The 70789-nt window shown below is 41.3% G+C and overlaps 1 protein-coding gene across 2 annotated transcripts; it reads left to right on the plus strand.

Annotated features, from left to right (window-relative positions):
* Positions 1-6248: 6248 nt before the first annotated feature.
* On the plus strand, positions 6249-46161 carry RNF8 (ring finger protein 8). 2 transcript variants are annotated; one of them, XM_082638413.1, is made up of 8 exons: positions 6250-6550; positions 12348-12476; positions 26277-27017; positions 30443-30505; positions 35790-35879; positions 37704-37811; positions 40016-40220; positions 45696-45838. In XM_082638413.1, the coding sequence occupies exons 1-8, from the start codon at positions 6440-6442 to the stop codon at positions 45710-45712; spliced, it is 1464 nt and encodes a 487-aa protein (XP_082494539.1). In that variant the 5' UTR covers positions 6250-6439; the 3' UTR covers positions 45713-45838. The 2 variants fall into 2 exon arrangements, with proteins under 2 accessions (XP_082494540.1, XP_082494539.1); XM_082638414.1 differs by lacking the exon at positions 40016-40220 and having other exon boundaries at positions 6249-6550; positions 45696-46161.
* The last annotated feature ends 24628 nt before the right edge of the window (positions 46162-70789 follow it).

The following is a 70789-nucleotide window of genomic DNA, read 5'->3' on the forward strand; positions in this document are numbered from 1 at the left end:
TCACCTGAGATGCTACATCAAGACCCCTTTCTTCTCTGCTCTATCTTTCAAAAAAACACAATGAAAAAGTCCCACCTCACCTTTACTGTACCTCACAAAGAGGAACCATGCTTCAAATCAATTGGCAGAGATGTGCCCCCGATTGAATCAACCCTTGCTCACAGAAAGAGCTCTCTCGTTTAGACATTTTAAAAACCCATCTTGCTTGGAGACGGGTAATAAAAGTTTAAAATTGATTGAAGGGATTTCTACTTTATAACTTCACCAATTTAAAGAGAAGAAAACATCTTGTTTTCATGCCTGGACAAGGAAGCATAGAAGAGGCATAGGGAGATAGAGTTTATACCTGCAGGAGGTAGCTTCTGCAGAAGCTAGCAATTATTGGGTACTTACCATGTACCAAGCATAACTATCTTACAGGAATTAACCAAATCAATTTTCACAACAATCCTATAAGTTAAATGCTATCCTTATCATTACCCTTATCTTATAAATGGGGAAACAGGCTTGGAGAGGTCAAGTAATTTGCTCATGATCTCATATCATAAGTAGCGGAGCTCGGATTTGAACCCAGACAACTTAGCTCCAACTCCACACACCTCACTACCATGCTGCAGTAGCCTCTGGTTTACCACTGAATTGAGTAAGGGCTGGTCCCACAAAAACCACAGAGTGAGCAAAATGTGATCATTTGTACTCCATCCCCTTATGCCACCTCTATTCCAGGGAGATAAAAAGAAAGGAAATGGGAGAGAGGGAAAGAGAAAGCTTTGTCATGATCATCATTTTAATTCATTAACTTCAGTTCTAAAGTCTGCAGAGACAGCTATCTACCAAAATGCTTCCCTTTCCATAGTATACAATGGTTTCTGGGAATTGGCTGATTAACCGGGGACTACATTTCCCAAACTTGCTTGGATCTAGGTGGTGTCGTGTGACTAGTTCTCTCTAATAAAATATATATCACTTTTGAGACAAGACAGTTAAGAAGCAGGTGTGCCTTCTCCATTCTCTCATCCCCTGTTTTGCTTTCTGGATGCAGAGGACTCCAAGCCCTGGGGAATAGAGGAGCCACAGAATGATAGTAGTCGGAGTTCCTGAGTGACTTAATGGAAGGCTGTCCACCAACCAGGACCACTGCTCTGAATAATTATGTGAGTAAGAAATAAACTTCTATTGTGTTAAGCCACTGAAATTTGGTGTTTGTATGTTACAGCAGCTAGCACTACCCTAACTAGTATATAAAGCAGACAACCAACAACCCTCCAAGTGTCCCCCCACACACACCCTTCCTGTTCCATTTCTTAATCGCCAAACCAAATGGCTTAACATAACCATTGTATTATGCTCACAAACTATGGGTAAGGAACTCAAATGGGGCACAGCAGGAATGGTTTAGATCTACTCCACGATGTCTGGGGCCTCAGCAGAATGACTCAAAGGCTGGTATCCTCTAGGGGTACCTTCATTCATAAGTCTGCCATGTTATTTGGGACCTCAGACTATTGGCCAGAACATGTACATGTGGCCTCTTCATGTGACCTCTCCACTTCGTCATGGTTGACTGGGCTCTAAGAGTATCCCAAAAAAGCCATGTGGAAGCTGTATCACCTTTTATGTCATAGCATCACTTCTGCTGGAGTCATATACCCACCCAGGTTCAAGGGAAGGAAATACAGATGCCATCTTGCAATGTGAGGAATGTCAGTGTCACACCGTGAGAGCATGTGGCATGGGCGATCTTGTTGCAATCATCTTGGAAAACGATCTGCTGCACTTTCCCCATATTGTTCTTCTCCTTTTCCCTTTCTTCTTCCTGCCCTGTGCTTCCTTTTCTGCTTGCCATTTTCCTTTCCCATTCCACAAGCCTCTCCTTTGCCAACTCTAACATTCCTCGGCTCTTTTCAATTAACATTAATTGGGCATATGTAATGAGACAAATGTTAGATCTACAGATATAGATAACAACCTACTTCCTTTTCTGCATCCTGCTCTTTCTTGTGCCTCCATTCTTCCCTCTTGAGATGGGTATAAAGCAAAATTTCTCAACCTTACCACTACTGACATTTGAGACTGGATAATTCTCGCTGTGCGGGCTGTCTTGTGATTTGTAGGATGTTTTGCAACATCCCTGGCTTTTACTCACTAAATGCCAGTAGCACACCTGTCCCTGTCATGACAATCAAAAATGTCCCCAGACTTTGCCAAATGTCCTCTGGGGCTCAAAAATCACCCCCGGTTGGGAATCACTGTTAGAAGGGAAGATATAGGGGAGGTGGAGTTAATAAAATCCCCAAATATTAGAAGGCAGTAACTCCAAACTGTTTTCATCATGCACTCTTGGCGTCAAAATAAAGTCTGAGCATACAGCCTGATATATGAATATTTATTTATTCATAAAAAGTCTATACATATTCTCTATGTTCTTTTATGTAAGTAAAAAATATTCACAAAACTGGACATTTTTAAAAGAACAGGATAAAATCCTAAACCTGACATATTCTTTCCACAAGCAAATGGGCCACCTTGTGCACTCCCTGGGATATGGCCATTCCACCTTAGAGACCACTGCCAGACAGTAATGAATGCAACTTTGGGGCTAGAAAGATCTGGTCTCTAGCCCTGGCTTCAGTTCCCTGTGCTGCCATTTACTATAGAGTTTCATTCATTCATTCAGTAAAAATACCAGGAATGCAATGGAAAACAAGACATAACCCTCAAGAAGCTCATGGTAATGAGACCTTGGGCAACTCAGTAGTCTCAGGTTCCTCACAGGTAAATGGATGCAGGATGGTGTGAGAATCAAGTAAGATAATATATGAAAATTTTGTAATAGATACTAAAAAGTACCTACTAATTCATTGCAGGGCTATTTGTGATCGTGAAAGACTGAAAAGGACACAACCATATATCAATAAGGGACTGGTTCAATAAAAAATGGTACATCAGCACAGTGGAGTAATATACATCTGAAAAGAGGAAGGAGGACTATATGTTTATACTGCTATGGAGTGATGTCCATGATATATTGTTAAATAAAACAGCAAGATGCAGGCGTGGGGGAGGGTTGAATAGGTAAAGAATGGGGGATTTGTTCAGGGTGATGAAACTATTCTCTGTGATACTGTGCATTGTCGGAAGCCATCCTGGAGCCATTGCACCATGACAAAGTCATGAACAATGGAAGGCGAAACTGCAAGGCAGCGCCATGCCAGGAAGGTGGACTACAGCTCCATTGTTATGTTTTATGATAATAAATTTACATACAGGGGCAATTTTGGGGGTATGTTGCTCCACGTGAAAGAAAAATTCCTCTAGGACTCCCCCTCCTGAAACTACCATGGAATGGGAAGTACCCACTAAAGCCCCGGGGAAATAGGTAAAGAATTAAGAGCCTGGAACTAAGGGGATGTTTTTATGAAAAACACCCTCTAGTATGGAATTATGGCCATGGGCCGGAGTTCCTGATGACGACATAGGAAATTTATGGTTCTATTATAAAGGAAGATTAATTATAGAAAAACAAATGACTAGAGCAGAATTCGTTGCCAGGATAGGGAGAAAACACTGTCTCAGTTGAAGGAAACAACGAGAAAGAGCATGCAGGTACATTGTAAATATTTTCATGGAACCATTGTAAAAGGTTGCTCATGCAAGAAGAAAAATAGGAACAAGTAGCTTTAACTTTTACAATTGAAATAATCATATAACTGCTTGACTTGGTTACTAAGAAACAACCTGTGATTAATGGGAACTTGGGGAAATATTTTAATAGGATATCTAGAAACTAGGGGATATTTGTTTTAAAAAATCTTTATAGAATATTTTGAGGTTTGATTGTGCTAAGATTGTTTGGCCACGTACCTGGTAATGTAATCAACTACAATATATAAACCTGTGATTGTAAACAATAGAGGGAGAATGAAGAAGAAGAATCAAGAATAAAGACATGAGAGAAAGAAACATGCAATGCTGAAGTAATAGAATTATTTCCTTCGCCGACGCTATCCATCCCTCGGGTATCCCTGGACTCGCTGGAGCTGGACTCCGGCAGTGCATGACACTATGCATTTGCCAAAACTCATAGAACTTTACATTCAAAAGAATGAACCTTAATGTATATAATTTGAAAAAATCACTTAGGAAGTCAGGGGATTTCATATAGAATGCAGATGGTGGCAAAAGAATATAACTGTATGAAACAACCTCTTTGAAGTGGGTGGGGGAAAAGGGTGCTGACCTAAGTAAGTCTGGAAATAATCTATATGACTAAAGGCAAAAGACCTGTGTATAAGTTGTGTACTCTAACTGATAAAGTTGTTTTCCATGGGTGTATGGGTTAACAATACTATAACCACTATACATGTATACTGGAAATGATGATTAAGTAAATGGATGGCAGGTGGTGGTTGAGAGTCTGCCTGCCGATGCAGGGGACACGGGTTCGTGCCCCGGTCCGGGAAGATCCCACATGCCGTGGAGCGGCTGGGCCCGTGAGCCATGGCTGCTGAGCCTGCGTGTCCAGAGCCTGTGCTCCGCAACGGGAGAGGTGACAGCAGTGAGAGGCCCGCGTACCGCAAAAAAACCCCCCAAAAATCCCCAAAACAGAAACAGACTCACAGACTTAGAAAACAAACTTATGGTTGCCAAAGGGGAAGAGGGGGAGAGGGATAAATTAGGAGTTTGGGATTCACATATACACACTACTATGTATAAAATAAACAACACGGTCCTACAGTATAGCCCTGGGAACTATATTTAATATCCTGTGATAAACCATAATGGAAAAGAATATGAAAAAGAACATATAGGGACTTCCCTGGTGGTCCAGTGGTTAAGACAGTGCTCCCAATGCAGGTGGCCCAAGTTGGATCCCTGGCCAGGGAACTAGATCCTGCATGCGGTAATGAAGATCCCGCATGCCGCAACTAAAACCGGGCGCAAATAATTAAATAAGTCAATAAATATTTTTTTAAAAAGAACATATATATGTATAACTGAGTCACTTTGCTCTACAGCAGAAACTAACACAACATTGTAAATCAACTATACGTCAATAAAATTAAAAAAAATTCATCCATTGGAAGTGTATGCTTCAAGGACTTTTTAGTAAATTTATACAGTTGTGCAATCATCACCACAATCTAGTTTCATTTTCACTTATTTATTTTTAAAAAAATATATTTTATTTATTTATTTTTTGGCTGCGTTGGGTCTTTGTTGCTGTGCGTGGGCTTTCTCTAGTTGCAGCGAGCAGGGGCTACTCTTCATTGTGGTGCGCAGGCTTCTCATTGCGGTCGCTTCTCTTGTTGCGGAGCACGGGCTCTAGGTGCACGGGCTTCAGTAGTTGTGGCACGAGGACTCAGTAGTTGTGGCTCACGGGCTCTAGAGATCAGGCTCAGTAGTTGTGGTGCACAGGTTTAGTTGTTCCATGGCATGTGGGATCTTCCCGGACCAGGGCTCGAACCCTTATTCCCTGCATTGGCAGGCGGATTCTTAACCACTGCACCACCAGGGAAGCCCTATTTATTTATTTTAATTCCCTACAGTTGATGTACAATATTATGTGCCGGTGTATACCACAATTCAGTTTTAGAACATTTCTATCACCTCCGAAAATTCCCTCAAGTCCATTGCATTCAACCCCCTGGCTTCCACACCTAGCAGCAGGTAACTGTGCTTTCTGCCTGGATAGATTTGCCTAGTACAGTCTAAGTTTTGTTTTGTTTTTTTTTTTTATATATATATATATATTTTTTGGCCGCGCCTTACGGCTTTCGGCTTGCTGGATCTTAGTTCCCCCACCAGGGGTGGAATCCTGCGCAGGCAACAAAAGCTCAGAGTCCGAACCACTGGGCAGCCAGGGAATTCTTTTTATTTTTTAAATAATTTTTTTTCAGTGTGAGTTTTTAAAAATGCGGTAGTAAAAGAAGATCGTGCAAAAGAGGTGCTGTTTAGAAACAGGTTTAACAGATTTTAAATTTATCACAAGTTAAAAGTTGTTTAAAAGTTGGTTATAATTTTAAATAACATGGAAATCGTTACAAAGCAAAAATTTTAAAAACAGAGAGGAAAAGAGAGAAGAGGCTCCAGTGTGGGGAGGCTAGAACTGGGGTGGGGGCACTATAAAAGGTGAGAAAGGTGTATCGGGCGCATCAGGGCGCGTCGGGAAACAAGTGCCGGCCCTGGGGCTAGACCGCCCTCACCTGGTTTACAGGGTCCCAAGCGCCCTCCTCCTGCGCAGGCGCAGTGACTCCGGCTTGCCGGCCTTGGGCGGGCTGCGGGCGGAGCCCAAGCGAGCTTTCGCCTAGATCGCGAACGCCTAGCGATTGCTTCTGTCTGTAGTGTAGGTATGGCGCCCGCGAAGAAACCAAGAGGCGGGGGGAGCCCGGGTCGGGGTCTCGCTCTGTGCTGACCGCGACCCAGGGCCGAGTAGGCTATGGGGGATCCTGGCTCCCTGGTCACGGAAGGCCGCACTGGTGACCGGAGCTGGTGCTTGCGGCGCGTGGGGATGAACGCCGAGTGGCTGCTGCTGGAGGATGGAAACGAGGTGAGGGGGAGGGGGTCCTCCGAAAATGAGGGAAGGGAGTTGGAGGAGGCACGGGCCGGAGGGAGGCCCGACGTCCCGGCGGGAGGGATGCATGGAAAAGTGGAGGTGGAAGAGGAAGAGAAGAGAGCGGTGAAGGGTGGGCCCTGGGGGGGAGGGAACAGAGAAAGGGGTCTGGTGCGAGGGGTTGGGGGGGTCTGAGGTGGGCGGTGTCCGGGGGAAGTACGACAGTGTGGGAGAAAAGATGGCCCAGTGGAGAGCGGCCCAGGCCCGAGGGGCGAGCTGGGGCCGGTGTCTGGGTTGCGGGAAGGAGCCTGGTAGAGGGGCAGAGCGAGAGGTGGGCGTATAGGATATGAGGACTGCTGGGGTTTCGCGGGGGAAGGAGGCGACTGTGTTGATGGGTTGGGGGGCTGGCACAACCCCTATTGGGGTCGCACCCGGAGCATGCGGCTGCGCCCTGCCGGGGCGGCGGAACTGGCAGGGGGAACTGCCCCAACTTCCGAGAGTCACGGAACCATCCGGGGTCTGGGGTGGGGGGAGGACCTCGGAGGACTGCTGAGAGCGTGAACTTTCTCAAGTTTATTTTGCAAAAGATTGCGAGTTTGAGGTTGTGTCCCTTAAAATGCTCAGACTTTGACGTTAAAAAGCCCTTTTCCTTTCCAACTCTTGAGGAAAATTGGCGCTTTGGTATGGGCCACAATTATCCTGTGAGTCTCGGTACTGCCGACTGGCACCCCCTTAGATGGGTTGAGGTACAGAAATACAAGAATTCTCTCCAGAAGCTGCTTATGATGTTCTCTAATGCGGTTATAAATACAAAGAAAAGAATTTAAAGAGGACAGGTGAGGCACGGTTTCAGTTGGGGGCCGCTAGGACTCGTGAGGTGGTTCTAGAGGATGATGGAAGGGGGGAGGGGAGAGTGCAATCAGCTTGGGAAGGAGGGCTGGATCAGGGACCAGCTTGTGGTGATTGGGAACCGTTTTGGTTTTGGAAATGATTTGTGTGAAGGATAAAGAAGTCTTTTGATAATTTTGTATGTTTAACTAGATTTTTCCTGTAAGTTACATAGTCTCAATTCAGTCTCCCAGGTATTTACTGAGTACTTGCATTGTTTGCTGTAGTATGAGAGGGACACATAATAATGACTTTTGCTCTCAAAGAGTTTATTGCTTGAACGGGGAAAGAGGATTTTATGCAATGAAGCAGTTTGAGAACATCCAGGCAGACTGTATGATCAAGTGCCAAGTTGTGGTTTATTTAGTACTATCCTAAGAACAGTCAGAGGAGGAATTCAGGTCCAGCCTTAAATGTTGCTAGATTTGGGGATTGTAAAGGATTACTTGTATGCTGTGAATTGAAGAACACGAGGAAGATATCTCTGCCCCCAGTCTCTCTTCTATCCACGTTATCAATGCCTAAAAGTCCATATTAGGCATTCATTCTTTCAGCTCGAGCATTGGCCTTCCCTGCACGACCCTTTCCAAAAGCATATACGTTTAGGAAGTTTAACAAATGAAGATACTAATACCTGAATAATAGTAACTATACCTTATTTTGTATAGGACTGGGCTTTCACATACATCACTTAATCTGAGCCCTGCACATATACCACATTCACACACAACCCGGTAAGGAATTTAGTGGTCATGTTAATTGTTCTTTAAGATTCAGTTGTGGTGGATTAATTCATTACTTCTGAATAGCTTGGTAGCACTGAGAGTCTTGGGGAGGGGGCAGGCACAAAGGTTAAAGCCCCTGCAGCAAGGACAAGAGGACTATAAAGTACTCCTACACATATTTTAAACTATCAGATAATTTTGTGTGAGACCACCGCTATGAGGGGGGAGCCATACAAGCCAGAGTGAATGGTGAAGATACAGCAAGAAGACTGGCTTGCCTTGGGACCTATGTGGAGGAGATGCCGCCCAGGCCTGGCTGTCTGCAAGGTCGGACCTTAGGAAGTAGTTGGAGCATAGCCTGCAGTGTGTATGGACAGAGGCCTGAGTCAAAGCCAAGACATGAAGTCTTGCTTATATTGTAATCATCCCCAAACCATAGCACAGGCCGGTGTGCATAAGATTTTAGGAGGTGTGCTGATATTACTTAGTTATAATGAGAGTAAAGTCAGTTTCTTGCCTTCCCAGTACTCCTCAGATTCTCAGCTACAATAATAAAACAAGGTTCCTCTCATTTCATTGAAGGGAATACTGTAGTAAATTGTCTGCCTGAATGGGTGTCTTTAAACTTCTTAAACCAATCCAGAGAGTTTGGTAGAAAAACAAATTAGATAGAGATTTATTGCAAATTAGCTAGTTCCCAGGCCCTATAAGTGATTAGGCCTTTGGGGGAAATCGTAGTATCTTCATTTTTCTCTTTTCTTCTCCTGTATTTGGTTTTCATGAAGCTCTTTGCCCTAAGAGGGTTGGAAAAAGGAAAAGGATGGTCCTAGAGGAGTTGTTGGTCATTTGGGAAACAGTAGGAGTCATGCCTAGGAGGAAAGCATTAGCGAAGGTGGGTAAGGACAAGATGAACTTGTAGACCAGTACTGTCAGTACTGGCTTGCAAAACTGTTGTAAATAGAAACAATCCCCAGCAACGAGTTAGCAGTTTGTTGGCACTCAGTTCCCATGGGAAATTTAGTTTTATGTTATGCGTGGTGCTGGGATATTCAAATAAGTTCATGCAGACTCTAATCATGGTGTGGATGAATTATCAATATATCAAGGTAAATTCTAGGACCAGACAGTGAAGGGAAAGACAAAAAAGAGTGTTTCCTTCCTTTCCTGGATTCAGAGTTCATAGGAGGTGATTTCAGAGAAAGGCACTCATCTCCCTTTTTTGTATTACTTTCTCCAGGCTACCCATAATAGCAATCTGACTGTCTCCCTTCAGGTATTAAAATGGAATATTTAATACTTTCTTTATTAGAAATGAAGCTACCTAAATGGAAATTCCTACTGAATATGGATGACAGATAAATCCTTAAACGTTCCATTTTTAAAGGGTATATATATTAATTCAGAGGAACTTCTATAATTAATGGAATTTCTGGCAAACTGTCAAAGCATCGAAAAACTTCAGATTCAGGGTTTTGGTGGAGGTGATCACCACAACATTGTAGAGGGGAACAAGTCAGATTGTAAGGTTCCTGGCTGCTGCTCCATAGTTTCCAGTGGTAATAACCCATTTTCCAACTTCTGACCTAAAAAAATCCCCATCTCCTGGAATCTGGGAGGACTCATAAGCAAGATCTCTTTATTCTTCCATTTATTCACAGATATTTACTGAGCAGAAAGAGGCTCTGAGGAGTACAGGGTACTGTGGTACACAAGACAGATAAGGTCCCTGCTCATGAAATTTAAATTCTAAATATAAATTTAGAAAAGTAAATAAAAGTAGACAAAAATAAATGAAACAAGCAGGATAATTTTGGATGTGGTAAGTGCATGCTAATAATGTGAAGGAATGCAATGGCTGGGGAGGGATCAGGCAGCAACTTTAGATTAGGTAATCAAGGTAGGCCTCTGAGGAGCTGAAACTTGAAAGATAAGGAGCCCATGCAAATGTCTGAGAGAAGGATGTTCTAATCAGAGGGGACAGGTGAAAGTACCCTCAGGTAGTGTTTCTGACCATAATGTGAGATAACACTAAAGAGGTAGAGGGGGTTACGACATTGAGGGCCTTAAAGGCTGTGGAAGGAAGTTTGGATTATTAGAGAATTTTAAGAAGGGAAAAGATCTGGTTTAAAGTTTTTACATTACCACCCCAGCTACTGTGTGAAGAATGGGGGCTGGCACAGGAGCAAAAACAGCATAACTGGGGCTTCCCTGGTGGCGCAGTGGTTGAGCGTTCGCCTGCCGATGCAGGGGACGCGGGTTCATGCCCCGGTCCGGGAAGACCCCACATGCCGCGGAGCGGCTAGGCCCGTGAGCCATGGCCACTGAGCCTGCGCGTCCGGAGCCTGTGCTCCGCAACGGGAGAGGCCACAACAGTGAGAGGCCCTAGTACCGCAAAAAAAAAAAAAAAATTAAAACAAACAAACAAACAAAAAAAACAGCATAACTGGAGGAAACAGTGCTGTTTGGATTAAGGTAGTGGCCACTGAGAGAGAGAGAGAAGTGAATAGATTAGGGCATATTTGAATTAACAGCCAGTAGATTTTGCTGATGATTTGAATGTGGGGATGAGGGATGTAGAGTGAATCAAAGATGGCTTCTGGGTTTGGGGCTAAGCAGTAGGTTGGGTGGTAGTGTCAGTTACTGAGATGAGAGTCTGTGGTGAGCAATAGATTGGGACAGAGCGTCGTGGTGGTCTTTGAGGGACTCAGGAGGACAGGCATGATTTTGAAATAATTCAACAGGAACAAAAAGTGCAGCTTTTAGACCACAGACTATTTGGCTTAATGTTCCCAGGTTAGGTTGGGGTATGGGTCATTAAAGAGGTGGCATGTGCGCCAAGAAGAATAAGCAGGGAATTCTACGACCTGGATCCCAGAAGAATTTTATTTCCTTCCTTGACAGGGTTATTATGAACTTGACTGGTCTGTCAGGAAAATATGATAGATGTGAACTGGGACTTCTTTGCAAGCTTTTCCAGAGGCTCTCATGCTGACCTTGTGGATAAGATGGAAAACAAGGACTTTTCCATCTTTTGGTTGAATTATAACTGGTTCAAGGTGTTCCTAGATTGTGTGGTGGAATGTTTACTAGGCTTTCCTGAGAGCTTTGGCTTTGGTTACAACCTGTTTTAATCTTTTTATCTGTCTTGAATGAAGGTACAGAGAGCATCATATCAATTTGGTGGGTGACTCCAAGCTGGAAGGGATATTGAGTATGTCTGATGGCAGATGAAAAATTCAGAAAGGTCTTGACAAGCTCATGATAGGCTGAACTAACAAGATGAAATTTAATAGGAATCAATGTAAGGTCCTGCACTTGAATCCAAATTTACCAACTAGTCAAGGATAGGACTGAAGAGACATGACTTAGCATAAAAATTCTTAGGGGAGGGTTAGACCAAGAAATTTAATCATTCCTAAGCCTAAGGATACGTTGGCAGTATGATAGATCTGCTGTGAAAGCTAATGCAGTTTATATGCTCCAGTGATAATATCTAGAACTGGGAAAGGGATACTTGCATCTGACTATGTAATAAAAATTAGGTTTATTTTTCTTAATGTGGCACCCAGGAATAAAAATAAACCAGGAGTCTCTTCACAGACCTATTAGGATGGCAAAAAGACTCAAACCTATGCCGTGGAGTTATGTTGAAGTAATTGGGAACATAGGGCCACGAAAAGGGAAGATTCAGTAGACATTTTATAGTTGTCCTGTGAAGGAGGATTGGAGATTTTCTGGTGGTGCCCAGGGCAGAGCCTGGGCTGATGGATGGAATTTATAGGAAGAAAGATGCCAAGTCAGAGCCATTAAAAAATTGGAAGGACTGTCTTATGTAGAAGCTATAGTTCTTGGCAGTGTTTAAGACTAGTTGATGGGGTTGTATAGAAAGAATTCCTCCATCCCATGAGTGGCTGAACCAGGTGACCTTTCAGAGTCCTACCAACCCTGACATTCCATGATTAATGTTCAGCTGTCTCTTGTCACAACTTTTTACCTTTTTCTAGCCAGTGGCTTCCCATGGCAGCTGAAGGAGGAGATGGCCAGTGAGCTGTTTGGGTTTCATGGGAGTCTGGTTTCATAAGTCAGGACTTGTGGATACTGCTGGTTGACAAGATTGTAAAGGACCTCTCTTTTCAGTACGGTGGCTGATTGTGTCTCTTACATTGTCGTTGTCTTCCTAGGTGACTGTAGGGCGAGGATTTGGTGTCACATACCAGTTGGTATCAAAAATCTGCCCTCTGATGATTTCCCGAAACCACTGTATTTTGAAGCAGAATGCCGAGGGCCAATGGACAATTATGGACAACAAGGTACAGTAATCCACGGAAGCCTAGTTACTTTTATTCAATTTTTGTTTATTTAAGTTAGGGTCCCCCCCCCCGAGGTAATACATGGTACAAAATTAAAAGATTCAAAATTAAAAGAAGGTATCTTCTCCCCTAGCTACCCACTTGTCTTTCCCAGAGAGAACTACTTCTCTATGTTGCCAGAGATTAGATTATGCCACAATAAAGTCTAATGACTTGAAGTTAGTTACTTTGTAGGGAACACTTGAATTGGGGCAACAGGTCCTATTCCAGAAACTAGATTAAGTTACCAGGGGACTTGGTCTCTTGTGAGTTGGGGGTCGAGAGATCTCGGGAATCTGACAAAGATTCTGGAGTACAACTGTGATTCAGGACATGGGGAGGGGGAGGAACTGCGCTGACTGCACTTAGCTCATTTTCTTTCCCACTTCTTTCCACCAGAGCAAACCCCTCTTCTCACTTTTCACCTGTTTCATACATTAATGCTCTAAGGAAGATTTCCTTTGAATATAGGGTTTTTTTTTTGCTTCAAACAAATTTGAAAACCACAGATCAAATGTGAATACTAAGGGAGGTGAAATAGTGTATAAAGCCCAGCAATTAGGAAATACCTGAAGTGCAGATATACAAGCACTTGCAAATAGTGAAAATATAGTGTGAAGTGAGAGAAATTCTGGTGTCAACAGTTAAGGATTAGGAAGTGTGAAAAGTCTTTGGACACCATTTTGCACTGCTCTGGTTGAAAGGATTTTAAAGATACCTGTTAGAAGGAAGGGTATTAAAATGATTCTGAGACCAATTCCAATGGGTGTGGGGACGTTCCCCCACCCATCTGTCAATCCGAGATAACATCAGATTCCACTGGTAAAGGGCTCAGTCCCACAAGACCACCCTCCACTTCAGATGCCAGTCACAACCCCAGGTTAACATCTGTGCTTCTCACCAACTGGGTGTAGGTTGGAAGTTCCAAGGACCCTGTCCTTGAACTTCAGGTGCCAGTTGCCAAGTCCAGGTTTTCACCTGTACTTCTGGCTGACTGGCTATAAATCAGAGGTCCCCATTGCCACCTCCCACTTTGGATTTAATTAATTAGCTTCAGAGTGATTCACAATTCAGGAATACGTTTACTTAGATTTACCAGTTTATTATAAAAGGATATGGTCTGGGATACAGGTGAACATCCAAATGAAAGAGGCTCATAGGGCAAGGTGTATGGGAAGGGGCATAGAGTGTCCATGCCTTGCCCCTCTCGTAGCACTTCCAGGTGTTCACCAACCAGGAGGCTCTCCAAACCCCACCCTTTTGGGTTTCTGTGGAGGCTTCATTACATTTGTGTTATTGATTGAATCATTAGCCAGTGGTGATCAACCACTTGCCCCTCTCCCTTCCCAGGGGGTTGAGGGGTGAGACTGAAAGTTCCAACTCTCCAATCACAGGATTGGTTCCCCTGGCACCCAGTCCTCATAGGTGACCCTGGTGCATTCCAAAAGTCACCTCATTAACATTAACAAAAGTTACCTTGATCTCTTACCACTTAGGAAATTTTGAGGGTTTTAGAAGCTCTGTGCTAGAAATGGGGATGAATACCAAATATATATTTTTTATTTTTTATTTTTTTTTGCGGTACGCAGGCCTCTCACTGTTGTGGCCTCTCCCGTTGCGGAGCACAGGCTCCGGACGTGCAGGCTCAATGGCCATGGCTCACAGGCCCAGCCGCTCCGCGGCATGTGGGATCTTCCCAGACCGGGGCACGAACCCGTGTCCCCTGCATCGGCAGGTGGACTCTCAACCACTGCGCCACCAGGGAAGCCCTATATTTCTTATTATAATTCATAGTATCACAGGTATTCTGTAGGCCTGCCCAGTGGCCTCATTTTGCATGCATAAACCTGCTAGATTTAAACTGATGGAGAAAGTACCTTCCTGTACTAGGATTAAGTTGAGTTGGCATGGTGTTGAAAGAGAGCATAAATGCTAAGTAAGTTGGTTCAGCACTCTTGGCAAGGCACTGTGAGCAAAATATAAATTGGCACCGAAAAGGGGACCTTAGAGATGATCTGATTTAACCCCTTCTGTGCACAGTTGAGTCTGAACAAACCTTGGTGCTTGGGACAATTCAACTTCTGGTCTCCCAGCAGCTAGAGCAGTGGTTCTCAGCCCTGTTTCCAATTTTGCCCATACATGGGATACTTTTAAAAAATACTGGAGATAGCACATCAAAATTAAGAATTTCCATTCATCAAAAGATATCATTAAGAGAGTGAAAGCAAGCTCAGAATGGAAGATACTTGCTACACATATAATCAGTGAAAGGCTTATACTTGGATGTATATAGAACTCCAAATCAATGAGAAAAAGAAAGATAACCCAGTATTAAAAATGGGCAGGGGCTTCCCTGGTGGTGCAGTGGTTAAGAATCCGCCTGCCAATGCAGGGGATGTGGGTTTGAGCTCTGGTCCGGGAAGATCCCACACGCCGCGGAGCAACTAATCCCGTGCGCCACAACTGCTGAGCCTGCTCTCTAGAGCCTGCGAGCCACAACTACTGAGCCTGTGCACCACAACTACTGAAGCCCACGTGCCTAGAGCTTGTGCTCCACAGCAAGAGAAGTCACCGCAATGAGAAGCCTGTGCACCGCAATGAAGAGTAGCCCCCACTCTCCGCAACTAGAGAAAGCCCACGCACAGCAACGAAGACCCAACGCAGCCCAAAATAAATAAACTAAAATAAATAAATTAAAAAAATAATAAAAGTGGGCAAGAGCCAGGCACTTCACAAAAGATTCTTTCCAAATGTTCAGTAGCCATGAAACATTGTTCAACTTCATTAATGATCATATTATTTATTTGATCAATAAATAATACAAATACAAATTATTTATTTATTTTTGGCTGCATTGGGTCTTCGTTGCTGTGTGCGGGCTTTCTCTAGTTGTGGTGAGCGGGGACTACTCTTCATTGCAGTGCACGGGCTTCTCATTGTGGTGGCTTCTCTTGTTGCAGAGCATGGGCTCTAGGCGCACCGTCTTCAGTAGTTGTGGCACGTGGGCTCAGTGGTTGTGGCTCGCGGGCTCTAGAGCACAGGCTCAGTAGTTGTGGCGCACGGGATTAGTTGTTCCGTGGCATGTGGGATCTTCCCGGACCAGGGCTCAAACCCATGTCCACTGAATTGGCAGGCGGATTCTCAACCACTGTGCCCCCGGGGAAGTCCCTGGGAAATACAAATTAAAAGCATGATGGAGTACCACAACACACCTTGTAGTCAGAGAGTAACTATAATTAAATTTTGATGATGCCAGACATTAGCACGGGTATGGAGCAAGTAGTCTTTTGGTAGAAGTGTAAATTGGTACAACTATTTTGGAAAATTATTTGGCATTATTTATTAAAGTTGTGTATGTATGTGTATATACATACATACATACATACACACATACAGTATTATCACTCCTAGGGAAACAACCCAAATGTCTTTCAACAGTAGAATGGATAAATAAACTGTGGAATATTCTTACAATGAAACACTATACTGTAATGAATTTGAATGAATTACTGCTATATCCAACAACATGGATAAATCTCACAAACGTAATATTGAGTGAAAGAAAACACACACACACACACAAAAAAATATATATATATATATTTTTTGGCTGTGCCACGTGGCATGCGAGATCTTAGTTCCCCAGCTGGGGATCAAACCCATGCCCCTTGCAGTGGAAGTGCGGATTCTTTTTTTTTTTTTTCCCGTACGCGGGCCTCTCACTGTTGTGGCCTCTCCCGTTGCGGAGCACAGGCTCCGGATGCGCAGGCTCAGCGGCCATGGCTCACGGGCCCAGCCGCTCCGCGGCATATGGGATCCTCCCAGACCGGGGCACGAACCCGTTTCCCCTGCATCGGCAGGCGGACTCTCAACCACTGCGCCACCAGGGAGGCCCGGAAGTGCGGATTCTTAACCACTGGACCGGCAGGAAAGTCCCAAGAATACATATTATTTCATGCCATTTGTATAATGTTCAAAACCAGGCAAAACTAACGTGTGATGTTAAGCCAGGCTAGTAGTCACTTTATGGGGTGGGGGGGGAGGACTTAGTGGCTAGAAGGAGGCATAAGGATGTTTCTGGGATGCTGATAATGTGGGGATTTTTTGTTTTTTTTTTAAACCTTGTGGTAGTTACACTGAGTGTTCATTTTGTGATATTCACCTAATTGTGCATTTATGATCTGTATGTTTTTATGTTTGTGTGTTATGTTTTAGTAAAGAATTTTTTAAAATATTGACTGATACACCTATTAGAATAGCTAAAATAAAACACTACTAAGTGCTGGTGAGCATGCAGAGTAATTGGAACTCTTAAACACTGCAAGTGAGAAAACAAAATAGTACTGCCACTTTGAAAAACAGTTTGGCAGTTTCTTACAGCTAAACATACACTTACCCAGCGATTCCATTTTTAGGTATTTACCCCAAATTAATGGAAACTTACGTTCTCACAGAAACTTGTACCTGAATGTTTATAGTGGCTTTATTCATAATCACCAAAAACTGGAAGAAAACAACTAGGGAACAGAGAAACAAGCTGATATACCCATACCCTGGAGTACTACTCAGCAATAAAAATACCAAGCTACTGTAATGCAACCAAGTGGACACATCTCAGAGCCATCACGCTAAGTGAAAGCAGCCAAACTCAAAAGGGTACATACTGTGTATGATTCCATTTACCCAACATTATGGAAAAGGCAGACCTTTGTAGAGACCAGATGAGTAGCTGCCTGGATATGGGTGAAGGGTTGACTGCAAAGGGGCCCTGTGTCTTGATATGATTATACACAGTGTTTGTGTCTAAACCTGGCTTTAAAAATTGTGATGCCTAGGTCCCATCTCTGACCAATTAATTCAGTCTAAGGTTGAGACTCAGGCACTGCTATTTGTTCTAAACGTTTCCAGGTGATTTCACTCTACAGTTAGGGCTGAGAACCACTGAGCTACATAAGTCATCTAGAGAACTGCAAGGAAACATTGGCTTTTTGGCTTTGGGTTTCTACTGTTCTCAACAACCGATTAAAAATGCTGGACAGAGATTGAGCATTAAGTGAAGTAATTAGTATTTAAGGGGGTGAGGGTTATTCCACCTTTTCCTCATTGATGACTGAGACATTGGGCAGGCTTTTCTTTGGTTATCACTTTGCTGCTGCTGACATTGTTCAGACTGGTGATTATGAAAACCAGCATCAAGAAAGTATTGAACAGAGTTTGATTTATTTAAACCATTGTATTTGAAATCATATCCTGGGCAGTACTTGACTGTTCCTGTATAGCCATGGTATTTTCATCTTTTCTACAGTCACTATGTGAACAGAACCGATTTGGGCCTTTGGTCCAAATTATACTACTAGGTGTCACCGAAGAGTGATTAATGGGTAAACAGAGGCATCCAAGGATAAAATGTGATGGAAAAATTTTGAGAGCTTATTTTTCAGACCTAAAGGGCTCTGAAGGAAGGCAGGTTAATACAGAGGATCTAGTGGAGGGCTGCCATATGTCTCAAGGGTTTGCCCCAGCTTTTTAGGGAATCCTTGTTCTCTCTCGTCTTGGGCTGCTTCTATAACCTTCTTTATTTATTTAACATTATCTTTGCCTTAGAGTTTTTCTTAAACGTCTGTATCTTGGCATTAGGTGGCCTCCTATGTCATATTACTTTCCCTGGGACTGTTTTCCTATGTATATTTTAATATTGACTCTTCTGGTCTCCATCCCCCTCCTTTATTAATTCCTCATGTGTTGTTTCAGAAGTCTGCAGAACCGATCACTTCCTATTTCTCAGGCTGAATATGAATGGAAAGTTCAGGAGAAGGTTGACAGATAAGCCAGGTTAGGCCCAAGGCAGTGAGGTAAAAGCCAGTCTTTCTGTGTGTTTCTGTGTTCGTCTTTCTCTCCCTCTCCCTGCTTGAGCCAAATAATATAGAAGCAGAAACCAGGACCTAATACCAAACCAGAGCTGAGATCCAGTCTCTACTCCCCTGGATCCTCTGTGCCTTGTGGTCCAGCCCCCTGTCCTTCATATTTGGGTTGACCAGGTATGTATTCTTGGTGAGTGTAGGTAGCCATTTTTACCAACATAAACATAAGCCTTAGTCCCTGTTCAGATGTGAGCTTCATCTCTGTCCTGTCCCCCAAAGTTAAGTCCTGGATATGGGTTAAAATGCCCACTTGTCTCTTTAAACTTCAAATGTTGCATTTGCTTCAGGTCTATTTTAGGACCTAGCATCTCCATTTAGCATCTCTTAGGTAACCCAGCTCTACATGATATTCCTTTGCATTTATAGGCTGTGCTATGTAATCCTACATTTGCTTAAATATGCCCTTGTGTTTTGCTTTCCATGGTCAGCTGCTAAAAGATGTTTTCATATCTTCTGCTTTTGTACTAGGTATATTTACTTTGCAAGATGCTGAGCACAGAGTTGAAGTGATTGTTGATAAATCAGTTGAGACAGAACAAAATAATGGTAGTGAACACTTATGTATACACTTATATAATGCTTACCATGTGCCAGGTACTTTTCTAAGTACGGTACATATTTTACCTCATTAAATCCACACACACACCATGAGGGAGAGACTATTATTATCTTCCATTTTATAGATGTGGCAGCTGGGGCATAGAGAGGTTAAGAAACTTGCCTAAGTCACACAGCTGTTAAGTAATAGAGCCAAATTACAAACCCAGGCAGTCTGACTTCAGGTTCATGCTCTTAATCCCCACACTGTGATTTAATTTAAACCACAAAAGTAAATATCGAGCATTTGTTCTATGTGGGTCACTGTGCTAGGTGCTTTATATGTATTACCTCAGTCATTCCTCACAGGAGCAGTATGAGATAGGAACTGTACTATTTTACAGACAAAACTGAGGTACAAAGAGGTTAAGTAAATTGGTGAAGGCCATGCAACTAATAAGCTGAGTCCAGAGCTCCAGCTCTTAACCACATGTTCTGTTACCCGTGGACCTCTGGTGCTGTTATTTGGATCAGATCCCACCTGCGATTTGACTCCAGTACAAGGTATTGGTACTTTCTTTTTTGGTTTACGTGTACTGGGAAGTGTTTTTCATTCACCAATGTGTTCAGGGGCCACACACATCCAGAGACAGTGCCTGCATGACTTTCTTGGCCAAGCATACCTTAGGAACCTCATCATTAGATGCTACTTCCTTCACTCTTAGCAGTTTTTCCAGTCTTGGGCCATTGCCCCCAGTTTACATCAGTAGGAGCTATTCGATTTCAGTTTCTTTTAATGCTACTGCATTTATTTGAGTAATTCATCCACCAGTAATAAGGTGATTCCTGCCTGTTACACAGGCACTTCTCTGGAGAAATGAACATCACATAGGTAAAAAGCCAAAGTGCTGTTTGAAGAATGCTGTTTCTAAGGATGGCAGTTTATGAACCTTTCTTTTCTATTTGTTTTCAAGGGTTTTCTTTCTTTCTTTTTAATAGATCTTTATTGGAGTATAATTGCTTCACAATACTGTGTTAGTTTCTGTTGCACAACAAAGCGAATCAGCCATATGCATACACATGTCCCTGTATCCCCTCCCTCTTGAGCTTCCATCCCATCCGCCCTATCCCTCCCCTCTAGGTCATTGCAAAGCACCAAGCAGATCTCCCTGTGCTATGCTGCTGCTTCCCACCAGCCAACTGTTTTACATTCGGTAGTGTATATATATATGTCGATGCTACTCTCACTTTGCTCCAGCTTCGCCCTCATACCCCATGTCCTCAAGTCCATTCTCTATGTCTACCTCTTTATTCCTGCCCTGCAACTAGGTTTATCAGTACCATTCTTTTTTTTTTTTAGATTCATTTATATGCGTTAGCATATGGTATTTGTCTTTCTCTTTCTGACTTACTTCACTCTGTATGACAGACTGAGGTCCATCCACCTCACTACAAGTAGCTCAATTTAGTTTCTTTTTGTAGCTGAGTAGTTTTCCATTGTATATATGTGCCACATTTAATTATTTATTATTTTTTATTTTTTGCCGTACGCGGGCCTCTCACTGTGTGGCCTCTCCCGTTGCGGAGCACAGGCTCCGGACTCGCAGGCTCAGCGGCCATGGCTCACAGGCCTAGCCGCTCCGCGGCATGTGCCACATCTTCTTTATCCATTCATCCGTCGATGGACATTTAGGTTGGTTCCATGTCCTGGCTATTGTAAATAGTGCTGCAGTGAACATTGTGGTACATGTATCTTTTTGAATTATGGTTTTCTCAGGGTGTATGCCCAGTAGTGGGATTGCTGGGTCGTATGATAGTTCTATTTTTAGTTTTTTAAGGAATCTCCATACTCTTTTCCATAGTGGTTGTATCAATTTACATTCCCACAAGCAGTGCAGGAGGGTTCCCTTTTCACCACACCGTTTCCAGCATTTATTGTTTGTAGATTTTTTGATAATGGCCATTATGACTAGTGTGAGGTGATACCTCATTGTAGTCTTGATTTGCATTTCTCTAAAAATTAGTGATGTTGAACATCTTTTCATGTGCCTCTTGGCCATTTGTATGTCTTCCTTGGTGAAATGTCTATTTAGGTTTTCTGCCCATTTTTTAACTGGATTGTTTTTCTTTTTTTTTGATATTGAGCTCCATGAGCTGTTTGTATATTTTGGAGATTAATCCTTTGTCTGTTGTTTCATTTGCAAATATTTTCTCCCATTCTGAGGGTTGTCTTTTCGTCTTGTTTATGGTTTCCTTTGCTGTGCAAAAGCTTTTAAGTTTAATTAAGTCCCATTTTATTTTTGTTTTTATTTCTGTTACTCTAGGAGGTGGGTCAAAAAAGATGTTGCTGTGGTTTATGTCAAAGAGTGTTTTTCCTGTGTTTTCTTCTAAGAGTTTTATAGTGTCTGGTCTTACATTTAAGTCTTTAATCCATTTGGAGTTTATTTTTCTGTATGGTGTTAGGTAGTGTTCTAATTTCATTCTTTTACATGTAGCTGTCCAGTTTTCCCAGCACCACTTATTGAAGAGGCTGTCTTTTCTCCACTGTATATTCTTGCCTCCTTTGTCGTAAATTAGGTGCCCATATGTGCGTGGGTTTATCTCTGGGCATTCTATCCGGTACCACTGATCTATATTTCTGTTTTTGTGCCAGTACCAGACTGTCTTGATTACTGTAGCTTTGTGGTATCGTTTGAAGTCAGGGATCCTGATTCCTCCAGCTCCGTTTTTCTTTCTCAAGATTGCCTGTTTGGGGATTTTTCTGTTTCCATACGAATTGTAAAATTTTTTGTTCTGATTCTGTGAAGAATGCCATTGGTAGTTTGATAGGGATTGAATCTGTAGATTGCTTTGGGTAGTATAGTCATTTTCACAATATTGATTCTTCCAATCCAAGAACATGGTATATTTCTCCATCTGCTTATGTCATCTTCGATTTCTTTCATCAGTGTATTATAGTTTTCTGAATACAAGTCTTTCACCTCCTTAGGCAGGTTTACTCCTAAGTATTTTATTCTTTTTGTTGCAGTGGTAAATGGGATTGTTTCCTTAATTTCTCTTTCTGATTTTTTGTTGTTGGTGTATAGGAATGCCAGAGATTTCTGTGCATTAATTTTGTATCCTGCAACCTTACCAAATTCATTGATTAGTTCTAGTAGTTTTCTGGTGGCATCTTTAGGATTCTCTATGTATAGTATCATGTCACCTGCAAACAGTGACAGTTTTACTTCTTCTTTTCCAATTAGTATTCCTTTTATTTCTTCTTCTTCTCTGATTGCTGTGGCTAGGACTTCCAAAACTATGTTGAGTAAGAGTGGCGAGAGTGGACGTCCTTGTCTTGTTCCTGATCCTAAGGCAAATGCTTTCAGTTTTTCACCTTTGAGTATGATGCTTGCTGTGGGTTTGTCATATGTGGTCTTTATTATGTTGAGGTAGGTTCCCTCTGTGCCTATTTTCTGGAGAGTTTTTATCATAAATGGGTGTTGAATTTTGTCAAAAGCTTTTTCTGCATCTATTGAGATGATCATATGGTTTTTATTCCTTAATTTGTTAATGTGGTGTATCACATTGATTGATTTGCGTATATTGAAGAATCCTTGCATCCTGGGATAAATCCCACTTGATCATGGTGTATGATCCTTTTAATGTGCTGTTGGATTCTGTTTGCTAGTAGTTTGTTCAGGATTTTTGCATCTATGTTCATCAGTGATATTGGTCTATAATTTACTTTTTTTGTGATATCATTTTCTGGTTTTGGTATCAGGGTGATGGTGGCTTCATAGAATGAATTTGGGAGTGTTTCTCCCTCTGCAATTTTTGGAAGAATTTGAGAAGGATCTGTGTTAGCTTTTCTCTAAATGTTTGATAGAATTCGCCTGTGAAGCCATCTAGTCCTGGACTTTTGTTTGTTGGAAAATTTTTAATTACGGCTTCAATTTCATTACTTGTGATAGGTCTGTTTATATTTTCTAATTCTTCCTGGTTCAGTCTTGGAAAATTGTACTTTTCCAAGAATTTGTCCATTTCTTTGTGGTTGTCCATTTTATTGGCATATAGTTGTTTGTAGTAGTCTCTTATAATCCTTTGTATTTCTGCAATGTCAGTTGTGATTTCTCCTTTTTTCATTTCTAATTTTGTTGATCTGTGTCCTCTCCCTTTTTTTCTTGATGAGTCTGGCTAAGGGTTTATCAATTTTGTTTATCTTCTCAGAGAACCAGCTTTTAGTTTTATTGATCTTTGCTATTGTTTTCTTCGTTTCTATTTCATTTATTTCTGCTCTGATCTTTATGATTTCTTTCCTTCTACTGACTTTGGGTTTTCTTTGTTCTTCTTTCTCTAGTTGTTTTAAGTGTAGGGTTAGATTGTTTATTTGAGATTTTTCTTGTTTCTTGAGGTGAGCTTGAATTGCTATAAGCTTCCCTCTTAGAAGTGCTTTTGCTGCATCCCATAGGTTTTCGGTCATCATGTTTTCATTGTCATTTGTTTCTATGTATTTTTTAATTTCTTCTTTGATTTCTTCAGTGATCTCTTGGTTATTTAGTAGCACACTGTTTAGCCTCCAGGTATTTGTGTTTTTTACAGTTTTTTTCCTGTAATTGGTTTCCAATCTCCATAGTGTCGTGGTCAGAAAAGGTGCTTGATACGATTTCAATTTTCTTAAATTTTCTGAGGCTTGATTTGTGACCCAAGATGTGATCTATCCTGGATAATGTTCTGTATGCACTTGAGAAGAAAGTGTATTCTGCCACTTTTGGGTGGAATGTTCTGTAAATATCAATTAAATCTATCTGGTCTCTTGTGTCATTTAAAGCTTGTGTTTCCTTATTTATTTTCTGTTTGGATGATCTGTCCATTGGTGTAAGTGGGGTGTCAAAAGTCCCCTACTATTATTGTGTTACTGTCAATTTCTCCTTTCCTGGTTGTTAGCATTTGCCTTATGTATTGAGGTGCTCCTATGTTGGGCACATAAACATTTATAATTGTTACATCTTCTTCTTGGATTGATCCTTTGATCATTATGTAATGTCCCTCCTTATCTTTGTAACAGTCTTTATTTTAAAGTCTATTTTATCTGATACAAGTATTGCTACTCCAGCTTTCTTTTGATTTCCATTTGCATGGAATATCTTTTTCCATCCCCTCACTTTCAGTCTGTATGTGTCCCTAGGTCTGAAGTGGGTCTCTTGTAGACAGCATATATATGGGTCTTGTTTTTGTATCCATTCAGCCAGTCTGTGTCTTTTAGTTGGGGTATTTAATCCATTTACATTCAAGGTTATTATCGATATATATGTTCCTATTACCATTTTCTTAATTGTTTTGGGTTTGTTTCTGTGGGTCTTTTTCTTCTCTTGTTTCCCACTTAGAGAGGTTTCTGTAGCATTTGTTGTAAAGCTGGTTTGGTGGTGCTGAATTCTCTTAGCTTTTGCTTGTCTGAAAAGCTTTTGACTTCTCCATTGAATCTGAATGAGATCCTTGCTGGGTAGAATAATCTTGGTTGTAGGTTTTTCTCTTTCATCACTTTAAGTATATCCTGCCACTCCCTTCTGGCCTGCAGAGTTTCTGCTGAAAAATCACTGATAACCTTATGGGGATTCCTTTGTATGTTATTTTTTGTTTTTCCCTTGCTGCTTTTAATATTTTTTCTTTGAATTTAATTTTTGTTCCATTAATATGTGTCTTGGTGTGTTTTTCCTAGGATTTATCCTGTATGGGACTCTCTATGCTTCCTGGACTTGTGTGACTATTTCTTTTCCCATGTTAGGGCAGTTTTAAACTATAATCTCTTCAGATATTTTCTCAGACTCTTTCTTTTTCTCTTCTTCTTCTGGGACCCCTATAATTCGAATGTTGGTGCGTTCAGTGTTGTCCCAGAAGTCTCTGAGATTGTCTTCGATTCTTTTCATTCGTTTTTCTTTATTCTGCTCCTCAGTAGTTATTTCCACTATTTTGTCTTCCACCTCACTTATTCGTTCTTCTGCCTCAGTTATTCTGTTATTGGTTCCTTCTAGTGTATTTTTCATTTCAGTTATTGTGTTGTTCATCTCTGTTTGTTTGTTCTTTAGTTCTTCTAGATCTCTGTTAAACATTTCTTATATTTCCTCAGTCTGTGCCTCCATTCTATTTCTAAGATTCTGGATCATCTTTACTATCATTACTCTGAATTCTTTTTTAGATAGATTGCCTACTTCCTCTTCATTTACTTGGTCTTGTAGGTTTTTACCTTGCTTCTTCATCTGTGACATATTTTTTTGCTGTCTCTCTTTTTTATTTTTTATGATTGGGATTGTGTTCCTGTCTTACTGGTTGTTTGGCCTGAGGTTTCCAACACTGGAGTTTGTAGGCTATTGGGCAGAGCTGGGTCTTGGTGCTAAGATGATGAACTCCGTGAGACCCCACTCTGATGAATATTCCCTGGGGTCTGAGGTTCTCTGTTAGTCCAGTAGTTCAGACTCAAGCTCCCACTGCAGGAGCTTCAGCCCAACCCTGAGCTTGTGAACCAAGATCCCGCAAGCCATGTGGGGTGGAAAAAAAAAGAACAGTAACAAAGTAAAAAATAAAATTAGACTAGGAAACGAACAGTATGTTAGAAAGAATATAAAAATAAAAATATAGATGAATCAACAACTGGAAGGTACATCACACTAGGAAAAAAGAGGAAGAGGGAAAAGAAAAGAAAAAAAGGGCCAGGGGGTGGGGGGTGGGGAAGGCCTTGGCTGTGGAAGGTGGGGCCTAAGCAAGGGCGAGGTTTGGGTGGTGGGCGGAGCCAATGCGCAGGACCCACAGGGCTGGAAAAGGTCCTGGGGGCTGTGGGGGGTGGGGCTTAGGCTTAAGGAACAGAAGGGGCCCAGGCATGCCCCCCGCCCCTGGTCTCAGAGGGCAGGGGACCTCACCTGGGAGCCTAGCAGGCTTCCTGGGCTCGAGTGGTGGGGCAGTCACCCTCCGCACTTCTCCCGCTCCTTCTGGAGGGCCCCTCCCGCCTGCCTCTCCTGATCTCCCTGGCTTCAGGGGTGCCAGTCCTATCTGGCCTCCACTTCTCCTCCCCCCTCATTCCCCCTACGTCCTACCGGTTCACTTTGTGGTTCCTCCCATCTCCTTGGGCATCAGAGTCCCCCACCAGTGGCGGCAGGCACCCTATTTGTGGGGAGACACTAATTCCGCGTCTTCCCACACCACCATCTTGACTCTGCCTCCAATGATTTTCTTTCTGAAAAGACAGAAGATTTTGCAGCAGCAGGAGAGAAATTCCATTAAGAGGAGGAAAATCATGAAACTTATTTTGTCTTTCTTTCCCTTTCCCCAGAGTCTGAATGGTGTTTGGCTGAACAGAGAACGTCTAGAACCTTTAAAGGTCTATTCTATCCATAATGGAGATCACATCCAGCTTGGGGTGCCTCTGGAAAATAAGGAGAATGCAGAGTATGAATATGAAGTTACTGAAGAAGACTGGGAGAGGATTTATCCTTGTCTTTCCCCAAAAAGTGACCAGATGATGGAAAAAAATAAGGGCTTGAGAACTAAAAGGAAATTTAGTTTGAATGAATTAGAGGGTTCTGGAGCTGAAGGCCCCTCAAATTTGAAATCCAAAATAAGTAAAGTGTCTTGTGAACCTGGTCAGCCAGTGAAGTCACATGGGAAGGGTGAAGTGGCTAGTCAACCCTCTGAATATTTGGATCCTAAGTTGACTTCTCTTCAGCTAAGTGGGAAGACCACAGGGGCTCGTGTTGACCCAGGCCCCGCAGAAGTTGTAGAGCTTCATTATAAGAAGCAGAAAGCCTCAAATCCTTCAGCATCTCACAGCAGCTTAGAGCTGTTTAAGGTAACGATGTCCAGGATTCTAAAGCTGAAAACACAGTTGCAGGAAAAGCAGGTAGCTGTTCTGAATGTGAAAAAGCAGACCCAAAAAGGGAACTCAAAGAAAATTGTGAAAATGGAGCAGGAACTGCAGGATTTACAGTCCCAGCTGTGTGCAGAGCAGGCCCAACAGGAAGCCAGAGTGGAGCAGCTGGAGAAGACTTTCCAGGAAGAGCAGCAGCATCTCCAGGTACCACACAGGAGGGAAGGACAAGAGTGCCCCTTGGGATGGGCAGGCCCTTTGTGAGCCTCTGGCCGGAACTCTCTGTTTCTGTATCAGGGACCAAGTGCTGAGTGCCAGGGACAGGAGATGTAATGGGAACAGAAAACTTTTGAGGTTCAGCATGATGATCAGATCAAGAGCCAGAGTTGGGATGCCAAGATGGGGAAAGGTGACTGGCGGAACCAGCCAAGATATAACAGGATGTAAAGGTGACGCATCTCAGAACTGAGGTAAATTCAGAGAGAGGTTGGATGAAGGTGAAGATGCCCTCAAATTACCGCACACCCCAATTAACGCAATAGTTGTCTTCATGAGCAATCTTTCTTTATTCTGAGGTCAAGCCAAATTCCTGTACCCAAGGCAGGTGTAGGTCACCTGATTACTCTGCCCTTGATTTACGTGGCAACTTGTTAGCTCTGTAGCTAACCTAGGAAGTGGGAGGCTAGAAAGGCAGAAAATGTTTGTGTCTGACCTGAGTAGCCAGCATGAGAGGGGACAGGTACACCATGACTCAGTTGTTGGGTTGAGTGATAAGCCACCTTCCACAGGGCCTTTAGTAGATAAAATAATGACTGTCTTAGCTGTGTCAAGGTGAGGGCAAATGTGTCTGCATCCTCAAGTCATTTGTTTAAATGACAAGCTCTTGCACAAAGCTTCTAGGCTACGGCTGATCCTGGTTCTGCTCAAAATGTCAGTTCCCATCTGGCAAGAGCCACATGTTTTACTCTCACCTACTTGCTCAGGTAATACTGAATGTCAAGAATTCCCCATTGTTGACTTAGAACTAAGAGGGGCCAATCAGTATTGAAGTGAATAAGCTTTTCTCTTTCATGTACTTTACTCAGGGTAAGAAACAACCAGTTGTGTTGGCTTATTTCTGAACAGTTTGTAGATTTCATTCTAATCTCAGCTATCCCCTTAAACTGCTGGTCTTAACCAAGGCCATGGATTAAATAGGTCTTTCTAAGGGTATACACTGCTTGCTTATGTGTACCTTTTTGCTGCCCTTTTCCAGCCTGAACTAGTTTTTGAAATTAATAGATGGAGATTTATCTTTACATATTTAGTGTTTGACACCTTCACCAGAGTAGAGCTCTCTTTAAAGGCTTATGTGCTCAGGAACAAGAGTTACTGTTAATATTTGTGGCTGCTTTCGGCATGCTTCAAGACATAGCTGTGAAATCTTTTTCCTTATCAAAATGGTAAAGAAAGGCAAAAAGGACTGGTTTAGAGAATTTCTCTAGGAATGAGAGGGCCATATATAAATTGCTCCTAGTGACGTATATCTAGTCCTTTGTTTATTAGTTGCATTCCCCTCTCCTAAGAATTTATCCTACCCCTACCACTTGCTCAGAAGCTCATTTAACCCTTGCTACTTCACACAGAATTTTTGTTTTTTTTGGCTGCGCTGCGTGGCTTGTGGGATTTTAGTTCGCCAACCAGGGATTGAACCCGGGCCCTCAGCATTGAGAGTACGGAGTCCTAACAACTGGACTGCCAGGGAATTCCCACACAGATTTTTTTTTTTTTTTTTGCAATATAAGGAATTTATTTAAACAACATTAGTTGCTGGGGGACTGGGAAAACAAGGCTGGCAACTACACAGTCAGGAATGAGACAGACCTAGTCCAAGGAAGATGCTCTGCTGTTGTCACTGGGCACAAACATCTCACCTGCAGGGCCAGCAGTGCTAATGCTGGGGTCTCAGCACAAGCCTGGAATCACTTCTGCTGCTCCTCTGGAAATTAAATGTTATCGTATGATACTTCCACCACCACCCCATGGAGTGGAATCTTGCACTCCCTGTAACCTCAAGTAACCAGTTTCTGAGGGTGTCTGCTTGTTCCAGGATAGCACTTTGGGTTCAGAGGACATCATGAAAGCAAGGATGTGGCATTTTCAACTACTATAATGGGAGGAGGACCCTGTCTGTTATGGAATTCTCCACGTCATTCTTTTTTTTTTAGTTATCTATTTTATATGTATTAGCCACACAGATTTTTTTGAGCACCCACATTACCTGGCACTATACTTGAGTTTGGGTGGGTATAAAGATGCTTAATAAATGATTTTTTTTTTTTTTTTTTTTTTTTTTTTTTTATGTGGTACGTGGGCTTCTCACTGTTGTGGCCTCTCCTGTTGCAGAGCACAGGCTCAGCGGCCATGGCTCACGGGCCCAGCCGCTCCGCAGCATGTGGGATCTTCCCAGACCGGGGCACGAACCTGTGTCCCCTGCATCGGCAGGTGGACTATCAACCACTGCGCCACCAGGGAAGCCCTTAATAAATGATTTTTGCCATTAAGGAATATATCTGGTTAGGAGACAAAGATGTATTATACACATAAAATAATCAGAACAGTTTCAAGTCAATATATTTAAATTAGAGAACAATTTCCAGTTGGCATATTAAATGGGTAGCTAATTCTTTTTTAATATTTATTTAATTAATTTATTTATTTTGGCTGTGTCAAGTCTTTGTTGCGGCACATGGGATCTTTTAGTTGCAGCGTGTGGGCTTCTTAGTTGTGGCATGTGAACTTCTTGGTTGCAGCATTCAGACTCTTAGTTGTGGCATGTGGACTCTTAGTTGTGGCATGCAGACTTCTTAGTTGAGGCATGCGGGCTTCTTAGTTGTGGCATGCGGGCTTCTTAGTTGTGGCATGCGGGCTTCTTAGTTGCAGCATGTGGACTTCTTAGTTGTGGCATGCATGTGGGATCTAGTTCCCCAACCAGGGATCGAGCCTGGACCCGCTGCCTTGGGAATGCGGAGTCTTACGTGGGAAGTCCTGGGTAGGTAATTCTTAAGGAGGGAAGGGCCCAGAGGTTCTTCTGGAAGGTGCTGGATGTAGGGGAGTGATGATGTAGAAGGCATCCACATTCGAGGGGGCAGATGGAGGAGATATAGCATAAGCTCAGGCAAGGCAGGAGGAGGAGCAGTTTATGGGCTAGAAGTGGTAAAGACTCAGAGTGAGAGACAGAGTGGCCAGAATTGAGGAAAGAAACATGGTGGAGCTTGTGAGTGCCAGCTCAGGGGATTGTGTTTCAGTTTAGATACTTGGTGACTCAGAAGCTCTCAGTTTACATCCTTTTGGGAATCACAGCATTAGCCAGTGAAGGGGACTTGGAGTATTAATCCAAAGTTTCTCCAGAACACCCTGAGTGGTGGCTTGAAGGTGACAGCCCTGAGGTATGCAGTATTTGAGCCGTTTAATTCTGCTTAAGTCCCTTACTGCCAACAGCTTGAAGTAAAATGGGAGATTTTCCACCCACTCCCTGCCCCCTGTTGTTTCCAGATGCTCACGCTAGCAGGTCTGCTCTGCTTGTTACTGGATTTTGTCCCTTTTTCCCCCTTCCTGCAGGGTAACCTTACATTTTGTTTTTGGCTTTGCAGGGTTTGGAGAAAGAGCAAGGAGAAGAGGACCTGAAGCAACAGCTGGCCCAGGCTCTGCAGGAGGTAAATCTCTTGCCATTGTCCTGAGCTTATAGTGGGCGGTGGAGTCGGGGGACAACCAGGCTTCTTGTGGCCACCGGCTGCCTCTGCTGCTTAGCGCACACCTCTGCGGCATCTCCAGTCTGTAGACAGAGCAGGTGGCAGCTGCTCACGCCATCAGGTTGGAGACTGGAGCCTCACAGACATGCCAGACCTCAGCATGAAAGCTTACATCTTCATTTGAGCATGAGTTGCTTTGGTGAAGATGAAATGAGCCTGTAGCAATTAGGAGGCTCTCTAGGAGAGTGGTTGCGCTTCCAGAAAGGTGAGAGCAGCAGAGGGAAATTGCGAGCTGTGACTTGGCCACCAGGGCCTGCAAGGGCCTCCATTACCTCACCATTCCTGAGCTGAAGCCATCCTGAAACCATCTGAGAATGTTCCAATTAAACATTTTAGGTTAGGTTGAGAATGTGCAGTTTAACCGTCAGCAAAACGTATCAATTTACTGAAGGGAACAAGGCTCACAGGAATAAAATTATCCTAAAAGATTGCCTGTAATTTATTTAGTTTAATTTGACTACCTCTCTCCTCTGTTTATTTTTTTATGAGTTCTTTTGCATCTTTAAAACCTGCTTTGTCTTCTTTATGTGTAATGATTAGTAGTTTGTTATAAGTCAGGAAGTGAGTGTATCTCCTTGAGAAAAATGAGTAATCGCATTAGAATTTGTTCAGGAGAATTTATCATTCGGTTCTTTTTTTTTTTTTTTTTTTTTTTGCGTTACGTGGGCCTCTCACTGTTGTGGCCTCTCCCGTTGCGGAGCACAGGCTCCGGACGCGCAGGCTCAGCGGCCATGGCTCACGGGCCCAGCCGCTCCGCGGCATGTGGGATCTTCCCGGACCAGGGCACGAACCCGTGTCCCCTGCGTGGGCAGGCGGACTCCTAACCACTGTGCCACCAGGGAAGCCCATATCATTCGGTTCTTTTATTGCTTACCTACCTCCCAACCTTTTTACAGTGCTAACAGTCACATATTACTTCATGCTTGGGAGGGTGCCTACCTTGGGTGCACAAACAGCCTTGGAAAGCATTAGGTGAAAAATTCAGTCTTTTTGGAATTTTATTTTCTCAGCTTGTGTATTTTCTAGGGTGGGGGGGTAAGCATGTTTCCCATTTAGAGGATTATTAAATTAATATTCAGATAATGTTTTGAAATTGACTGGAAAAGAGTAAGGTTCTGCTCTTGAAAATCCCTGTGAGGAATCATTAAGCACCCTGCACCCACAACACTTCACCCTCTAGTGAGACAGACTGGAAAACACACTATCATTTAGCATAATGCACTTGGCCAGTCTCCATTCATTAACCTAAAATAGGATACTTTTAGATCATGGTTCTATAACAGCATGCCTGGGGGACCTACCACTCTCAAACATGGTTATTGTTCGGTCCACCTGGTGGTCCTTCTGAAGCTGTTCTTTTTCATTTTCCAGGCCTATAATTATAATAACTTACATTTACATAGAGCTTTAAAAACTTTTCTGAGTGCTCTCATATATGTTATTTTTTTTCTTATTAACCCCAATGTAGGGGGGCACCTATTTTCCCATTTTATAAATGAGAAAATTAAAGCACATGCATCTAATTAGTGGTCAAGATGAATACTCAGGACTTCTGACATAACTGCTTTTTTTCTGCAGACCACACATTTTATTGTTTTTTTATTTTTTTAAATTAGTTTATTTTTGGCTGCATTGGGTCTTTGTTGCTGTGCGCGGGCTTTCTCTAGTTTCGGTAAGCGGGGGCTACTCTTAATGCGGTGCGCGGGCTTCTCATTGCGGTGGCTTCTCTTGTGGAGCACGGGCTCTAGGTGCGTGGGCTTCAGTAGTTGTGGCACGCAGGCTCAGTAGTTGTGGCAGGCAGGCTCAGTAGTTGTGGCGCACAGGCTTAGTTGCTCCGCAGCATGTGCGATCTTCCCGGACCAGGGCTCAAACCTGTGTTCCCTGCATTGGCAGGCGGATTCTTAACCACTGCGCCACCAGGGAAGCCCCCAGACCACACATTTTAAAATGTGTTTCTTGAGTAATATCTTTTCAGAAATACCACCTTCGGCGCCTGCTAAGAGGAAGGTGGGGGCGAGCTGGGCTCCAAAAATGTTGCCGTGGCGGTGGTGGAGACGTATAGGAGTTATCACAGGCAAATGTAGGTTGGGACCCTTCAAGTCCTAGTGGGTTGGGGGGCAGTGGCCCTTGGTAAATTGTTTTTTGAGGAAGGGAAGACAAGTCCGTTTCCTCAAACAGGACCTGAACAGCCTCTTCAGGTCTGCAGCCAGGGACACCAGCTCAGAGACGAGGAGACTCTACCCAGCCCAGAAAGATCTAGCTCACCCAGGTTAGAAACCTAGTCTTTCATTAGTTCAAGAAGTTAGTGAGGGCCTCCCTGGTGGCGCAGTGGTTGAGAGTCCGCCTGCCGATGCAGGGGATACGGGTTCGTGCCCCGGTCCGGGAGGATCCCATATGCCGCGGAGCGGCTGGGCCCGTGAGCCATGGCCGCTGAGCCTGCGCGTCCGGAGCCTGTGCTCCGCAACGGGAGAGGCCACAACAGTGAGAGGCCCGCGTACCGAAAAAAAAAAAAAAAAAAAAAAAAGAAGTTAGTGAGCAGCTCACTTTACCAGACGTTGGTAGGGGGTGAGGACAGTCAAAGACAATTAAATTAGGTGTTTCCTGGCTTTAAGTTCAGCCACTATCATGGGGATTTACTATTTCCCCCTACTGTACGAGGAGATAATTTTAAAAAAAGGAAGAAGAAAGAAAGTGGCAGAAACTTGGGGAGTCAGACTTGAGTTGAAAATCCTGTTGCTTACACTTGCCTTTTTCTGTGTCTGTTTATCTGTAAAATGAAGGTACCAACAAATGGTAAACTGTGTGCAGCGGTTACTTTTGGCCAGGCACTGTGCTAAATGCTCTTTGTATAGTCTTTTCAAATCCTTAACAACAGCCCTGTGAGGCAACTGCTGTTGTTTTCCCCATTTTACTGGTGATGAAATAATAATTGCATCGAACTAACTGAGTTTTTGTGAGAATTATACAATGTATGTAAGCCACTTTGCACAATGCCTGGCACATTAAATATTTTTGTTATGATTGTGTCTCCTAAAAGAAGCCAGAAATAGGTTCTAGCCTAGAAAGGCTGCTGAGTTATAGACAGTGTAATAATTTGTTACCTTCTATGTAGGTGTGCAGAAAATGGTTAAATTCTTATTCAGAAGTATTTCCTTATAAGCAAACAATGAGCATAAAAGGACTCCTGTGCAAAAGAAAATGTTTCTTCAAGTTTTAACTCTTCTAGCCAACATTTTAAACACAGCTATAAGAGGGTAAAAAAGCACAAACAGTTTTAGAAACTACCCATACTTATGTAGCACTTTGCATTTTACAACGCACTCTTCACAAATGTCATTTTGATGTTTGCATCTTATAAGTAACTATACTTTAACCGCAAGTAGTTAAGAGACTTGGCCAAGTGACTAGACTTTGTAAGTTACTGGGACTCTTAAGTCCATTTCTGTTTTCAGAATGTCCGTTATATAGTGTGATTCTGGACATGTAGAAGGTGAATTGGAGTCAGCTGAGTTATCAGCAAAGCACACTTTCAGCTGCAAAGTGTAAATTAGCTAACTGACTTGGGAGATTATTTTTCTTTTTTTTTTTTTTTTATATGTTGGTTCATTGGTTTGTTTATTTATTTATTTTTGGCTGTGTTGGGTCTTCGTTTCTGTGCCAGGGCTTTCTCCAGTTGCGGCAAGCAGGGGCCACTCTTCATCGCGGTGCGCGGGCCTCTCACTGTCGTGGCCTCTCTTGTTGTGGAGCACAGGCTCCAGACGCGCAGGCTCAGTAGTTGTGGCTCACGGGCCTAGTTGCTCCGTGACATGTGGAATCTTCCCAGACCAGGGCTTGAACCCGTGTCCCCTGCATCGGCTGGCGGATTCTCAACCACTGTGCCACCAGGGAAGCCCTATTTTTCTTATGTATATGAAATGTGGAGGTAGGCAGTTTCTGCTATTGGTTCAGCTACCAAGAGTTGCTTTACCATTTTCTCTCTTTCTCCATGTGTATATTTCTTTATGAATTATTTAAAAGTAATTGCATGTATTATGTCCCTTTACCCCAAAGTACTTCAGTATTTAACAGTAATTGCATGTTTTACGTCTCTTTACCCTAAAGTACTTCAGTATTTGTTTCCTCAAAACAAGGGCATTCTCTTACATCATCCTAGCACGGTTATTAAATTCAGCAGATTTAACATAGATACAATATTATTATTTATTTATTTTGGCCATGCCACATGGCTTGTGGGATCTGGGATCTTAGTTCCCCCACCAGGGATCAAACCAGTGCACCCTGCAGTGGAAGCACAGAACCCTAAGAACTGGACCGCCAGGGAATTTCCAACCCATGGACTTTTAAGTCAGCAGGTCTTCCTCAGTTTAGTTATGGGCAGAAAGAGTCCACCATTTGAAAATATAGTTCTCATTAAAACAGAAAAAAAAGAAAAAACCAAATAAAAGAATTAAAATAATAAAAGAAAGATCACCTTCTTTAAAAAAGGATTTGAAATGAGATTTAAAATATACTTAAGTATGAGGGAGCTCAGAAATTATGTTTCATAGAAATGGAACCTCTTGACATTTGATGTAGGCAGTTAGTCACAATGAATGAGCTGTTAGCTCTTGGGCATGCCAGCTTCCAGAAGACACAGCCAGGGTTCAGGCAGCATTGCCTATGAGCATGTAGTATGTGATTCATAGAATAAATAGGTTAAAGATCTTTTTCATTTCAAAGAAAATGATTATCTAGTTTTCCTGAATCCATATTTCCCTGATTATTTCTTAAAAGCTGCTCCCAGTGCTGGGTAACCTTAGAGTTACTTACTAGTTCTTGAGCATTTGTTCCCAGGATCACTTGTGTGGCTTTGTAAAAAATGTACATCCCTGGGCCCCAAGCCAAACCCAGAGAATCAGACTCTCTGGAAGGCAGTGTAAATTCTTCAGTTGATTTGGATGGCCACAGAAGTTGGGTTATTTCCAGAGGGATTAATAGATTTGATGGCGTCCCTCCCTATCTGCCCCTTTCCCTGAAAAAAGCAGCATGTAAGTGGGATGTCCTGATGGAACAAAAACATTATTTTGAAATTGCCAATCCATTGGTCTCTTGAACCAAAGCTGCTGACAGAGGGAGAGACAGGCATGGTGGCTGAAAGGAACAATGCAGTGTAACGCATCTTGAGTATGTATCTGCTATGTTTCTGCAGCATCAGGCTCTGATGGAAGAGCTAAATCGCAGCAAGAAGGACTTTGAAGCAATCATTCAAGCCAAGAACAAAGAATTGGAGCAGACCAAGGTACTGGAAAGAAGGTGAAGGTTTAGAATTTGGTAGGCACATGCAACTCAGCATTTTCCACAGTGCAAAGGTTGGTATGGTGAATGAAGGGAGAGGTTATGGCTGTTTCCTTCCTCAAGGGAAATAATCTGTAAAATTAGTTAGGGCTGTAGAAGGTTCTGCCTGTAAGACAACATCTATTTCCTTCCTTTATCCAGAAGCAAAATGCTGGGAATAAGACACATCCTGGAGTCTAGTCCATTGTCTGTGGTAAATGCTCCTTCAGAGTGTCTCACTCATATAGGCTAAGGGGTGGTGTAGTCAAAATAAAAAATAGTTCATCTTGATGCATTTATGTAGTTATTTCCCATATCAAATCAGTGGAACTCTTAAATTAGGGCTTGTAAACTCAAGTGCCCACTGGGGTCAGACCGATAATAGAAGTGAGTAAAGTGGCCTGGGTGTAAGAACATAGTGGGGATCTGTGAGGCAGAGGTGCACCCTCACCCCCACCCCAAGACGCAGCTCTTCTCTGATGCAGCCAGTCATTGCCATCCAGATATGCAAGCCCAGTGTTGTCCGATCTGAGTTTTCCACGGAAGATGGAAATCTAAATGTTTATGTAAAGTATCCCAGTTTTCAAGTATTGGCAATAGTTCAGTGTTTTGATACCATGAATGCCAGACTAAATAAGTCTTCAGGCTGGATCCAGTCCACAGGTCACCAGTTTGCATCCTTTGACCTGAAACTTATGCCTGAGTCTGACTGCATCTCTCAGCCCACCCCTCCTCATGTACAGATCTGGAGCAAAATACAGAAAAGGAGGAGTCTCTCTTTTTAGTTTGTTTGATATCCTTATCCTCTGTTTAAATGACATAGTTCCTTCTTCCCCAGCCTCCAGGAAACCACCACATCTTTTTAAATCCAGTAATTCAAAAGTTTTCAGGGAACTTGACTCTAGTTATAACTGGCTCCAGTCCCTCTTCACTGCCCTAAGCAGTCTGACAGTCTTTGCTTTGATTAGAAGAGAAAGTAAAACATGAGAAATAAATGAACCACTCAAATATACCCTAAATGGCTTTTCCTCTCCCCCTAAGGGGCTCCTGATCCCTTCTGTTTTGGAGATGAGGTGCTAACTTAATAAATGTTGGCTTCAAGAGAGCACACGTAGATCCTCCTTAAAAAGTGTGTCTACAAGCAGTCTGACCTCTTGGGGAAAACACAGGGAAATTGCACTGCAGGAGTGGGAAGTGACAAGCATCATAGAGTGTGGGGCCTGAAGGTACTTCAAGAGGCCATCTCTCCAGCCTCCTGCCTCTAGGGAACATAGGTATTATCCTTATTTTATAGGAGAGGCAGCTGCAAAGAACATAAGGGACCTTACATACTAATTCAAGCTTCCTACCTTTATGGACTGTTCCTCATTTCTTTCTTATCCAGTGAGTTCTTGGTTGCTTGGGATGATTTTGTATCACCTCAACTGCAGTTTGCTATAGGATACTTAATGCCTTATTCTGGTCTTGGGTGGTTGGTGGAGTGGGTATGCTACCTTCAGTTTTTCTCATTTGGTTAATTTTTGGGAAGAAGACAGAACCTGCAATGCGAATACATACTAAAAAAGTCGAGAGAGGGAAGAAAAGGAAGATAGTGTCCTATATTAGAAAGCAGTTCTGAGAAACAGTAACCCTTGCGGAAAGAGTTTTATTTTCATGTTGCTGTGCCAGGGTGAATTTTTAATTTAGATTCCTTCTTAATCCTATTGCAGACTATTAACCCTGCTTCCTGTCCTGTTTTGCATTCTCGTTGGTTCTCCCGAATGACAGGTGGGGTTGTATGTTTTTGCAGGAGGAGAAGGAGAAGGTGCAAGCACAGAAGGAGGAAGTTCTTAGCCATGTGAATGACGTGCTAGAGAATGAGCTCCAGTGTATTATTTGTTCAGAATACTTCATTGAGGTAATTATGAATGGTGGCTCACGCCTTCTCACTCTCCCAACCCTGAATGGAGCCTCGGCTACACAGACTGCCTCTGCTGTAGGGAAACATTCTAAAGAATGTTTTTCCTCCAGGAACTTACTGTAGCTATTTGACCTCAAAGTGACTGCTAGAGATAGTCACTTCTCATTTGTTTTTGTAGTCTTCTTTACCTCCACTGTCTTTTTTCTTATTTCATTTGTTCTTGAGTATCTGTTTGGCAGAATCAATGTTTTGGGCTGTAATAAAGCCTTTATCTCTTTGGTATTGGGGAGAAAACACTTTGGTTTCAAAGAACCACCTGAGAGCTGCCCCACCCTCCCACAGGTCAGAAGGTCCTGTGCTTTCTACTTTTCTGACAACTATGTCCTGTTGGATTTTGTGCCTAGTGTTGAACTCCTACAGGTTTTTTACCTCCCGGGAACCACTTGATTCTGACACAATCCAGAATTAGATGGCATTAGAAATTTGAAGTATCAGAATAAAGCTGCTCAATAAAACTATTCTTTCTTTGCTCTGAATGGGCACAGTGCTGAGAGTAGGTGTGCAGTGCAGCCTTTGAACAGGGGGGTAAATGCCATTGATGTATGGTTGCTGGGAATTCAGTGGCCAAGTGGAACATATTTCAGGAACTCTGAGGCTCCTTATGAAAATGAAACATCTCTCCTAGGTTACCATCTGTTATCCTGTCTTTTTTTTTTTTTTTCCACATCACGTGGCTTGTGAGATCTTATTTCCCTAACCAGGGATTGAACCTGTGCCCTCAGCAGTGAAAGCACAGAGTTCTAACCACTGGACCACCAGGGAATTCCCTGTTATCCTGTCTTGTTTTTGCACAGGCTCTCCTTTTTTTTTTCTTTTTATGGCCATGCTGTGTAGCATGTGGGATCTTAGTTCCCCAGCTAGGGATGGAACCCACACCCCCTGCATTGGAAGCATGGAGTCTTAACCACTGGACCGCCAAGGAAGTCCTGCACAGTCCTCTTTTATTTTCACACATTCTACTATCTGTGTCCAGTTCATCTTACACTTCAGGTGTTAAACTCAATTTGTTAAATGACAGTGCTTTTCAGAATCCTTTAAAAAGAAAATGCATACACACACTGCTTCCTTTTTTCTGGTGGACTTTAGGGAGATTGGGTGTATTAGCCTCCTGAAAAATCTCTCCTGGGTAGACCTGTTTCTTTTGCTCTGGATCTACTTTGACTTCGGGTCATAATTTCCCCCATAGTTTCTAGTCATTTGATTCCCTACTTTGGAGAAACTCAGTTCGTGCTCTTTTGACGTGGCTTACGGACCCTAATAGAAGAAGACAAGGAAAGGGTGGTTGGAATGGGTGATGAGTTAGCCAACCCAGAGCATCTGCACGACACGTAAGAGACAAATAACTTGACTTTGTTTGGTTTACAGCATGTGCCTGACCTTTTCTGTGGGTCACCTCTTAAAATCAGTGTTGGGAAGAGGTTTCATTTTAATCAGACAGGTTTTTAGTCCCGTTTATGAGAATTTATCTCATTCGTTACTAAGAAAGTCTCCTAGTTGGCTTTCTGGTCTCAACTCGGCATTTGAAAAATACATGATTTCTGTGTTATTTTCCACTGCTATCCTAAAAACAGGAAGGAAGACTTTTGAGCCTCACAAAGTTGTATCTTAGGAGATGTACATAGACAAGAGTAATGAGGAGAATGGTTTATGTTTTGGGGAGTGAAAAGTGTCCTGGCAGAAAGCTGACCATTGGAATTACTCATAGGAGCCCCTCACATACAGACTTCCTTCTGCTTTCTCTCGTCTCACAGGCTTACTTACTTAAGGCACTATCAGTTGAACCCATTACATTTTTTCCCAGCCTAAGTTCTCTTTCACATATACTTTTTTAGCTGCTTTTGAGTAAAGATGATGCCTCCTACCATTCTGTATACTGAGTATTCACTCTGTGTTCCCCTTCATATATTAAAATTGAGGTGCTAATTCACCATTAGGACATAAATTTGTTTTCATGAGAGAATTAGTGATGTATTTATACCAAACATTCACAAGCTTACTAGTCCTACTTGCGTCCAGTGACATTTGTTTGCAGGGTAGCTAACCCATGTTGGCAGTGTGATCTGAGTTGGTTCTGAGATCGCAACCGCCCTGGGGAAGTAAGCATCACAGTTCTGATCTGTGTGTTCACATTCCCATTATAGGCTGTCACCTTGAACTGTGCCCATAGTTTCTGCTCCTACTGTATCAGTGAGTGGATGAAGCGGAAGATAGAATGCCCCATTTGTCGGAAGGACATCAAGTCGAAAACCCACTCCCTGGTTCTAGACAATTGCATTAATAAGATGGTAGATAATCTGAGCTCGGAAGTGAAAGAACGACGAATTGTCCTCATCAGGGAACGAAAAGGTGAGTGGGTGTGAACAAGAGGTAAGTCCCCTCAACAAAGGACTTACAAACATAGGCAGAGTTTTTTGGATCGGGAAGAGTAAGATAAATGATTCTTGAGCTAAGGAAGAGGTGGAAGAAATTGGGAAAAGTAAAGGGAGTTAAAGATAATGAACATGTAAGAAAGACTTGAGGTAGAATTAACTGTTATTTGACCAGCAGGGAATGGGGAGGCTTAGGTGTATGTGTCTTGGTTTGGGGGATAAAAAAGGATGTGATTAGAAAAACACATGGTCACACAGCTTGCTGTGCTGGTCACTAGATGGTGCTGTTGTTCAAGACAGTTTAGTTGCTGTCCGGGTGTTACAGAAATCTTGGGTTGGGTATACAATAAATTATAAATAGGATGTGGTACAAACAGGTTTCCCAGCCAGAGAGAGTTTAAATAAAGAGATTAGGGAAGGGGTGGGTGAGTTTCCTCAAGGAACCATACTTCCATAGTGAATATCTGCTAATTTAAACAAGTGATCTCATCATACTTGGGGCCTGCTGTGTTGAAGGTTGCAGAGCCACTCTGCTTGAGACTTGAATGTCCTGGTGGCAAAAGAATGTGTCCTGGGGCAAAGTACAAGGAAGCCAGTGGATCCGAAGGATTGGTTATTGGGCAGAGATGAGAGTAAAGAGGAGCAGAGTGGATCTGATTACCATGTTCAGTCCCTTTAGAAATCTAGTACAGCACGACCCTCTGGGAAAGCTCAGAGCCAGGGTGCTGTGAGGTCAATGGGTTGCACATAAAGGCCAACAGAGGAGAAGAACCAAAAGCTCACTGGCCTTCCAGGTGCTTTCCACCACCTGGCCATCGGGAACTCATGTTCATGTGTGTCTTTGGATGTTCCCTTCTCTAAGTCCAGAGAAGCTGAAGGCTTAGAAGCCACACTGCTAAGAACAGGATCTTCTGTCTATCACTGTCTTTCTCCTAGCCCTTCAACAGATGTCAGCCTCTTTTGAGTAGGGCCAGAAATCTGATGCTGATTTGCAAGCAGCTATGGTATGGAATTGGCCCTCTGTTGGTCAGCCATTGTGAGGGCAGCAAGCCTGTCACAGGCCAGGTGTTGAGCCTGTTATGCCCAAGGAAGACATTCTGAGGGTGGGGCAGTTCTTTGAAACCAGAGTGTTTTCTACTTTTCTGACAACTATGTACTATTGGACTTTGTGCCCAATTTTGAGTCCCCATAGGTTTTTTTACCTCCCAGGAGCCACTTGAATCTGGCAGAATTCATTGCTCGTCCTGTCCACCTCCCGTCACTCCATAAGCATTTATAAGAACACTATACTCTGCACTGGGATAAAGAGATAAACAGGGTATTGTCTCAGCTCTCCTAGTCTGCAGAGGAGACAGAAAAGCAAGTAGGTAATGTGACAAGTTCCATAATAGGGTGCTGGAAAATTGCAGAGGAGAGGACAGTCAATTCGGCCTGGACAGGTGGAGGTATGGGAGCAAGCTTCACAGAAGAAGTGCCATTTGAACTGAGTCCTAAAGGTTCCCTAGATATGTAGCTTTCCAAGCAGAGGAATTAGCATAAGCACAGAGGTGTGAGAAGCAGTGACCTGTTCCTGCAGTGCCCCCCTTGGTGGCCCAAACAAGACATGTCTACACAGTGCCAGAGGAGCATGAGGACAGCCAAGGCTTAGGAAGTGTCTACTGAGGTGTTGTGAATGCCTTCTGTTTTCTTCTCTCTTCCCTTTCTGAGAGGAACACTGACCTGGGAACCCAGATTTGACCAAGGTCAGCCTTTGAGCTTAAGTTTGCTGGGTCTCTGTGTGGGTGGGGACACCATGTACTTTCTCTTTGTTTTTTGGGGGTTATTCCTGTTTTTATTTTTTTCTTTGAAGTATAATTGATTTACAGTGTTGTATTAGTTTTAGATGTACTACATAGTGACTTGGTATTTTTATGCATTATAGAATGATCACCATAATAAGTCTAGTTACCATCTGTCACCATACAAAGTGATTACAATATTACTGACTGTATTCCCTATGCTGTACATTACATCCCCATGACTTAATTTATTTTGTAAGTGGAAGTTTGTAAGTGGAAGTTAAATCACTTCCCCTGTTTCACGCATTCCCCCATCCCGCCCCCTTCTGGCAACCACCATATTCTTCTTTGTATTTATGAGTCTATTTCTGTTTTGTTATGTTTGCTCATTTGTTTTGTTTTTTAGATTCCAGATTTAAGTGAAATCATATGATATTTGTCTTTCTCTGTCTGACTTATTTCACTTAGCATAATACACTGTAGGTCCATCCATATTGTTGCAAATGGGAAGGTCTCATTCTTTTTTATGGCTGAGAAATATTCCCTTGTATATATATACCACATTTTCTTTATTCATTCATCTATCGATGGGCACCTAAGTTGCTTCCATATCTTAGCTATTGCCAAAAACGCTGCAGTGAACATTGGGCATGGATTTATCTTTTTGAGTTAATGTTTTCATTTTCTTTGGTTAAATACCCAGAAGTGGAATTGTTGGGTTGGGTTGTGTGGTAGCTCTATTTTTAATTTTCTGAGGAACCTCCATACTGTTCTCCATAGTGGTTGTACCAGTTTACATTCTCACCAACAGTGCAGGAGGGTTCCCTTTTCTCCACACACCCATTTGTACTTTCTTCACCCAGCCCCCTGTCCAGGTTTCTTCTCAAAAGTCCGAGCATGGTAGATGCATGCAGCCACTGGAAAAGGAAAGAAGGGCCCTGTGTCCTAAATTCATCTCTGAGTCTCCTCACACAGAGTTAATACCGCAGAGTAGATAATATCAGACCCCTCTTTTCTCTGCAGAGGCTAAATCTGGTGCCTTGCTGCCTTTTTAGTAACACCAGGAGCCAACACGGTAAACTGAATCGGCCTCCCTGTCCCACTCACTGGCTGAGAGCAGTTCTGGCACCAGTCTCGGTTTCTGCAGTTATCGCAACGAGTGCAGCTTTGAGGTTTTCTCTAGAGACAGACAGAAGGTTCTGAGGCCCGATTTAGGAAAATGTGCCAGAGCCATCAGCAGCTTCATTGGGCTGCAGTGTGGAGTTTAGAGAAAATTCTCAGTTCAAATACCAACCTTCTTTGCCAATTGAAAGCTGGTTTAATCCCCAGTGCATGGGAATTTTTAAAGAACCAAATGTAGGATCTGGGAACTAGAATTGGCAAGCCTGTAATTGTCTGAGTTCTGACACTGGCAGGGCCATTTTCCTGCTGGGCAGCGGTTGCTCTGATCCCGAGTTCAGAGAGAAGGACCTGCCCGTCTGTGGCAGCACGGGCCTCTGATTCCACTGAGAGCAGCCCCACTCCAGGCCTCCTCGGCTGGTTGTTGTCTTCAAGGCCCATATCCGCACGGAAGGAGTAATGCCTCATGACTGATTAGCCATAGATCCTTTGTAAAGTCTGGGAGGCCAGATTATCCAGAGGAGAGGAGGAGAGTGTTAGGATGCCAGATCCTGTGTTTGGAGAAAGGGTGCCCTGGAGCTGGGGCAGATAACGAATGTTGAGTAAGTGCTTGTCGCATGAGTAATTGTGGCTTGCTGGGATATTGAGGTGAGATTTTCCTGAAGAGAAGACATTTTGTGACATCTGCTATGGAGGCTCTCCCTCTGCAGCTGGGGAGGTGCTGGAGCAGAGTCTTCTGTCAACTGCTCCCCCAGTCCCATTTGTTCTGTTCTCATTAAGTGTTGGTTGGTTGACAAGAGTGTTAACATTCTCACTTTAAGCTTTCCCTAACAGTTTCTTTGGGTTGTGCTCAGAAAAGAAAAAAGCAAATTATCTAGAAATAAAATCTTGTTGGTCCTTTAGAACAGTGATTTTCAGTACAGGGGCTTTTTCAAACTGTACTTCCCAGCTCCCTTGATACTATAATATTGAGCCAAGGCTACTGGTGGGAGTATGCCTTGGCCTTCAGGGGTGCTGAGGCGGGGAGAAAGGTTTATGAACCATAGTTTTCCTGAATCTGAGACAGAGGTCCCTCCAGAGGTTGGTGGTCTCTGGGAAGATTGGCCCAGGTAAGATCACACGGCCTGTGGCTCTTGCCAGCTTCCTGTAGGCTAGGAGGAGCGTGATCCAGACACAGGACAGGAGAAACTCACAGCCTCTGAAGAGGGTATCTGCTTGCCCACCTGGAAGGCTTTCCCTGGTGTTAACCCATCATCACTTGTTGAAAGACAGAACCTTGTAAAGGACTATGTGGGGAATGGCAGCAGTAACAGTGTCTGCCAGCTTGACCTCGTCCATAGAGGATCCTTGTTAGCAAGTACTTTTTATCTACCCAGTATTGCCCCAAGAATCCAGGGGGTCATGTGCATGAAGTCAGCATGCCTGCCTGGCATAGGACAGTGTTTAAGAGAAAGTGGCACTCAGCAAGATTGGCATGGGTTGGGGTGTCCACCTGCATGCACTCAAATAGTTTATAACACTGGATTCTTTAAAAATTTTGACTTAAAAATTCATGCTTTGCAAAATTATCATGGGATCAAAAATTAGACTTATTAATAGAAGCTTTTTTTCTTATTCCTCCATCACCACCTCCCATTTTTGCCCCACCCTTTTTCCTTCCCTTCTCTTCTTTTGTCACTTACTGTCCTTCCTTGCCTTATCCCTTGATGTGTGTCTCCCCCAAAACTCTTATTGTTCCCTTGTATATAAATTTAATAACACTTTCAATCTGCCTACCAAAGCATTTGAGACCTTAACCTCAAGGAAGGTCTTGAGATTGCCCTTTGTGTAAGCCAAGATCCCTGCTTCTCTGGGATCAAGGAAGCACAGCTATTGGAAAACACTAGAGGCCAGTGAATAGCCCCTCGCACCCCCCCCCCCCCGGACAGAGGAAAAACTTGCACCTCTCCCTGCCTGTTGCTGTGTATGTAATTCCTTCCTTCCTCCAACAGATATTAATTGAAGGCCAGCTTTGTGCCAGACACTCTTCTAGGTATGAAGAATAGAAAGAGAAGTGAAAATCTAATAAGATGCGATTTGTGCTATGGAGAAAAAATAAGCAAGAAAGCGGTCGGGAGTGATGAGGAGAGCGTTGGCAGTTTTTGATAGAGTAGTTAAGGTAGTCACTGAAGAAGGTGGTATTTGACTAAAGCTCAGTAGGCAGTGGCCATGCTGCCATCTGGGGAAAGGGCGTCCTAGGCAGAGGGGATAGGAGGAACAGCAAGGAGGTGGTGTGGCTGGAGTGGAGTGAACGATGGGAAGGGGAATAGAAAGTGAGGTCAGGAGGTTGGGCGGGGGGCAAATTGTATAGGGGTTTATAGACCTTTGGAAGGACTTCGACTTTTACTCTGGCGAAGCGAGGAGTGGGCTTTGAGCAGAGTGATATGATCTGCCATCTATTTTCTTGGCTCACCATGGCTGCTGTGTGGGGAAAAGACTGAGGGTGGCAGTAGGGAGGCCAGGGGAGGGAAATGCAGGCTCCTCCTTTACTTCTCTCTTTTTTTTTCTCTCCAAAGCAAAGAGACTGTTCTGAAGACCGTACTCCAAGGGCATTTGAAAGACTGCCAGACAGTGGGAACTTGGGATGGTCTGGAGGATTCTCTATGGACAGGTCTGGGGCCGCTCTGAGACAGAGCATGGGACAGAGACTGAGTTAGGAAGTCCTCCGTCACGACCCTCCATGTTGGCCATCCCTGCTGCCGCCATTGTCTGAAGCACCGACTGCTTCAGAGTACTTAAGAGACTCTGCTTCGCTACACTGAACAGGTTATGTATTTCTGTTGTGCTTTTTAAGTTTGTTGTTGTTATTGTTTTGGTACCTCAGAAGCACCTCTGTTGATACACGTTTTGGGCAGGTTGGGTGTATCCCTATGGCTGCCCCTGAAGGCGAAGGCAGCCTCTCTTTGAGAGGATGGCATACCTCTTTTTTGTGAAAACAATGTTATTTCCTGGAAATAAAATATAAAACCTATCAGTTGCTCAGCTGGGCTTTGGTATATTTATCTTCCTTCCCTTCCAGCTCCCAGACAGTCTCACAAGTAAACACTGGCAGCTCATAAATTGCAACTAAGAAAGTGACTGTATCCGATGATAGACTCAAGTGCATGTCAGCCTAAGAAGCCAAGGCCAAGATCGTGGCCATAGCAGATGGGCTCTGTTAAGCCCCCAACTGGTATGTCTCCTTTTCATTCCAGAGATGAGTCACTGCTACCTGGTTTTGGGATGGAGTGAATTCCCTTCTTTCAGCTGGTGTTCTGAAGTTGTTTCCAAATCTATTTTACCCAATTTCAGCAAACATGGGCAGTGATTTTATGAGAACTTGATATGCTTTTTTAAAAAAATTAAAAGTCATTTCTCTTTTGCTGCTTTCCCATTTTAAACAAAGAAAACTAGTTTGATGTTTGGGAAATAGAAGCTTAGGAAAATCTGTGGTATCCTTGGTTACCAGTGATGAGAATGAAGGAAAACACAGGAAGTTGAAGAGTAGTTATTTAAAATGAGGAGCTCTAGTAGGAAACTGGTTGTGCATTATGTCATTCAATGATTTGCTTCCAGATGGAAAGGTATTTTCCTCTCCCTTTTTACTGCCTACCTAGAGAACAGTTCTCTGTAGTTCTTTATTTATACCCCATGTGTTTCACAGGGATGGTAGGTTTTTCCTTTGTTGAATCCTGTGTATTTGGGGATTCTGGCGTCCCTAGTCTTCATTTTCATCTTTCTCAATGGGATTACTGATTGAAATACTGGTGTAGTCAAGGAAGAAGTAAGTTAAACATAGAAAATAATACTTTAAAGATAGCCATTATAACCAAATCAAAAAATTCTGGAGAAACAGGGAAAAGATGACTACATCTTGATGTAACAGTCTCCTGTTTCCCCTATACATATGTTTTGTTTATAGGTTGCATGGGATATATAAATTTTTAGAAGAGTACAGATAAACTTTTTTTTTTTTTTTAAAGAAAGGAAAAGTGCTTTAATAAGAAAAGTCGGCAATCTAGGGAGATGGTGGACTTGTGTCCAGAGACCAACTCCGAAGATTCTGTTCAGCCATGACAGTTTGCTTGTTTTTGTTTTTTAATATTTTTAATTGAAGTACAGTTGATTTACAATGTCATTAATTTCTGCTATACAGCAAAGTGATTCAGTTATACATATATATATTCTTTTTTTTAATAAATTAAAAAAATAAATTTATTTATTTATTTTTGGCTGTGTTGGGTCTTGGTTGCAGTGCATGGACTTTCTCTAGTTACAGTGCACGGGCTTCTCATTGTCATGGCTTCTCTTGTTGTGGAGCATGAACTCTAGGTGCGCAGGCTTCAGTAGTTGTGGCACGCAGGCTCAGTAGTGGCTTGCAGGCTCTAGAGCTCAGGCTCAGAAGTTGTGGCGCACAAACTTAGTTGCTCCGCGACATGTGGGACCTTCCCGGGCCAGGGCTCGAACCCGTGTCCCCTACATTGGCAGGCGGATTCTTAAGCCCTGCTCCACCAGGAGAGCCCATATATATTCTTTTTTTAATATTCTTTTCCGTTATGGTTTATCATAGGATATTGAATATAGTTCTCTGTGCTATACAGTAGGACCTTGTTGTTTATCCATTCTATATATGATAGCTAACATCTGCTAACCCCAACCTCCCACTCCATCCCTCTCCCAACCCTTTCCCCCTTGGCAACCATAACTCTGTTATCTATGTCCGTGAGTCTGTTTCTCTTTCATAGATAAGTTCATTTATGTCATATTTTAGATTCCACATATAAGTGATATCATATGGTATTCGTCTTTTTCTTACTGACTTCACTTAGTATGATAATCTCTAGTTGCATCCATGTTGCTGCAAATGGCATTATTTCCTTCTTTTTTATGGCTGAATAGTATTCCACTGTATATATGTACCACATCTTCTTTATCCATTCATCTGTCAGTGGACATTTAGGTTGTTCCATGTCTTGGCTATTGTGAATAGTGCTTCTATGAACATATGGGTGCATGTATCTTTTTGAATTAGAGTTTTGTCTGGATATATGCCCAGGAGTGGGATTGCTAGATCATATGGTAATTCTATTTTTAGTTTTCTGAGGAACCTGCATACTGTTTTCCATAGTGGCTGCACCAACTTACATTCCCACAACATTGTACGAGGCTTCCCTTTTCTCCACAGCCTCTCCAGCATCTGTTATTTGTAGTGTTTTTAATGATGGCCATTCTGACTGGTGTGAGGTGGTACCTCATTGTAGTTTTGATTTGCATTTCTCTAATAATTAGCAGCGTTGAGCATCTTTTCACATACCTATTGGCCATTTGTATTTCTCCTTTGGAGAAATGTCTAGGTCTTCTGCCCATTTTTTTTTTTTTTTTTTTTTCTTTTGCAGTACGCGGGCCTCTCCCGTTGCGGAGCACAGGCTCCAGACGCGCAGGCTCAGCGGCCATGGCTCACGTACCCAGCCGCTCCGCGGCATGTGGGATCCTCCCGGAGCGGGGCACGAACCCGTGTCCCCTGCATTGGCAGGCGGACTCTCAACCACTGTGCCACCAGGGAAGCCCCCTGCCCATTTTTTGATTGGGTTTTTTGTTTTTTTGTTGTTGGATTATATGAGCTGTTTGTATATTTTGGAAATTAAGTCCTTGTCCGTTGCATCATTTGCAAATATTTTCTCCCAGTCTGTAGGTTGTCTTTTCGTTTTGTGTATGGTTTCCTTTGCTGTGCAAAAGCTTGTAAGTTTGATTAGGTCCCATTTGTTTATTTTTGTTTTTATTTCTATTGCCTTAGGGGACTGACCTAAGAAAACGTTGGTACGATTTATGTCAGAGAATGTTTTGCCTGTGATCTCTTCTAGGTGTTTTATGGTGTTATGTGTTAAGTCTTTAAGCCATTTTGAGTTTATTTTTGTGTATAGTGAGAGGGTATGTTCTAACTTCATCAATTTACATGTGACTGTCCAACTTTCCCAACACCACTTGCTGAAGAGACTGTCTTTTTCCCATTGTATATTCTCACCTCCTTTGTCTGTAGGTGTGTAGCTTTATTTCTGGGGTCTCTGTTCTGTTCCACTGAGCTTCATATGTCTGTTTTTGTGCCAATACCATGCTGTTTTGATTACTGTAACTTTGTAGTATTGTCTGAAGTCTGGGCAGGTTATGCCTCCCGCTTTGTTCTTTTTCTTCAGGATTGCTTTGACAATTCTGGGCTTTTATGGTTTCATATAAATTTTAGGATTACTTGCTCTAGTTCTGTGGAAAATGGCATGGGTAATTTGATAGGGATTGCATTAAATCTGTAGGTTGCTTTGGGCAGTATGGCCATTTTAACAATATTAATTCTTTCAATCCAAGAGCATGAGAAATCTTTCCATTTCTTTGATTCATCTTCAGTTTTCTTCTTCAGTTTTCTTTAGTAATGTTTTATAGTTCTCAGCATATAAGTCTTTCACCTCCTTGATCAGGTTTATTCCTAAGTATTTTATTTTCTGGGGTGCAATTTTGAAAGGTATTGGTTTTTTTTTTTACATTCTGTTTTTGATATTTCATTGTTAGTGTAAAGAAATGCAACCGATTTGTGTATGTTAATCTTGTATCCTGCTACCTTGCTGAATTCATTTATAAGTTCTAGTCATTTTTTTGTTCAGTCTTTAGGGGTTTCTATATATAGAATCATGTCATCTGAATATGATGACAGTTTTGCCTCTTCCCTTCCAATTTGGATGCCTTTTATTTCTTTTTCTTGTCTGATTGCTGTGGCTAGGACTTCCAGTACTATATTGAATAGAAGAGGTGAGAGTGGGCATCCTTGTCTTGTTCCAGATTTTAGCAAGAATGCTTTCAGCTTTTCCTCATTGAGTATTATATTGACTGTGTATTTCTCATAAATAGCTTTTATTATGTTGAGATATGTTCCCTCTCTACCCAATTTGGTAAGAGTTTGTATTTTTTTTTGGCCACGCCCTGTGGCATGTGGGATCTTAGTTCCCCGACCAGGGATCGAACCTGTGCCCCCTGCAGTGGAAGTGTGGAGTCTTAACCACTGGACTGCCAGGGAAATCCCTGGTAAGAGTTTTTATCATAAATGGATGTTGAATTTTGTAAATTGTTTTTTCTCCATCTACCAGATATACATTTTTTGAAAAGGCAATATGGTCACATGTTTTGAAATCAGAAGGTACAAAAGGACCTAAAGAGAAAAGCCTGTCATCTTTGTCCCCCAGTGACACTTCCCTGCACAGAAGTGACAAGTGTTGCTGTTTCCTTGTATATCCTTCCAGAGATCTTCTCTGTCTGTACTAGCAAAAACACACATGTAGGCCTTCTTTCCCTTCTTTTCCACAAATGATAACAAACTGTACAGTATTTTGTACCTTGCTTTTTTTCAGTTATATCTTGGTGATTGTTCTATGTCAGAACGTAAGGAATTTCCTCTTTCTTTGTTACAGCTGCCTATTATTCTATTATGTGTTTGCACCATAATTTGTTTCTCCAGTTTTCTTTTTTTAAGATCCAGGTTGCTTTAAACCTTTTACTCTTTCTTTTCTTCATACAGCTCTCAAACAAAGTCCTATTAAATAAATATCAGAATATATACTTTTAACTAAAACAACAAAACAAAAATAATGGCAACAAAAATGACGTAGAACCCATAAAGTGGTATGTGAAGAAGGAAAAAAGGGAAATCTGGAAATCCACCTAGTGGGAGTTCTCTATTAAAATCAAGGAGGCTCAATCTGTTTCTTTTTAAAAATATTTACGGATATAACTTTTTCTAAATGTTTTGTTAGTAATGGTCTAGTAAGTATGGTTCTACAATCCAGTATAACTACTTCCATCCGAAGGTCCATTAGTCTACATTGAAATAAGAATGAAATCAGTTAGGCTTCTGATTCCCCAAAACCCTACAGTGCAAAACTTCAATAAAGCCAAGGCAGGGTATCTGCTCCCAACAATCCAAGAAAAAGATAGTGCAACCATCACTTTGTATGAATAGCCATTTACATTTTGACAAGGTAAGGGCTTCAGAAAATCAACTTCATTTCTAGTAAGATTCGTATCATTGCCACTGAAATTCTTATAATTTATGTTGAGTGACGTATAATTGTGTTGGGTGACTACAAATGAGCTGTGTAGTTTGTACAGTTAACTGGTTCTTGCATAGTCAGGTGGCTGTCATATTGGGGACCAGTGCTTCCCATTTTTTACTCTTTAAGACAATTCTGCTGTGAACCCCCTTGTACATCATTAGAAGAAAGATCCTCAAAGGAGATACATCTCAACTCAAAGAGCCTGAAGGCCGTCTGCAGAGACTGATCTCACAGAATGATCCTTCTCTTCCTTGGCTGCTGGACACAAGAGTGACTTGCAACCTCTCCTTCCAGAACACCACATTCCTCTCAAGTGTGCCACACAGGTTAAGAAAGTGAGCTCTTAAGTACAGACTTAAAAAAAAAGAAGAGAAAAGAAAAAAGAAAACATTTGAAAGTCAGACTAGTTGGGTTTGAATTCCGGCCTTGCCATTTGTAACTGTGTGACCTTGGGCAACTTAACCTCTCTGAGCCTCCGTTTTTTCATCTCTAAAATACTGTGATGTGTTATAGTGAGGCCTAAATAATTATTCCAGTTATTGCACTGCTCACAAACATAAACTTGAATGTTCTATTACTAAAGGACACAAACCAAAAATTAACCCAAACTTTGAAATCACTTCTCCAAGCTACAGTATGTTCTTTTCCTCGAGGGAAATCTGATATTAAACACCATCTACATTTTGCTTGCCTAGAAAGATACGTGGTAACTTTTCTGCCTTGCAGCACCAAACCACAGTATAGCTGAGCCCCACCACTGTGCTGTCTGGCTCTAATTAAAGGCATGCTCTCTAAAACAGGGCTCTGAGAAACTGGGTAAAGAGGGTTTGTTTCAGATTCTGGCCTTATTAAGCAGATGAATGCAGCCAGCTAGCTCTGTGAAGTGCTTTGCAGTGAGTGGCAGGTGTCCCATATCCATCTGATTACATTAACCTAGAAAGGGCTTACTCTACCTCTAGGCAGGCTTCATCCCAGCAATCAGGCTGTGCCAGGGTGGGGGACTTTGCCCTTTGTGGGTTGGATAGCTGGATACCTGTTATCTGTTTTTCTGATTTGAAACTGCTGTTTTTATAGAAAGACCTAAATCCCCTCATTATCTCCAGCTCTTCTCTCTCACTACTTTTTGCTCTGTGAACAACCATCCAGGCATTCACCACATCTGCAAGAGTGCTTGGGATGGGCAGGTCTCTCCCACTGCCTGTTTCCTTTTTATAGCCTGACTCTGTATAGAATCGTCTCACTTCATATCTAAGGATAACTCAGGGGTGCCCTAGGTTTGTTTGTCTCAACAACTCATTCCCCTAGGCCTCTAAAAAATTCTACAATTAAATCTGCTTGACATAGAAATTAAGAGAAAGGACATCTAACTTGCATTGTGGTCCTAACCTAAGAAGTATCTAAGAAGGTTAGAATCCTGGAATCATTGTCTCTTACCCAGAGAAGCAGTCTTGTTAACAGATGCAGGGCCTGATTTGAGCAGAATGCTGCCATTGTTAAGCGTAGGCCAAGGGCTTGTTCTTCTGAACACCAGTAAAACTTCCCAGCTGGTCAAGTCTTTTAGCTTTCTCCGTAAATGGGGGTTGAGGCAGTAGGAGTAGGAGCTCCTGAGGAGAAGATGGGGCCTTGTGTTGATGAAAAGTAATGAACTGTCTTGTTTAGCTGATTTCTTCATTTTAGAAGAGCCTGTGAATCCTGCACAATAAATGCTCATTTGCTGGACCTCCTTCCTCTGCAGCATCCCCAAACAATATCCCCAAACAGTGTGCCCACCAGGGGTTACCTGAGCTCATTAATTTAATCTCCAAGTGGTATTTTCAGCGTGTTGTTGCTTTACCAGAGTCTAACCCAGATCCCCACATTAAATCCAATTTCCAGACCCACTATCCCTGCTGTCCACCTCCTTCGGGCTCTGTGAATACTTGAATCTGGTGTGAATTTTTTGTCATCTAGTGGCTATTTGAATTCTGGATATTTCCAATACATTCAATTCAGCAATAGTTATTTGATGCCCATTTTTTACTAGGCACTGCTCTAGGTGTTTACTCCCTGAACAAAAGAAAAAAGCCATTGTGAGCTACATCCTAATAAAGGGTCGAAAGGTCAAAAGCTTCCCACAAGGGTTTTATCAGATTCTGTGGAAGTGGTTTAGCAGTGCTGCCTACCCACCCAAGAGCTAGCATACTGGGTGTGTCTTCACCCACACCCCCACATTACAGAGTTGGGCTTTTGGTTAAGGGGGTGCCATGGGGTTGAAGTGATCGAGCTTGGATTCAAGCCTGGTTAGGGTGAAAAATGAAGACAGGAGGGAGATGATAATTAGACAGTAGGTGAGTCCGGGGCCTGCAGGAGGTATCTACAGGGTCAAAGAACAGTATCTGAAGGAGAGAGCTGGAAGTCAGAGAACTGATGTGTGGATTTAGTATTTAAAGGCTGGAACAGTTCTACAACCAAACATGGATGTCCTTATCCCAAAATAAAATGATGGGCTTTGTTTCATGAGCACTCTCCCTCATGAAAATAATTTTGTTCTTTTTAATTATATAGATCATATATATTTATATAATAAATTATTTATTATTTTATTTATATAATAAATTTATTCAAATATAAAAGTATAATTTATATATGAATTTTAATATAATATATGTTAATACACTGTTCTTATAGATACATCCTTATGGGTATATTAATTTTTAAAATAGTATATTAATATATTCATAAGAACTCTTCATTTTTGAGAATATATTCTTATTATACCTCTTAAGCTCCCATTCTGTCTTCCACCTTAATCTCCAGCTGCAACAGCAGGAACAAATTAAGCATTATTTTAAGATGCTGTTACAAAAGTCTTTGGTTCCTGTTCTTTTCCTGTATCTATCTCACCTACATTTGTCCTTCTTTTGGGCTATCCAGCACCCAAACTACTTTCACATTATTAACTAGTTCCCTTCCTCATGAAGCAAAGCCCACTTCCCCAGAAAGAAACTGAAAGTATCATATACTTGCTTTCCCAGAATCCCTTGTGGCTAGAGCTGCATACAGAACAAGGATGCCTTAATTAGGCATATTCAAGCTGTGAACTGGAAATGTGATGCAAAGATGCTGGGACAAGCAGAATCGTGTTCTGTGAGAATCGTGGCTGATGAGGTGTTTCTAGAAGCAGTCGTGACAGTGGTGCTTGCAGCATTGTCCATAGTCACAGGTATTTGCCATACAAGCTTTGCTGTGCATGCCCAAGTGCTGGTGGCAGTAGTGACTGGTTCTGTAGTACCACTTGGGGTGTTATTCCTGGCCGCATAGCTGCTAAACCTCTTTCTGATATATCCCTTTAATCCTTTCAATATATTCCGTTTCTAACTACTGTGCCCAGAAGCCATTTCTGTGGCTTACACCTGAGTCAGAAGACTGACACAGCCTGGTCCAGCCTTGCCTTAATCCTGTGAGCTGGCCTGTATCCTTCCGAAACATTTTCTTTTTGTTTGAGTTGGCAGCATGAGGTTCCATTACTTGTGTAGGTGGCAAATGTGATGGGGAAGAGTCTGAGCTTCAAGTCTACCTTTTACTTGCTCTGTGACCTTCAGCCAGTTACCCAGCTTCTGTGGGTCTCAGTAACCAACTCTAAGAGATAAGAGGGCACTTCCCACTCTGACCTACTCTGAAAAGGGCTCATCAAGGAAGTGAGGCTTCTGCCAACGACCATTTGAGTGAGCTTGGAGGTGGATCTTCCAGCCCAGTCAAGCCTTCAGATGGCTGTAATCCTGGTCAATACTTTGACTTCAACCTCAGGAGAGACCCTGAGCCAGTACTACTGAGCTAAGCTGCTCCTAGATTCCTCACCTTCAGAAATGGTGTGAGATAATAGATGTTGTTTTAAGCTACTAAATGTTGGGGCAATTTGTTATGCAGAATTGATAACTAATACATTAGGCAACAAGCCCCAGAACATTAGATTATCTGTGTCTTTGCCATCAGTAGAAACCACAGCTATTTTCACATCACATTAAAGTTGCTGTGGATATTTAAAAATATTCTACTCATCCTTCAGAATTTCAGTATTATTAGATTTACTACTAGATAATACATGACTACGGTCTTCCATGTTTGTGTTATGTAGCTGGCCAGCCACTGGGCAGTTCTGCACCAAGTGATCAAACAAACAAAAGTACATTGTTTCCATTTTTGGTCCAGGTTTTGCAAACTAGACAGTTCAAATGGGAATTCTTAACTCTCCATAAGGCAGCTTGACCTTGTGTAATGTGAGCAAGTGTGCAGTCTAGATGTGTGGACTAGGAATTTTCAAACCTAACAGTTGAGGTAACTGTTACAGGATATTATTTAAGATAATTTATTATTGCTAACACATAATACAGGCCATGTATAGAGTAACAAGTTATGCAAGTAGCAGAGGTTCTTTCTTTTACTTTTGTCTTTGAACTCTCTTTGCACATTGTCTGTGTTTTGAAGTAAAGGCATGAACGAACACACAGTATTTGTACAGGCTATATTTGCATATTATTTTTCCTTAGAACATACTGAGCATTTAAAATAAGAAAACTGGAGGCAGGACTTTCAGGTATGGCCAAGCGAAGAGATCAGCATATCATTTACCCCAAAAGAAACTAGGACAAAAGGAATAGTTGACATAAAGAAAAATTGACAAAACCATTTCAGTTCCCCAGAAATGAAACAAAATCATACAACAATCTGAGAAGCATTTATGCTTGAAAAACTGCTGAACTTCAGGTAAGAATAGTGAGAATCTGTGATGTTCTGGCCTGGGCCTGCTCCATCACACTCCCCCTCTGGTTATCTGACACAGAGGTTCTAAATTTTAGGACAGTCAGGACCAGCACCTTCTCTGCTGTGGTCAATGGGGGCTCACTCAGTTTGGAGCAGAGGACAGTGGCCACACCCAACAGTGTTTTTGGTGAAAGTGACAATCTCAGAGGTAGAAGTGAGGAAGGCCAGTGGCTCTGCTAGCTTGAGGTTGTAGTCTTGGTTGGGGCAAGCATGTTCCAGGCTGAGGCTGCATGCATGCACAGAGATCAGAGAGGGCCCAAGTCAGCGACACACTCCTGGCCAGCCCTGAGGCTTTATGTATGTGCAGAGGAAATACAAAAGGATGTGGCAGAACGTAAAAGCTGGATAAGACTGAAAATGGCCTAAACTATGAATACACTCGCCACCCATACACAGATCTATCAGTAGAGGACAGAAGATTTACTGGCTTGAGGTGGCTGAAGACAAGCTCTGTTTGATCAGGATCAGCGGCTGGCCACTAAGCTACACAGTACATGAGGCAATCCTCAGGAAGACAGAAATAAAAATAAGAATAAAAAATAACAGGGACTTCACTGGTGGTGCAGTGGTTAAGAATCTGCCTGCCAGTGCAGGGGACATGGGTTCGAGCCCTGGTCCGGGAACATCCCACATGCTGTGGAGCAACTAAGCCTGTGCGCCACAACTACTGAGCCTGCGCTCTAGAGCCCATGAGGCACAACTACTGAGCCCATGTGCCACAACTACTGAAGCCCATGTGCCTAGAGCCTGTGCTCCGCAACAAGAGAAACCACCGCAATGAGAAGCCCACGCATGGCAACGAAGAGTAGCCCCCGCTTGCCGCAACTAGAGAAAGCCTGCGCACAGCAACTGAAGACCCAACATAGCCAAAAATAAAAAAAAAAAAAAAAAAAAAAAATAACAGGGCTTCCCTGGTGGCGCAGTGGTTGAGAGTCCGCCTGCCGATGCAGGGGACACGGGTTCATGTCCCGGTCCAGGAAGATCCCACATGCCGTGGAGCTAGTGGGCCCGTGAGCCATGGCCGCTGAGCCTGCGCGTCTGGAGCCTGTGCTCCGCAACGGGAGAGGCCACAACAGTGAGAGGCCCGCGTACCGCAAAAAAAAAACAACAAAAAACAAAAACAGAACAGAGACATCATTAGCTGTATACTGCAGGAGGGACAGATTTCATGGATTTAGCCCAGACAAGTTGCTAATTAGAGAAACAATAAAGAAACAAACAAATAGCAATAACAGTAACCTGCAGGGGGGGGGATTATAATTCAGAGTTGCTACAAGATATTATCTAAAATGTGCAATTTTCAACAAGAACTACAACAACCACAAATTATAAGACACACAAAGAAATGGAAATGTGTGACCCATACTTGGAAAAATAGTCAGTATAAATTGACTCTGGGGGACTTCCCTGATGGTCCAGTGTGTAAGACTCAGTGATCCCAATACAGGGGTTCTGCGTTCAATCCCTGGTCAGGGAACTAGATCACACATGCATGCCACAACTAAGAGTTTGTATGCTGCAACTAAGGAGTCTGCATGCCGCAACTAAGAAGTCTACATGCCGCAACTAAGAAGTCCACATGCTGCAACTAAGGATCCTGCATGCCACAACTAAACATGCCTCAATGAAGATCCTGCGTGCCACAGCTAAGACGTGGAGCAGCCAAAATAAATAAATAAATATTTATAAATAAATAAATAAATTGACTCTGAGTGACTATAGATATTGAATTTAGCAAAGACTTCACAGAGGCTGAACATAATTATGTTCAAAGAACTAAAGGAAATTATGTTTAAAGAATTAAAAGACGTTATGACAACAATGAGTCAACAAATAGAGATTCTTCATAAGGAGATGGAAATAGTAAGAAAAGAACCAAAGGATGTTCTGGAGTTGAAGAATACAGTAACTACCCAAAGCAATCTATACACTCAGTGCAATCTGTATCCAAATCCCAAGAACTTCTTTTTTGCAGAAATAGAAAAATCCATCCTGAAATTCATATGGAATCTTGAGGTGCCTCATAGCCAAAACAATCTTGAAAAACAAATTGAAGGTCTCACACTCCCTGGTTTTGAAACTTACTACAAAGCTACAGTAGTCAAAACAGTGTGGTACTGGCATAAAGACAGACATATTGACCAATGGAATAGAATAGAGGGCCCAGAAATAAACCCTTGCATATATGGTCAAATAATTTTTGACAGAGATGCAAGGACCTCAATGGGGAAAGAACAATCTTTTCAACAAGTGGTGTTGGAAAAACTGGATATCCATATTAAAGAAAAGGAGGTTAGACCCTTACTTTACATCATCTACAAAAATTGACTCAAAATGGATTCAAGACTTAAATGTAAGAGTGCAACTATAAAACTCTTATAATAAAATATAGGGGAGAATCTCATGACATTGTATTTGGCAATGATTTCTTGGATATGACATCAAAAATATAGGCAACAAAAGAGAAAATAGATAAATGGACGTCATCAAAATTAAAAACTTTAGTTCATCAAAGGGAGAATGGGAGAAATATATGCAAATCATATATCTGATAAAGAATTAATATCTGGAATATATAAAGAACTCCTACAACTCAACAAAAAAAAACCCAACCCAATTGAAAAATGGGCAAAGGATTTCAACAGATATTTCTCCAAAGAAGATATACAAATGTCTAATAAGCACATGAAAAGATGTTCAACATCACTAATAATTAGGAAAATACAAATAAAAACCATAATGAGATTGCAATATCACTTCATTATCACCCCCATTAAGATGGCTATTATGAAAATAAACAAAACCACTAAAAATCCCCAGAAAATAACAAGCGTTAGGGAGGATGTGGAGAAATTGGAACCCTTGTGCATTGCTAGTGTGGATGTAAAATTGTGCAGCTGCTGTGGAAAATAGTATGGCAGTTTCTAAAAATATTAAACATAGAATTACCATATGATCTAGTAATTCCATTTCTGGGTATATACCCAAAAGAATTGAAAGCAGGGACATGAGCAGATACTTGCACACACATTTTCAAAGAAGCCTATTCATGATAACAAAAGATGGAAGCAACCTGAGTGCCCATTGATGGATTAATGGATAATCAAAATGTGGTATATACATACAGTGGAATATAATTCAGCCTTAAAAAGGAAGGAAATTCTGACACATGCTACAACATGCATGAATTTTGAAGACATGCTAAGCAAAGAGAGTGAGTCACAAAAGGACAAATATTGTATGATTCCACTTATATGCGGTACCTAGAATAGGCAAATTCATACAGATAGAAAGAAGTATGGTGGTTTCCAAGGATTGAGGGGAGAGGGGGAATAGGGGGTTATTGTTTAATGGGTAACAGTTTCAGTTTGGGAAGATGAAAATGTTCTGGAGATGAATAGTGGTGATGGTTGCACAACAATGCAAATGTACTTAATGCCACTGAATTATATACATTTAGAAATTGTTAAAATGGTAAATTATATGTTATATATGTTTTACCACAAAAAGTATAATAACTAAATGAAAAATTCAGTAGAGGGGCTTAGTAGCAGATTCTAGATGGCAGAAAAAAGAATCATTGAACTTGAATATAAATAAGTAGAAATTACCCAACTGAAGATTTTTTTTAAAATTGAAGAAAATAAATGGTGGTCAAAGACCTGTGGGACAACATCCTACAGACATTAGGCATACAACATATGTCTAATGGTTGTATCCAAAGGAGAGTTGAGAGAATAAAGGGCAGAGCTTTTTTTTTTTTTTGAATAATGGTCATAAGCTTCCCAAATCTGATGAAAACATGAATCTGTGTATCCGAGAATGCAGCAAACCTCAAGAAAGATTAATACAGAGATCCACACGTAGACACATCATAGTCTAAGTGTTCAAAGACAAAGAGAAAATCTGAGAGCAGCAAGAGAAAAATGATTCCACATATAGGGAGCATTAATACAACTGTTGGCAGACTTCTCATCCAAAACAAGGGAGGTCAGAAGATAGTGGAATGACATATTCAGTGTGCTGAATGAAGAATTCTATATCCAGCAAAACTACCCTTCAAAAATGAAAGCAAAATAAAGACATTACTAGGTAAAGACAGAAAACATGTTGCTATTAGAGCTGCCTTATAAGATATACTAAAGGAAGTAATTTAGACTGAAAGGAAATGACACCAGAAAATGACCCAAATCCATAGGAAAAAACGAGGAGCACTAGAAATGGTAAATACTTGGGTTAATATGGAAGACTCTATAAATATATTTTTCCTTCTTTTCTTAACTATCCTAAAAACCATAAGATTATAACACTGTATTACTATGTGATATAATATATATGATAAAAACTTTGAAAAAACTGTGATGTAAAAAACAAGAACCATTATTTCTAGGAAGGCACAGAAAACCATTCAACACCATGTGCAACAATAGTGAGATTCTTGGAAGGATACAATTTTTGAGCTAATGCTGCAGTAATCCATATGTCTGTCTGAGGATTAAAAGTCATTAAAGGTGATAAAACCAGATAAAGTGTAAAACTTGCCATGTTTTATAACTTAGTATACATATTTCTTGAATATCATTTTACTTAACATACAAATTACTCATTTATCTGTAGCTTCATAAAAACAATTCACTTAAAAACCATATAAAATTGTGTCAAAATTGTCACTTGGAGCATTAAAATAAATAACAACAGTAATGTATAATAACCTAATGCTATTAAAACCACATACATATATACATACGTACATTAGGGAGAAGGAAGAGTTCTTAAAATAGAATGCCAACCATAAAATTCAGAAGGAATGATGGAGTTAGAAAGCCACCGTTTAGAAGATAATACGGTGAAAATTGGTTTAGGCAAGGGTCATCCTCAGATGCTAAAACTAGTTGGTAAAGGTTTGATGAGGAACAGAACATGTATATAGTTTCAAAATACTTATTAATTGCAAAGGGAAAAGTAGTAACTTTACAGGGGAGAAACTTAGATACCCCCTTAAACAGCTGATCAAATTACTATCACTAGTAATGGTACAGATTGACATCATGCCCCTCCCCTGCAATAAGAGGGACACAGCAGTGCCATTTCTATGCTGTCCTTGCCAAAAGTTCATGGTTCCAATTTAATCATGAGGAAACATTAGATTCCAATTTGGGAGCATTTCACAAAACAACTTTTTAAAAATGTCAAGGTTATGAACTACAGACTCTTAGGAACTGTTCTGGGTTAAAGAGAACTAAAGAGACATTCCATAATTTGATGTATGATACTGGATAGGTCCCTAGACCAAAAAAATGTTTCCAGCTTATTGAGGTATTGTTGACAAATTAAATTGTAAGATATTTAAAGTACACAGTGTAATAATTTGATATATGTATACATTGTGAATGGATCCCCCTCCCCATCAAGTTAATACGTCTGTCACCTCAAGTATTTACCCCTTTTTTTGGTGAGAAAATTTAACTTCTACTCTTTTAAGCAAATTTCAATTATACTATATAATATTATCAACTATAGTCACCATGTTGTACATCAGATCCCCAGACCTTATTCATCTTATAACCGACAGTTTGTGTACCCTTTTACCAACCTCTCCCTATATCCTCCACCCCCCATCTCCCAGCCCCTGGCAATCACTTTTCTACTCTCTGTTTCTATGAGATCGACTTTTTCCCCCCTAAATTCCTCATATAAGTGATACCATACAGTATTTATCTTTCTCTATCCAGCTTTTTTCACTTAGCATAATCCCCTCTAGTTATATCTGTATTTTGCAAATGATAGGATTTCCTTATATGTGTGTGTATATCTATATATATCTATATCTATATTTATATATCTATCTATATCTATATATATATATCACATTTTCATTAGCCATTTATCCAAAAAAATTATTTACTACAAAGGACATTATGGGACAATTGGTTAAATATAAATAAGGTCTGCAGATTAAGGTATCATATCAGTGTTAACTTCCTGATTTTGATAATTATACTGTGGTTAAGTAAGAGACTATCCTTGTTCTTATGAAACAAACACTTTAGTATTTAGGGATAAAGAGGTATCATGCCTGCAGTTTACTTTCGAATGGTTCATAAAAACAATGTGTTTATATAGAGAGGTAAATGTGTATGTATGTGTGTATAAAATGATAATAGAGAAAACTACATATATATAAAGAGCTGCATATGTGTATAAATAGAAAATTATAAAGTAAACATGGTAAAATGTTAACAATTGGGGAATCTAGTCCAGGGTATCTGAGAATTCTATGTATTATTCTTGAAACTTTTATTTAAGTCCAAAATTATTTCAAAATAAAAAAATTAGGGGCTTCCCTGGTGGCGCAGTGGTTGAGAGTCCGCCTGCCGATGCAGGGGACACGGGTTCGTGCCCCAGTCCGGGAAGATCCCACATGCCGCGGAGCGGCTAGGCCCGTGAGCCATGGCCGCTGAGCCTGCGTGTCTGGAGCCTGTGCTCCGCAATGGGAGAGGCCACAACAGTGAGAGGCCCGTGTACCGCAAAAAAAAAAAAAAGAAAGAAAGAAAGAAAAAAAAATTAAATAAGTAAATTGAATCAAATGCTTTATTTTAGCTTTCTTTAGTATATTTTTTTACAAACCCAATTTAAAATGAAATGTCAAAGAAAAGGAAGTGATGGTGATGACCATGTATTATACTGTTTCACTTGCATTATCGAATGTGTTAGAACACAAAAGCCAGAGTGGGGTGTGTATGTGTAAAAATTAATGTGAATTGAAGTATAATGTCAGCAAAATTGAAAGAGCGTCTTACATCTGCCCAGGCTAAGAGGGCATCTAAATAAGATGTGGCTTTCAATGTAGCCAGTTCCCTCTTTTTGTATCCTGTACTCATGCTGATACCATCAAAGAAGAATTCTTACTTTGTGAGTCCTTTTGGAAACTACAAAGGCTATGAACATTTTGAAAATGGTAAACATATTGTTTGCCAAATAAAACTTTGGAAAGAAACCTTCATATTCTGCACTGATGGAGCCCCTGAGATGCTTGTTAAAGCATCTAGTTTTGCTACTTTCATGAGAAAGGAAACTCTTCACATCACTCATTGTCTTTTTACACAGACAAACACTGGCAAAAAGATTCTTCTAACAGTCCTGAAAAAGAAGTTTTGTCAACAGCCATAAATGTCATCAACTTTATCAGAGGCAGATCTTTGAGTCAAATGCATTTTAAAATTTTTTGTAAAGATACGAGAGCAAAATATAAATTCCTTCTCTACCACACAGAAGTTTGCTGGTTTTCATGAAGATATGCCTTCAAGCACTTTTTAAAACTAAGGGCAGAAGTTTTACTTGAACAGAAATTTTAAAAAGAAAGAACGAAAAGAAAATCCACTCTTGGGACGTTATGAAAAAATTTTTTCATGTATTGGCTTACCTGACATATACTTTTAATCATGTGAATGAGTTAAATCTTTCAATTAAATGTTATGGGGTCAATGTTATATATGCTTCTTAAAAAATTTAAAAACATTTTCAGTTAAGTGATCGATAAGGAAGAAACTGGAAGATATGCTTTTCTAAGATGGAGTTGTAATACAAAATTCTGTCAATTTCTTTGAAAAGAGAAGTCTTCAAATTTCTGGAACACTTCAGAAGTCTTTCAAAAGTTATTTCTATCTTATGGCTTCTAAGTTAAATCACAGATATGCAATCCATTTCTTTCTTATATAAATTGAATCAAAGATGTTAAGTTGTTGATCTAACTGAAGATGAATTCATTGATCTTAGAACAAAAAATATACAATTGGAATTTAACTGAAACATACTGGAAGAATTCTAGTATTTGAGAAAGCATTATTCTTGCCTTGATTTATAAAAAACTTTAGAAGCTTTAATTCCGTTTGCAAAAATAAATCTTTATGAGTCTACAAATGGGGATTTTCAACAATTCTGACCATCAAAACAAAAATTCACAATTGATTGAATTTCCAACAAAACTTGTGTGTCAAAAACCATCTCACCATTTAGTTTTCTTAAGTCAAGCAACAGCTTTCTCACTGATACATATATGAGGTAATTTTTTTTTATTCAGGTAAATTTTACATCCAGTGAAATCACACGTTAAGTGTGAACAGTTTCATGAATTTTGACAATGTATGTACCTGTGTAACCACGAATTCAATCAAGATATAATATTTCCAACACCCCAAAAAGTTTCCTCATACCCCTTTTCAGTCAGTTCCTCTGTTCCAGGGCCAACGACTGTTTTGATATCACCATAGATTAGTTTTGAGTGTTCTTGAACTTCATATAAATAGAATCATAGCTTAGATATTCTCCCATGCTTGGCTTCTTTCACATATATTTTTGAGGTGATTATGAATAGAGCTGCTATGAGCATTCATCTACAAGTGTTTTTGTGTGCATATTTTTTCATTTCTTTATAAATACCTAGAGCTGAAATTGCTGGGTCATATGTTAAGTGTATGTTTAACTTCATGAGAAACTGCCACACTGATTTCCAAGTAATGTATGAGAGTCATGTTTGCTCCAGATCCTTGTAAACATTTGGTTTGGCCCGTGTATTTAATTTTAGCCATTCTAGTGGATGTGAAGTTGTTTTTTTTTTTTTTTTTTTTTTTTTTTTTGCGGTACGTGGGCCTCTCACTGTTGTGGCCTCTCCCGTTGCGGAGCACAGGCTCCGGACACACAGGCTCAGAGGCCATGGCTCACAGGCCCAGCCGCTCCGTGGCATGTGGGATCTTCCCGGACCGGGGCATGAACCCGCGTCCCCTGCATCGGCAGGCGGACCCTCAACCACTGCGCCACCAGGGAAGCCGTGAAGTTGTATTTTATTGTAGTTTCAATTTGCATGTTCTTGATAACTAACAACGTATAGTTAAGTTGGCTTTTTAGTGTACAGTTCTATAAGTTTTAACACATGTGTAGATTTGTGTAACTACCACCACAATCAGGATACAAAACGGTTCCAACACCCTAAAGAGTCCCTTATGGATCCCACTTGTTTTATGGTCACACCTTTCCCCCATTCCTAACTCTTAACAATTACTGCCCTATTCTTTGTCCTTATGGTTCTGTCTTTTCCAGAATGTCGTGTAGATGGAGTTACACACTATGTAACCATTGGAGCCTGGCTTCTTTCACTCAGCATTTGAAATTCTTTCATTTTGTTGCCTTTGTCAATAGTTTCTTCCTTTTTATTGCTTATGTAGTATTCCATTGTAAAGGTGTACCATAGGTTATCTATTTTCCTATAGAAGAACATTTGAGTTCTTTCTAGACAATTATGAATAGAACTTCTCTCTGTATAAACATTTGTATTTGGCTTTTGTGTGAACATAAGATTCACTTATATAGGTAAATAACTCACTGTGACTCCTGGGTAATAAGGTACATATATATTCCAGTTTATAAGATACTACCAAACTGTTATCCAGAGTGCTTGTTCCACTTTCCATACCCATCAGCAATTGATAAGTATTCCAGTTGCTTCACATCTTCACCAGCACTTAGTATTGTCAGATTTTTTAAAAATCATAGGCATTCTAATAGGTGTGTATCTTACTGTGGTTTTAATTTGCATTTCCATAATGACAAATGATGTTGAGTATCTTTTCAGGTGCTTATTTGCCACCCATATATTTTGTTTGGTGAGAGATCTGCTTAAATCTTTTGCCCATTTAAAAAAGTGTATTGTTGGGGCTTCCCTGGTGGCGCAGTGGTTAAGAATCCGCCTGCCAACGCAGGGGACATGGGTTCAAGCCCTGGTCCAGGAAGATGCCACATGCTGCGGAGCAACGAAGCCTGTGCGCCACAACTACTGAGCCTGCTCTCTAGAGCTGTGAGCCACAACTACTGAGCCCGTGTGCTGCAACTAATGAAGCCCATGCACCTAGAGCCCACGCTCCACAACAAGAGAAGCCATCACAATGAGAAGCCTGTGCACCTCAACAAAGAGTAGCCCCTGCTCGCTGCAACTAGAGAAAGCCCACACACAGCAACAAAGACCCAACGCAGCCAAAAATTTTTTAAAAATAAAGTAAAAAAAAATTGTATTGTTTGTTTTCTTACTGTTGAATATTGAGAGTTCTTTATATATTGTGGATACAAGTGTGTAGTGGGATATATGATTTGCAAATATTTTCTCTCATCTGTAGCTTCTCTTTTCATTTTTTTAATAGTATCTTTTACAGAGCAATAGTTTTCAGTTTTGATGCAGTCCAATTTATCAATGTTTTTTTTATATAGATCATGATTTGGTGTCACATTTATGAACTCTTTGCCTAACCCAAGGTTATGAAAATTTTCTCCTATGTTTTCTTCTAGAAGTTTCATACTTTTAGAGTTTATGTTTAGGTCAATGATCCATTTTGGTTTAATTTTTGTATCAAGGTACAGTTTAGTTGAAGATGATGGTGATAATGATGATTGCATATGGATGTTGAAACGGTGTTCCAGAACCTTATGTTGAAAAGACAATTCTTTCATCACTGAATTGTCTTTGTACTTTTGTCAAAAAGCAATTGACCACATTTGTATGAGTCTATTTCTAAACTCTACTCTGTTCCTTTGATTATGTGTCTATTCCTTTGCCATTATTACAATGCCTTGATCACTGCAGCTTTATAGTAAGTCTTTTTCTTTTAGTAGTAAGTCTTAAACATCAGATAGTATGGACTCTCCAGATTTATTCTTCTTTTTCAAAATTGTTTTTGGTATCCAAGTTCCTTTGCTTTTCCACATAAATTTTAAAATCAGTATGTTTATATCTACAAAAATTCCTCCTGGCATTTTTATTGGAATTGCACAAAGTTGATAGATCATTTAAGACTAATTGAAATCTTAACTATATTGAATCATCCAATCCATAAATGTGGTATTTCTCTCTCTATAGGTCTTTGATTTATTTCATCATAATCTTGTAGGGTTTTTTAGCAGATACATTCTGAACAAGTTTTTTAGACCATTTCATTTTCTTGACACTTTTGTAAATGGTATTTAAAAAAATTTGATATCCAATTGTTAATTGCTAATATATAGAAATATCCATTTTTGTTTGTTGACCTTGAATTCTGCAAACTTTCAAAATTCACTTATTAACTCTAGGAACTTTTTTTTGTAGATTCTTTGGGATATTCATGTCATGTGTATAAGATCCTCTTCTTTCTTCCTTTCCAATCATATGTGTTTTATCCCCCTGCCTTATTGTACTGGCTAGGACTTCCAGTAGGATTTGATTGAGAGGTGAAAGTGTTTATCCTTGCTTTCTTCCTGATCTTGTTACCAAGTCCTAGTTCACACTGTCACCACATGACAGGCCAATAAATCAAGAGACGAGGTGTTGGGGCAAGGAATAGCAACTTTATTTGGAAAGCCAGCAGACCGAGAAGATGGTGGACTAGTGTTCCAAAGAACCATCTAACCTGAGTTAGAATTCAGGCTTGTTTTATACGAAAAGAGGAGGGTGTGTGGCTGGTTGTTGCAAACTTCTTGGTGCCAGCCAGACGCAGAGAGGATGTGATAATCCTTTGTTCTTGTAGTTATCCATGTAGGGTCTGGTCATGATGTTCCTGTAAACCTCCAACAAGACAATGTTATTCTCTATTCTGCAACTTTTTATATGTGAATGAAAATTGTTACACCTTTAAAGGTCAAGCCTGGGGGGCAGAGTCTTGAGAAAGGGCTATTATGTATATTTCAGGTTATAGGCTGCATTCCTCTAGAGATGTGCAGAGCAGGCAACAGAGCACAAAGGTTAGAGCTAAAGGAATATATCCAATGTAGAGGCAGGTTTGTTCTTCAGGTTTGTTGCAATCCCAGTGGGAAAGCATTCAGACTTTCACCATTATGTAGGATTTTATACATGTATGTATGTATATATAAACATACTAATTGTAATAATTAATACATGAGTATATATACCCTTCCCTTTTTTTTTTTTTTTTTTTTTTGCGGTACACGGGCCTCTCACTGTTGTGGCCTCTCCTGTTGAGGAGCACAGGCTCCGGACGCGCAGGCTCTGCGGCATGTGGGATCTTCCCGGACGGGGGCACGAACCCATGTCCCCTGCCTCGGCAGGCGGACTCTCAACCACTGCGCCACCAGGGAAGCCCTACCCTTCCCTTTTATCGCTAGTTTTTAATCATAAATGGGCATTGAATTTTGTGAAATGCTTTTTCTGCTTCAATTAATGTGATTATGAAGTTTGATTTTTATGTGGTAGTGAAGTGCTTTTTCTGCTTCAATTAATGTGATTATGAAGTTTGATTTTTATGTCTATTAATAGGAATTACATTGATATTTTAATATTTAACCAGTCTTGCATTCCTGGGATAAACACTACTTGGCCAAGGTGTAGAATTCTTTTCATACATTGCTGGATTTGATTCACTAGTATTTTGTCTAGGACTTTTGTTTCTAATGTTCGTGAGGGATGTTGGACTGCAATTTTCTTTTCTTTTCCTTTCCTTTCTTTTCTTTTTTTTTTTTTTTTTTTTTTTTTTCCTTTTTGCGGTATGCGGGCCTCTCACTGCCGCGGCCTCCCCCGTTGCGGAGCACAGGCTCCGGACGCGCAGGCCCAGCGGCCATGGCTCACGGGCCCAGCCGCTCCGCGGCATATGGGATCCTCCCAGACCGGGGCACGAACCCGTGTCCCCTGCATCGGCAGGCGGACTCTCAACCACTGCGCCACCAGGGAGGCCCCCTCCTTTCTTTTCTTTTCCTTCTTTCACCCGTGCCATGTGGCTTGTGGGATCTTAGTTCCTCAACCAGGGATCAAACCTGCACCCTGGCCAGTGAGAGGGTGGAGTCCTAACCACTGGACTGCCAGAGAACTCCCCAATTTTCTTCTATTGACCTTTTCTGGTTTTGGTATCAGAATAATGCTGGCCTCATATAACACTTTGCAAAATGTCCCTTTCTCTTTTATTTTCTGGAAGATATTGTGTAGAATTGGTATAATTTCTTCTTTATATGTTTGTAGAATTCTACAGTGAAGCCATCTGGCCCTCAATTTTTTTGAAGTTTTTTTATAAAATTAAAACTATGAAGTCAATTTAAAAAAAACAGATATAGAGCTATTCAGGTAATTTATTTCTTCTTGGGTGAGTTTTGGTATTTTGTAGTTTTTAAGGAATTTGTTCATATCAATTGGTCCATTTATATGTATAGAGATGTTCTCAGCATTTCCTTATATCTTTCTAATGTTTGCAGCATCTATAAAGATACTCCCCATTTCATCCTGAAATTGGTCATTTGTATCTCCTTTTTTTTCCTCTGGATGGCAAGAAGTTTATTAATTTTACTTACTTTTTCAAAGAACCAGTTTTTGTTTTCTTTATTTTTCTGTTTTGAATTTCATTGATTTTTGCTTTTATTTTTACTACTTCCTTCATCTGCTTACTTTGAATTTATTTGCTCTTCCTTGTCTAGTTTCTTAAGGTGGAAGCTTTGATTGTTGAATTGTGACCTTTCTTCTTTTCTGATAGAATCATTTAATACAATAACATTTACTTCTAAGCATGATTTAGCTGCATTCTGCAGTTTTTGATATGTTGTGATATAAGGGGAGGCATATATATAATATAAGACAGAATTCTGAATGTAATTTCTTTACTGTTTTCATTTGCCTACTCCCAAAATGAATTTGAAGCAACCTTTACTGGTGTTATATATTTCTTTGTGTGGATTCAATTTACTGTCTGGTGTCCTTTCTTTCAGCCTGAAGGATTCCTTTCAGTAGCCTGTAAGGCAGTTCTCATAATGACAAATAATCTGATTTTGTTTATCTGGGAATGTCTTGTTTTTAGACTATTTTTTTTGAATGTGGACCATTTTTAAAGTCTTTATTGACTTTGTTACAATATTGCTTCTGTTTTATGTTTTTTTTTGGTTTTTTTTGGCCACAAGGCATGTGGGATCTTAGCTCCCCAGCCAGGGATCAAACCTGCACCCCCTGGATTGGAAGGTGAAGTCTTAGCCACCAGACTGCCTGGGAAGTCCCTATCTGGGAATGTCTTAATTTTTCCTTTATGACCCTCCTACCCCCACACAGGGTTTTTTTTTGTTTTTTTTTTGTTTTTTTTTTGCAGGAGACTTTTGCTGGGTATAAAATTCTTGGTTGATGGTCTTTGTCTTTCAGCAATTTGAATATGTCATTCTAGTGCCTTCTGGCCTCCATGACTTCTGGTGAGAAGTCAGGTGTTAAACTTATTGAGGATCCCCTATTACTCCATTTAACCTTAATCACCTCCTAAAAGCCCCATCTCCAAATAAGTATTGAGAGTTAGGACTTCAACATATGAATTTTGTGGGGGACACAGTTCTTCCCATACAAGCCTCAGTAGTGAAATTTTCATATCAGTTACTGTATTTTTCAACTCCAGAATTTCTATTTGGTTCCCTTAAAAAAAATCTCTTTATTGATGTTTTCTATTTGGTGAGACATTGTCCTCATACTTTCTTTTAATTCTTCAAACATGGTTTCCTTTGATTCTTTGAACATATTATAATAGCTGATTTAAAGTCATTGTCTACTAGGTTCCACTTCTGGGCTTTATCAGGTATGGTTTCTATTGACTGCTTCCCCCCACCCCCCTGTGTTTGGGGCATACTTTACTATTTCCTTGTGTGTTGAAACTGAATATTTAAAATAATGTGGCAACTCTGGATATGAGACACCCACCCCCTTCCCCAGTTTGTTTTTGTTGCTGTTTTTCAGTGATTTTCCT

This window comes from Mesoplodon mirus, assembly GCF_964341445.2.
Source record: "Mesoplodon mirus genome assembly, chromosome: 12".
NCBI lineage: Eukaryota > Metazoa > Chordata > Mammalia > Artiodactyla > Ziphiidae > Mesoplodon > Mesoplodon mirus.

Coding starts and splice junctions, on each gene's coding strand:
- RNF8 (XM_082638413.1), top strand. CDS start 6,440: ATGGGGGATCCTGGCTCCCTGGTCACGGAAGGCCGCACTGGTGACCGG. Junction 30,506..35,789: donor TGGCCCAGGCTCTGCAGGAG/GTAAATCTCTTG, acceptor ATGTTTCTGCAG/CATCAGGCTCTGATGGAAGA. Junction 37,812..40,015: donor GTTCAGAATACTTCATTGAG/GTAATTATGAAT, acceptor TTCCCATTATAG/GCTGTCACCTTGAACTGTGC.